Source organism: Rana temporaria, chromosome 5, assembly GCF_905171775.1.
Source record: "Rana temporaria chromosome 5, aRanTem1.1, whole genome shotgun sequence".
NCBI classification, from domain to species: Eukaryota; Metazoa; Chordata; class Amphibia; order Anura; family Ranidae; genus Rana; species Rana temporaria.
This window is the reverse complement of record NC_053493.1, coordinates 60,780,935-60,853,023: the sequence shown is the minus strand read 5'-3', so window position 1 is coordinate 60,853,023 and position 72,089 is coordinate 60,780,935.

Below are 72,089 nucleotides of genomic sequence, written 5' to 3'. Positions count from 1 at the left end.
TAACCGATGGATACCTAACCGATAGAAAAAAAAACGATTGTTTGTAGGCACGTCCGGTTAAAAATCCACGCATGCTCAGAATCAAGTCGACGCATGCTTGGAAGCATTGAACTTCCTTTTTTTTCAGCACGTCGTTGTGTTTTATGTCACCGCGTTCTGACATGATCGTTTTTTTAACTGATGGTGTGTAGGCGCCACTGACCATCAGTCAGCTTCATCGGTTAACTGATGGGCAAAAAGGGAGAGTATCGCCTCAATTATGGCTAGTAAATAGTGTACAGTGTGCCATCATCCAGAATATAAACTTGAAAAAATGAGACCAAATGAGTATAGGAGAAAAGGCTGTTCGGGGCCCAATATCCAAAAATAGTCATTGGTCAGGGGTGTTGGCTAGGATTTTCAAGGCACTGATAACAAAACCAAAAAATTGTGTAAAAGAGTATTTATTAACATAAAACAGTATACGGATTTAATAACAGGCCCCACATATCAGAAATGCAAATGTAATGAAACAAAAACTGTCAGTGGTCTAATGAGTGGAGCCAGCCAGCAACCTCGACCGGTTTCGCGGTAAATACCGCTTCCTCAGGTGGGTCTATAAAGAATATATAAATTGTACAATCGAAACAAGCATATTAGATACAGTAAACAATAAATGATAACAACACAGCAGTAATACATTGCCAAAGGGAGTCAGATATGCTCACCTATGCTGATTCATGGATCCGGCATGGGCTCAAAAAGCCCCCCGTGGCGCACGAGGGGGAATAATGTGACAGGCTCTAGGTAAAAAACATTGAATGTTTTTTTTTTTTTTAATCTCAATAGAATAAGGTAGGTAGCATGGGAGGGGACCACCAGGTGGGGAAATGAAGAGTTAAGAAATTAATGGTGAAGTGAAGGAAGTGGGTAGTGAGTTGGGCATGAGGAAGAGAGAGGAAGAGAGGGAGTGGAAAAAAGGGGGGGAAGGGGGAGGGGAAAGGGGGAGGGGAAAGAAGGGGAAAAAAGGAGGGGCCCTCCTCTTTTCCCCTTCTTTTCCCTCCCCCCTTTCCACTTCCCCATTTCCCTTCCCTTCCCCCCCCCTTTTCCCACTCCCTCTCTTCCTCTCTTCTTCATGCCCAACTCACTACCCACTTCCTTCACTTCACCATTCATTTCTTAACTGTTCATTTCCTCACCTGGTGGTCCCCTCCCATGCTACCTACCTTATTCTATTGAGATTTTTTTTTTAAGACATTCAATGTTTTTCACCTAGAGCCTGTCACATTATTCCCCCTCGTGCACCACAGGGGGCTTTTTGAGCCCATGCCGGATCCATGAATCAGCATAGGTGAGCATATCTGACTCCCTTTGGCAATGTATTACTGCTGTGTTGTTATCATTTCTTGTTTACTGTATCTAATATGCTTGTTTCTATTGTACAATTTCTATATACTTTATAGACCCTCCTGAAGAAGCGGTATTTACCGCGAAACAGGTTCGAGGTTGCTGGCTGGCTCCACTCATTAGACCACTGACGGTTTTTGTTTCATTACATTTGCCTTTCTGATATGTGGGGCCTGTCCCTTATGTTTTTAAATCTGTATACTGTTTTATGTTAATAAATACTCTTTTACACTACTTTTTGGTTTTGTTATCAAAAATCCATCAGACCGTTCTCATCGGATTGACCGATCGTGTGTACAGGGCATTAGAGACAAATAGGTAGATTCAGAAAGAGTTAGGCTGGCTTATCAGTAGATAAGCCGACCTAACTCAGAATCTACGCCGACCTATGTTTAAGCGTATGCTCAAACAGAGATGCGCTTAAACATATCTAAGATACGACGGCTTGCGCCGTCCTATCTTAGATTGCAATATTTCGGATGGCCGCTAGGTGGCGCTTCCATTGCGGTCGGCGTAGAATATGTAAATGAGTTGATACGCCGATTCACGAACGTACGCCCGGCCGCCGTAGTAGTTTTACGCCGTTTCCGTAAGGCATTAGCAGGCCTAAAGTTATTCCATCTATTAGGTGGAATAACAATGTTAAAGTATGGCCGCCGTTCCCGCCGCGAGATTCAAATTTTTTACGTCGTTTGCGTAAGTCGTCCGCGAATCGGGATTTACGTTGTTTACGTCCACGTCTAAATCAATAGGCCCGTGCAGCGTACTTAGCCGCAATGCACACTGGGAAATGTAGGCGCCCGGCGCATGCGCATTAAAAAAAAACGTAAAAGAAATGTGAGGTCAAGCCTCATTACCATAAAACAGGCCCCCCTCCAACACATTTGAATTCGGCGCCCTTACGCCCGCCCGCTTTAGGCTACGCCACCGTATATTAGCAGGCAAGTACATTGAGAATCATGTACTTGCCTAGCTATCTTACGGCGGCGTAGCCTAAACAGGCTAAGCTACGCCGCCGCAAGTTTGCACCCATGTACCTGAATCTACCTAAAAAAACGAAAGCCCAACCCCAGATTAGACTTGTTAAGCAGTCAGTTTTTGCTTTCGGTGAAAATGTTTAAACCATTTGAAAAAAGTCACCCCTGTAATCTTCCCTGGACATGTTATATGCTTTGTCCCAACCCCTGTAACTGTCACTTTTGCTGGACAGCTTGGCTTGCATAATCATGGAGAAAAATATAAATATAATGAAATAAAAAAAGTAATCCATATATTAAACACTGTACATCATCACAGGTATTAACCACTGTACAGTTGGCACAATACACTTTTTCTATAGTGGTCTTTTATTCCTGAAAATAAAGTGCTGCGGCAGAATTATTGCTCGCTTACATATGATGATTATTAATGAAATCTGAGCTACAGTCTTTAGTCAAGGTGTCTAATTAATTACTGAGTGTAATATAAACAATGAAATGCTGATATAATTGATGTCGGCCTTCAGAAGATCATTATTAACATTACTTGTCTGTGGGGTATTCACAGTTTACAAAACATTCTGCGCTTAAAGAACTACCATGACAGAAAATAATCCTTCCACATTGCTGGCAGGATATAAGATTGTACTGCGCTCATGTTACTCTGGTGATCTCATTATGTGGGGGTCAAGTTTTGGCTCTGTAACTACTGTATGGGGGAAGTTTTGTTTAAATATGAGGATTTGGTGGCTAACGTCACACAGTTAATAAAATGGTCACATCCATAGTTAAAGCGATTGTAAACGATCACCTTGTAAAACAACACATTCCGTTTAAAATAGAAATGAAAGGTAAAAATGTTTTGTATAGATATAAAAATACATTATGTCACGCCATGCGCTATATGTTAAATTCTAGTTGCCTGACCTGTAATTTAGCTAAGAATAATTATGCTAAATTGTTGGTTCTGTCTCAGTTCAGCTGGGTTGCACGTGGGTGTCGCTGTTACCACAGGTCAAGGTTGGAAAGGCAGCAGGCTGGATGCATTGGGTATCTCTTTCCCAGAAGCAGCTCAGAGGGTGTGGTCAACCTGCTGTGCATTCTGGGGAGGGGTACTTAAGAGACAGACTTCGTTTTGGCGAGGTTCGTTTTGCCGATCCTGACCTGATGGCCCTCCTGGCCTCAGGGATGTGTGAGCTGTTTTGTAGCCTCGGGGCCGGCTGGATTGAGGGACGTACCCTGGAAAATGTACCTCACTGTGCTGCCGGCGTGGCTGAAAGATTCTTGGCACCGTGAGTCGTTTACTTTATTGAAACTATACAAAGTGTGCGAGTGGTAAAGCGATCTTGTGGCAGAAGATCGTGGAACGGCCTGACAACACTTATCAAGTCTGTGGCAAAGACTTTGACGAGCTTCGCACCAGCTGCTAGGCCAGTGAGAGTAGGCCTATTTGGTGGTTAATCCTCTGGATCTGAGTTGTACCTGTGATCAGCAAAGCAAAGGTACCTGAGTCTTTCCCCATCCCTCTACCCCTCTGTTGGAGAACTTTTTTCAATAAAAACCTTGAAAGAGACTTCATGTTTGGTGCAGACATTTCTATGGACAACTCTTCAAGGATAACCCCTGAAACGAGCGTATGGAACAGTAAGGTAACGGCAGGCCCAAACCGAAACCAGCAGCTCCTTCGGGGGTAGTGCTAAACTTATAAATATATTTTTCTCTTTTTTATAAGTGATCACATTCCCTCAGTTCTCAGCTGCATAAGAGCTGGGGGAGGAGAAGTAACAGCACACTGAGCTTCCCAGTGAAAGGCTGTGCAGGACGAGGTGTCAGGACAAGTCTGATAATTGGAGAAGAGCAAAAAAAAAAGCAAGAGAATCTGTTATTGTTTGAGAAAAAAAAACACACAAAAATATTACATGGTACAAGGGAAATACCACACCAAAGGGTTGATTGGGAGCAGTAACTAGGTTACAAGTTCCACATCAATTTCTCGAGTGTGCATGAGCCCTCATCCATGTAAACTGATACATTCTGCTGGAGAGCTTCAGCATGAGAAAGTAATCACGTGATAAAACTAGAAGAAAGACTAAATTAGGAAACGAATGCAATCATCACATCTAAGAATTGTACCTGTGGGAGATCCAGTACAAGCTCTGACACCCTCCATGATGTGGAAGACATTCGTGGTTAACATATCAAAGCTTGATGTGTTCATCTTTCTCGTGAGTGGGAACCCCTAAGTGGAGTGTGACGCACAGCTTGCAGATTCTGCTGTGAGGTGCACATATTTTATGCCACATTAGGACCACCATCTGTGTCTTCCTGGACTTTTATCACCATCTGTCATTCTTCAATTTTCTCATGTGCCCTTACCATATGAAAGCAGATCATAATAAGCAATGACAGGTTGGAGTACCTGTGGACATTTTACTATATTATAAGAATATGTCTATTATAACTACATTTTTATCAACCTAGCATTGTATAACAGCAGCCCTTGGTTCCAGGATAAGTGATACTGATTCTGTTGGATTGAGTTACATGCTGCATCTTGTGCTAGTCTAGAGCTCTTCCCGTTATAGTTTTCAACTTTGCTACTGTTGTCCTAGGTTTCTTGCATTCTCCATAAAATGAATACAAATTCCAAAGAAAAACCCTTTGCTATAGAAAGAGTGTGTACCTGGAAACTCAGGGACAGAGGATTCCCCTATCAGGGACCCTGAGGTATGTAAAAAAAATCAAAGGTCCATTGTATCAATGCGTTTATACCAAGAACTAGAATTTTCCAATCTGATCTGAGTGTGTAAATCTAATTTGAATTACACAGTTGGTGCCATGGTGGCAGGGTTTAGAAACAAGAAAATATGCTTGGTGAGGTTGTACCTCCACTATTATGGTGGATGCCTTGAGGCCATACAGCACTGAGCAATGGATGACAAAGTGGGCCTAGGCAAAAAAAAAAAGGAGCAGAATGCCTGTTGGCTGACTGTCAGCATCTCCTTCCCCTGCTCCCCCCACTCACCTTCTGTAACAGCGCGAGAGAAGGGAGAGAGAGCAGCTCTGTGGATTCTGGGTGCCGAAGCTCCAGTATCCCTCCCCTCCCATTGGCCAAGGGGAGGAACCAATTGCAGGAGATCAGCAGAGGACCATGGGACATGAAGTGGCAGGTGACATGGCAATCAACACCTGGTGGCAGATGACGTGGCAAGCGACAATCCACACCTGGTGGCAGGTGACATGGCAAGCGACATTCCACACCTGGTGGCAGGTGATGTGGCAAGCGACAAACCACACCTGGTGGAAGGCGACCTGGCAAGTGACAAACCGCATCTGGTGGAAGGCGACCTGGCAAGTGACAAACCGCATCTGGTGGCAGATTCTGCATTATGGTGAGTTTGAACTATTTCATTTTACATTACAATGCAATGACAAATAATGCACTTCAATCATCCCAACACCATATCAGCCATTGTTCTGTGATGATTGAAGCACTAACACCAGCCATTTCCTTGAAAAATTGCCAGCGAAAAGCTACATACCAACCCAACCCCTGTCCCCCCCCGTCCCCCCGGGCCTTGGCCCGATTCTATTCCACAACGCCGGTCCTCGGTGCCAAAAAGGTTGGGGACCACTGCTCTAGGGAACTAATATCTACGTATAATTCACCTCTGACAGTCGGGGGAACTGGCCAACAATACAGGATTTGATGGATAAAAATTTACTCTATCAGTTAGGCCCCGTACACACGGTCGGACAAAACCGATGAGAATGGTCCGATGGACCGTTTTCATCGGTTCACCTCTGAAGTGGCCGTACGGCCTGATATGTGTACACACCGTCAGTCCAAAATCCGATCGGGTCAGAATGCGGTGACGTCAAACACACAACGTGCTGAATAAAACGAAGTTCAATGCTTCCAAGCATGCGTCGACTTGATTCTGAGCATGCGCGGGTTTTGAACCGATGCTTTTCTGTACTAACCATCGGTTTGGTCCGATGGGGCAGCGGTCCATCTGTTCGGTTTTGAAGCATGTTTTAAAATTTTGGACCGAAGGAAAACAGACCGATAGCCTATACACACGGTCGGTTTGGTCTGATGAAAATGAACTTCGGTTCATTCTCATCGGACCAAACCGACCGTGTGTACGGGGCCTTAGAGTTCTGGCAAGCAGCACAATTAATACATTTTTTAAACACTCAAGTGATGCCATGGTACCGGGAACGGGAAATGACACCATTTGAGAAGCAGTGCATGGAAAAAGAACCAAGTACACATATAATATCTAAAATGTATGCAATATTGAGTAGCCCATCAGAAAATTTTCAGTTGCCCTTTATTCAGAAATGGGAAACAGATCTGGGGAGGACTTTTGAGGAAAAACAAAAAATTAAAATGATACAAGCTATATACAAGACAGCAACCTGCACCAAAATGCAGGAAAGTAATTTTAAAATATTTGCACAATGGTACAGGACTCCAGATAAGTTACATAGATATTTCCCAAACATAAAAAGTGAATGTTGGAGATGTAAGGCAGAGAAGGGCACGATGGTGCATATCTTCTGGACTTGTTCCGGAATCAAGGGGTTCTGGGGAGGTGTCCGGAAGATCCCTCAAAGGTTTAGCAAGACGGTTATACCAGAGGACCCAGCTTTCTTCCTCCTGTATCTGTCAGACATTGCCTGGGGAATAAATGGGAACCCACTATTGTATCATTTGTTGAATGCTGCTAAAGCATGTATACCTCTTAAATGGAAACAAACACAACCCCCTACTTTGAGTATGTGGATTAGGAAGGTGGACGAAGTGAACAGAATGGAAGACCTGATTTGGACAAGTAGGAAAAAAAGAGAAATATACTGTAAAATTTGGACACCATGGAATGATCTGATTCAGTCTGAGGAGGATGGAGGACTATTGGAGGGGGAATAGGGGATGGGGGGAGGGAGAGGGGGAGATATTGTTGTTGTTGTTTTTTTTTGTCTGTTGTGGGTTTGTTCTGATTTGATTTTGGATAATGGATAGGGCTGGGGAGGGAGAACCTGGGAAGGAACATGTGGATAAGGAACGATAAGGAAATATAAGTACTAAGGTGGGAGGGAGAACGGGGAGTGGGTCAAGATAATATGGAAGGACATGGGAGACCGTCCCCCCAGGAGAGAAGGAGAGTGATGGGGTGCTACCTCTTGAAGCTCATCAAGAGAATGCCAAGAGTGTGCAAAGCAGTAATCAAAGCAAAAGGTGGCTACTTTGAAGAACCTAGAATATGAAATATATTTTCAGTTGTTTCACACTTTTTTGTTATGTATAATTCCACATGTGTTCATTCATAGTTTTGATGCCTTCAGTGTGAATCTACAATTTTCATAGTCATGAAAATAAAGAAAACTCTTTGAATGAGAAGGTGTGTCCAAACTTTTGGTCTGTACTGTATGTAAATACCAACTATAGGGTTTTAAAACACAATGATAACATTATTATTTTTTTTTATTTTAACACAACCTGATTTCTTTACGTGTATATCTAAAAAAAAAAATCATTGGAAAGACTAAACATCCCCTGTAAGAACAGATATTGACATCTGGTTTAAGAGTAAAGAAAGCTCTGCTATTGACCAATGCTAGGAAAACAGACACAGCCCAGAGGCAACATTTTCCCATGGATGAAACCCAAGACTGGTCCTGGAAATTAGGCACAGATGGTAACTATGTTGTAATGTTGTTTGTTTCGCAATTTATGGAACTGCACAATTGTCATAATTGAATTACTGGTAAAGAAGTGCACCTTCCTAACAAAAGTGGATACACCCCTTTAAAAATGCTGTGCCCCCTGAAGAGCAGTTGCATCCCTGCTGTATTATGAGGTCAGCCCTGGGAGCCAAAGAACCTAATTGATTTGAAGCAGAGCCCAATTAGTCTATTAAAATGGCAGCACATACCAGGAAGTGATTCAGCCTACTGCAAAGTTTCTTGAACTATGTAGAAGGCTGCCCTAAAGCTTCTCGGGGAATAGCATGAACTAATTGCTCAAGGAGATTAAAAGGCTGAAAATACTGTGAATGCTTAAAGTGGCTGGGCAAATTAATTGATACGAAAGACAGAGCTCTATATTTATTGGTGTAATCAGCCATTAGAGTTACCATACTGTAAACAAGAATGTGTGAAATGCTGGTAAGTGGGACATAGCACAGTCTAGTGCTATGCTATATACGCGCCAACTCACATTCTAATTATCCAGGCATTGTGTAAGAAAAGTAATCTACAGAAAGAGGAAGGAGAAATATAATACAGATATATATGTGAATGTTACTAGTGTAATGTAAGCAATCCTATCAGTGACTGTTAACCACTTACCCCCCGGACCATATTGCTGCCCAAAGACCAGAGTACTTTTTGCGATTCGGGACTGCGTCGCTTTAACAGACAATTGCGCGGTCGTGCGACGTGGCTCCCAAACAAAATTGGCGTCCTTTTTTTCCCACAAATAGAGCTTTCTTTTGGTGGTATTTGATCACCTCTGCGTTTTTTATTTTTTGCGCTATAAACAAAAATAGAGCGACAATTTTGAAAAAAATGAATATTTTTTACTTTTTGCTGTAATAAATATCCCCCAAAAATATATAAAAAAACATTTTTTTTCCTCAGTTTAGGCCGATACGTATTCTTCTACATATTTTTCGTAAAAAAAATCGCAATAAGCGTTTATTGATTGGTTTGCGCAAAAGTTATAGCGTTTACAAAATAGGGGGTATTTTTATGGCATTTTTATTAATATTTTTTTTACTAGTAATGGCGGCGATCAGCGATTTTTTTTTCGGTATTGCGACATTATGGCGGACACTTCGGACATTTTTGACACATTTTTGGGACCATTGGCATTTTTATAGCGATCAGTGCTATAAAAATGCATTAGATTACTATAAAAATGCCACTGGCAGTGAAGGGGTTAACACTAGGGGGCGGGGAAGGGGTTAAGTATGCCTGGGTGTGTTATTACTGTGGGGGGGGGGGGTGGCCTCACTAGGGGAAACACTGATTTTCTGTTCATACATTGTATGAACAGAAAATCAGCATTTCCCCTGCTGACAGGAACGAGAGCTGTGTGTTTACACACACAGCTCCCGGTCCCCGCTCTGTACCGAGCGATCGCGTGTGCCCGGCGGCGATCGCGCCCGCCGGGCACACGCACGGGAGTCGGGGGCGAGCGGGGAGCGCGCGCGCGCGCCTCCGGCGGCGCGCACGCGCCCCCTAGTGGCGGCTATACGATAGGACGTATAGCTACGGGCTCTCGCCCAGGAGAGCCGACCTGCCGCCGTATAATGACGGTGCGCGGTCGGCTAGTGGTTAAAGTGGAACTCCAGGAATTATTATTTTTGCAAACTTCCATTGATCCAGCTTGGCTCGATGTAAGCATCCATATCTGATATCCAAAGGACCACTGGGGATGCTGAAAATCCCTGTAATAGTCTTCTCTACATACAGAGATAGTCTTGACCTTCCGGGAGGGTTTCCCCATCACATTGCACATTGTGGACACTTGCTCGGTACCACTGCCATTCATAGAATGCCTTCGATTTTTTTAATTGAATACAAGGCATTCTCTGATTGACCAAAGTGAAGAGGAAAGGAGGCGACATTACAATCTTTATTGCTCAAAGTCTGTGAATCTGTTCCATCAGAGTTTTTACAATAGCATAGATGCCAACTGTCCCTAGACCAGGGTCCGCTGTTACTAAGGGCCAGATTCACGTAGCCCGGGCGCAACGTAACTTAACCGATTTAAGTTACACCGCCGCAAATTTCCCAAGTTAGTGCCCGATCCACAAAGCACTTACCTGGAAATTTGCGGCGGTGTATCCTAAATCCGTCTGGCGCAAGGCGTGCCCAATCGAATGGGGCGAGTCCCATTTAAATTAGGCGCGCTCCCGCGCCGGACGTACTGCGCATGCTACGTCGGGTAAATTACCCGACGTGCATTGCGCTAACTGACGTCGCACCAACGTCATTTGCTTAGACGTTAACGTAAATGGCGTCCAGCGCCATTCACGGACGTCTTACGCAAACGACGTTGATTTTTAAATTTCGACGCGGGAACGACGGCCATACTTAACATGGCTTAAGACAACTAGGGCTCAGCCCTAGTTTTACGCGGCGTAACTCGACGGAAACGACGTTGAGTTAAATCGACGGGCCGTTCGGACGTTCGGGGATCGCCGTAAGTATTCATTTGCATATTCTACGCCGGCCGCAATGGCCTCGCCACCTAGCGGCCGGCCTAGAATTGCATCCTTAAGATCCGACAGTGTAATTCAATTACACCTGTCGGATCTTAGGGCTAGCTATGCGTAACTGATTCTATGAATCAGTCGCATAGTTAGAAACAGAGATACGACGGCGTATCAGTAGATACACCGTCGTATCTCGTTTGTGAATCTGGCCCTAAGTGCTTGGCGAGAGTTAGGACATTGGCGGTGATTCCATGCCTTGCACATGGTAAAGTGCTGCAGCATACCTCCCAACATTTTGAGATGGGAATGAGGGACACATGTCAGCAAAAGTATGCAGGCATAGGACACACCCCTTGCCACGCCCTTAAAAGAAGAATTGTACAAAAAACAAGATTGGTTAAACCCACAAGTGCTTTTACCACTACTACTCCTTTTTATTGGCTTTTGGAATTTACAATGCAGCAATTTAGAAATCAGATGAAAGGTTTAGAGCTGCAAAACGTTTTGATTGATAAAAAGTGCATTTTATATACAACTATAAAGATCAGACCAAAATGAAGGACAAATGTGTAGAATGAGGGTCTGAGGGACATTTCTCCAAATCAGGGACAGTCCCTCGAAATCAAGGACAGTTGGGAGCTATGCTGCAGGCCGAGATAGAAGAAGGAAGACAGTTTGTGTAACAGGTACAGTATTTCCTTGGATGCACAACATTTGAAAATATATGTGAAAGCCACACAGCCTCATCAAGTTGCTATTTTTGTTAAAATGACTGGAATTGGCTTGGGGACACATTGGATGCCTTTAGCTATCATTTTCTTCTGCTGGGCTTCTAGTGTGTCACTGTGCCTTTAAGGAGAAATGGGCTGCCTCTAGGCATACCTGCCCTAGATTATATATTGTGATATATATCTTCCAACATGGAAACTCCCATAGACTAGAGTTAGGACTGCATTTTACACAGGGGCCTTGACGAGGTAGTGCAGCTTCCACATATGGTATATTTACAAATGTTGTGCAACTAAAATCTTTGTTTTCTATGCAAATTGTTAGACAGTGTAATATGTGTTTATGTATTTTTATTTTTGCTGGGTAGCTTGTTGGGTAAGAAATACAAATTTGATTTGTTTGCTCTGTGCAAAGTCCTTCCATGTGCACCTTACTCTAAAGCCTCGTACACACTATCGGATTGTTGGCAGGGGATTGTCTGTTGACAGACTGTTGTCTTAAAATCAAAATCTTAGTATGCTCCTTTTGACAATTGTGCAACTTTCGGCCAACAAATGTTGGATGACATGCTAGTAAATTTTCAGCAGACAACAGTTTGTTGTCAGCTTTTCTGATGAACAGTACACAAATTCGTCACCAAAAAGTCGAAAAGGTACAAACACGCATTCTCGGAATCAATGCTCACCAAACACGAAATTAGCAGAAGGGGCCCAAAGGATGGCGCTCAAGAGCTGAAATTCCTCGTAATACGTCACTACATTCCTGTTTGTTGCCCAACAATTGTGTACCGTTAGTATGCAAGACAAGATCCTGGCACACGCCCTGAAGACAAAAATTAGACGCACGGTTGGCCAACAATCGCATGGTGTGTACGAGGCTTAAGCCCTTATTCACACTTGAGCATTTTTCTGCTTGTTACCTTACACCTGTAACACCTTACTATGCTGGTACATGAGCTTTTCTTGGAATATAGTCAGGGTTTTTGGTCCCATAGACTTCAAAGAGAATGCCTATAAATGCATGATATGTGTATTTGTGCACATTCTTCTTTCTATAGAATGTCTCTCCTTCCCTTGTCCAGCCCAGGAAACAGACTCTTGAAGCTCAATTCACATGCAAAAAACACATGTAAAACGCCTGTAATATGCCTAAAAAAATGTTTGAAAACACTTAAAAATCAATAGGAATACACTCAGGTGTGAATGCAGGCTAAAGCTAGCTATAAATTACGGGGCGGGGGGTGGCCATTTTTGTTTAGCTATAATGAGTAATGCTTTGCAATTATTGGATATCATAACAGGGAATGCCCTGTATTTGCTGCATAGCTTTTTGTTAAAGTGAAGGTTCACCCGGAAATAAAAAATTTTAACTTTAGATTCCTGCTCATTTGGTCTAGGGGAATCGGCTAGTTTTTTTTAAATCGAAGCTGTACTTACCGTTTTAGAGCGATCTTCTCCGCCGCTTCCGGGTATGGGCTGCGGGACTGGGCGTTCCTATTTTGATTGACAGTCTTCTGACAGGCTTCCGGTGGTCGCATCCATCGCGTCACGATTTTCCGAAAGTAGCCGAACGTCGGTGCGCAGGTGCAGTATAGAGCCGCACCGACGTTCGGCTTCTTTCGGCTACTCGTGACGCGATGGATGCGACCGCCGGAAGCCTGTCGGAAGACTGTCAATTAAAATAGGAACGCCCAGTCCCGAAGACCCATACCCGGAAGCGGCGGAGAAGATCGCTCTCTAAAACGGTAAGTACAGCTTCGATTTTAAAACAACTAGCCGATTCCCCTAGACAAAATGAGCATCAATCTAAGGGTAAAATTTTTTTTATGGGTGAACTCCCGCTTTAAAGAGGAGCTCCACTCCCCCTTTACATGTTTTTTCTTCCCTATTTACCTTGACTGTATGGTTGTCCTCTAAAACCATCCCCACACTCTCAATAAATCCAGCTTTTTCTGTTGTAATCTACACCTCCACCACCGCAGATCCTGCGATACCAACTCCTTTTCTGATGTCATCAGGGGGCCACCTGTCTATTCCAGGTACTTGAAGCCGGCCCCTGATAACAAATCATTGCATGTACAATGGGCTGTAGATTGCCTGGCACATGTTCAGTATTAGAGAAAAGCCTCGTGGGATGCATGATAATAGGTGGTACAGACTAAAAGTTGTAGCTAGCTCTACAAACACATAAATCATTTTACTAATGAGTAATACCTTCTTGTCGATGTTAACCTCTTGCCAACCACATAATGCATATATGCAGAAGCAGGAGCGGTGGGCTTCAATGCCCAGCCACTGCACATATTGTATAAGGTTGATTTGCTAAAATTGGAGAGTGCAATATCTGGTGCAGCTGTGCATAGAAACCAATTAGCTTCCATTTTTTTTGTCAGAGCTTTGTAGCTCCCTCTACCTTAGGTAGGTGCTAAGTGTAAGGGTTTTTGTGTAATCTGCCAGCGCAGGTAAATTTAATCAGGCTTATGCTGTGAGCTAGGCCTGTTTTTTTTTTTGATCTGGGGAGTGGTTTAGTGTAGCAGTAGGTGACTGACATGTACTTCAGCACTTGAGCGCCTCCTCTGTTTCCATTGAGAATGTTCTGGAAAAGGGACAGGGCAGAGGAAGAAATGTTCTGAGGTAAAAGACTATCAAGTTTACAGTCTGCCATCTTGTTCTACTAAGAAGTGTGACGCAGTTACTTTATTCTACAAAGTACTAATTTATTGTATGGGCATCCCATGTCCCTTTTCCCCAACCAAGTTCAATCCCCTAATAAAAACAACAAAAACAAGCAAAAGACTGTTCATTGACTAAAAAGTAGGACTAATGAAGGTCTGGGAGCAGGGTGAAATGTGTGGATGCTGTAACACATCGCTACAGCTTAATTGAAAGAACTTAAGTTAGAAGCTGATTGGCTACCATAGGTGTGCGCAGCCTATTGCGTTAGAGTGTGCACCCCAAAGTTCAAACATAAATGCCTTTCTCTGTAGCCTCAGCTGCAGACGGCAGTGAATTAATAGGAAGTGCTCTGTGCTGAGAGGCTTCCTGTTCATTCACAAGCTGAAGCATAGTAAATACAGTTTAGTGTTCATTTAGAAAAAGAAGGGGCTGGTAAATACACATATTCACTAGCCCCTCCCCCCACTCTCCATCCTGAAATATCTCCTGTAGCAGCTAAGACGTAGTGATTAGGGTGTGTCCAGGCACACCTGGCACACCCCATGCGCACATCTGAGTTGGCTACCATGCACAGCTGCACCAGAATTTGCACTTTCCAGTTTTAGTAAAGCAACCCTATGTGTCCACAGCAGCCTGCGTGCTGAGCACTCCCAGCACACTGAGTGAGCTGTCACCAATAGATCTCGGTAAAGACTTCTGATCGGAAGCCAGTGAGATGGGCTCCATATCATGTGACCACTGTGGGTGCCAATCACAGCAGTCACATGATACATAAGCTGTACCAAGCATCAAAGCCCACTTAAAGCTTTTTTAATCCGCATATACTCTAAAAAAAAAACAACCTGCAAGGCAATAGCATAATGTGCTAGTACATGAAATACTCACCTTGCAACTAAGCCCTCTTGTGCTGTAATGTCACCGCTGGGAGGGCTGTGATGTTCCCCTGGTCTTTCTTCTGGGTTTGTGCGTTCTGACAATGTGATTGGCTGGAGCTGGGATGACACCCTTGGTTCCGACATAAAGTTCTGAAGGTATGCCAGACTTTCTGAGCGCATGCGCCTGTGATGTCACCGGCTGCATGCAGGGTGAATATCTCTTAAATGGTGCACATTTAGGAGATATTCATTTTACCTACAGGTAAGCCTTATTATAGGCTTACCTGTAGGCAGGGCCGGATTCCAGACAAGGCCAACAAGGCCAGGCCTGTCATGTCAGGGATGGTGAGAGGAGAGGAAATTTTTCGACAGCAACAAATCAACCCCCCCCCCCCCCCGGTTCTCAATGTCATTTTGTCATTTTCGGCGGCAGCATCCCCCAATAATCAATGTCATTTTCGGCAGCAGCACCCCCCGCCTCTCAATGTCATATTCGGCAGAAGCACCCCCACTTCCCAGTGTCGGGTGGATAGTGTGTGGCGGGGGCGGCATTGAAGGACCCGGTCTTGGGGCGACAAAGGGAGTAAATCCGGGCCTAAAATTCACCAGGCGGTGTGTACAATCTCTTTAATGGGCCGCCAGGCAGTAGGGGGGGGGGGGCAGTATTAACAGGTAAAGGAAAATCATTTATGTAAGTTTTGTCATTTTTAATTATGCAATAGGTTAACAATATGATTCCTTTAGAACCACGCCCATTTTAAATGAATGCCCCACCCTTAATTAAAGTACATTCTCCATCTACAATGGCTTGCTGGACACGCGGCAAAAAAAAGGTGTGCCTCGAAATTTCTTTAGAATGATGGCAACTATGTCTTAGAGGACAAAAAACCTTAACATTTCAGCACCCAGCTGAACACTGAAATGCTGTACACTAAACCATGGCAAAGTATAATTATGACTCCCAGCTTCTAATGCACTTTGGCTTACAAAACAAAGGGAAAAAAAGCTATTTGCTTCTGCCAATTACTAAAACCCCATTATGTGGTCCTAATGTAGCAGGCCTAGCATGCTATGATAGGAATAACATTTTGTGGGGAAGCAATCTGCTCAGCGTTATTACTATGGTTTTTAGTCCATCAACATTCGGGTGTGCACGATGTATGTTGTTTTGTGCAATTATATTGTTTTAACTCTTTCCTCATCATCTTGTCTAATATCTTAATAGGTGCCAAAAAACCTAGTTACATCTTGTTCTTAAATAATAAACATTTGATCTTTACTGCATACATCCTATGCAACTATATATATGCAGTTTTACTGTGACTCTACACAGAACGTCTTGTGATTTACATGTTTTCCACACTATACAGTCACATCTCCACCTCCAGCATTCTCACTGGACAGTGATTTAGTATCAGAACTTATAAACAGGTATTATTTAAAAAAGGTTTTTAACCATTTAAAAAGAAAAAAAAAAAGTTCAGCAGCTATAAATACTGTAGCTGCTGCCTTTTAAAACGCAGGTACTTACCAGTCCATTCAACTCAATCAGAAATGAGTATTGATAACATTTGCAATATTTACTTAAAGGATGGCTAGCAACTATACCTGAAGTTTTGAATAAAAACTCTCCGTGTGTGTCGCTAGCGCCAGGCACCTGGGGCAAATGCACTTCTTCTTTAGAGGGGTGTCCCGGGTCTCAGGGCCACAACTACCCTATTATCTTGCTTTGCACAACACAGCAGTGCCTAGCATTAGCACTGCAACCCCACTGCTGCCCGTCTGTCAACAGCAGTTCAAAGCCAAGGGTGGCTTTCCCTAGCTCCTCCTGAGGTCTGGTCTGATGATACGGGAGATTTGTACAGGGAAGGGGGAGTCTTGCTGGGGTAGGAGGCCTGTACTGGAGTTGTGGGCTGTACTGTGGGATGTCTTTCACGGGGCGGATTTAAGGTTCTTAAGGGAATCTGTACTGTGGAGGAATTGGGCTTGGGAAAGGGAATTGTACTGAGGGAACGGCCTGTACGTTATATACCCCTGATGCCTGCACTCTGTGTGTTACACATTCCTGACCCTGTGCACTGTGTATATCTAACTCCTGCATTCTGAGTACTGTATACACCTGACCCCTGCACGCTAAGCACTGTGTACTCCTGACTCATGCACTCTAAGTGCTGTGTTCTCCTAACCCCTGCATGCTGAGCACTGTGTACTCCTGACCCCTGCACTCTGAGCACTGTGTACTCCTGACTCTTGCACGTTGGCCATTACACACATCACCACTGTACTCTCTGCATTACCAATGCCCAACTCCTGCCATTACCTACACCTGATTCCTGTACTATGTGCAATAACTTCATCTGACTCCTCTACTCTGTACAGTACATACTTCTACACTCTGTGCGTTAAACAAACACTCTTGACACCTGCACTCAGTGAAATACCCACTCCTGACCCCTGCACTCTGTGTGATACCCACCGCTGACCCTTGCACTGTGTGTGTTATGCACTCCTGAACCCTGCACTACAGAAATTGTGTTGTACTCTTCACACTCCTAACCACTACACCAGGTATATGCAATTAGCGGACCTCCAGCTGTTGTAAAACTACAAGTCCCATCATGCCTCTGCCTCTGGATGTCCTGCTTGTGGCTGTCAGAATCTTGCAATGTCTCATGGGACTTGTAGTTCTGCAACAGCTGGAGGTCCGCTAATTGCATATCCCTGCACTACACTTTACACACTGGGCTTTATATGACATTCTCCTAACCACTTGACTGATTACATTATACTTTTCTAAAGTCCCTCTTTAAGATAGGCTGGGTGAAGAAAATCTAAAAAATTAGTGTGCTGAATTTTGTATGTGTGAGCTACACTCTTGCTTGTGGCAGATAGGGATGAGCCCCATGTTTGAGTCGAACGTATGTTCGATTCAAACATCGGGTGTTCGCCAAATTTAGAACATTATGGGGTGTTTGTGGGAAATTTAAGTGCCTGTGGAGCGCCCCATAATGAACAGCGAGACCGTCAATGCACTGTGAGATCGCAGTGCATTGGCGGCTGCTGAATGGCCAAAGCATGCACCTGACCTGCATGCTTTGGCCAATCACTGCCCGGTCTGCTGTGAGAGCCGTGTTTGGCCAAAGGCAAGGTGCCTTTGGCCAATCATGGCTCAGGGTGCCACGCCCCACACCATGTTAGGCTGCTTACATAGTGCCCGTGCATAGTTTTATAAATGAGAGCAGAAAAATTACATTTGTAAAGGAAAACATTTAATTTAAAACTGCTTGCGGCAGTAATGTATTGCTGGATCCCGGCAATATAGGTAAAAATCATTGGAAAAAATGGCATGGGTCCCCCCCAGTCCTTTGCCCGGCCCTTTGGGTTTGGTATGAATATTAAGGGGAACCCTGCCACAAGATTAAAAAAAATGGCTTGGGGTCCCCCCAAAATCCATACCAGGCTCTTCAGGTCTGGTATGGATTTTGAAAAAATGGCGTGGGGGGCCCCCAAAATCCATACCAGATCCCTATCTGAGCATACAGCCTGGCAGGCCACAGGAAAAAGGGGAGAACGAGAGAGCATCCCCCTCCTGATCCGTACCAAGCCACATGCCCTCAACATGGGAAGGATGTTTTGGGGACCCCAAAACACCTTGTCCCCATGTTGATGGGGACAAGGGCCTCGTCCCTACAACCCTTGCCTGGTTGTTGTGGGGGTCTGCAGGCAGGGGCCCCCCAGGTCTCAGCCCCCACCATATGTGAATGGGTATTGGGTACATTGTACCTATGCATTTACCAAAAAAAAGTCAAAAGTAAAAATTACAGGAGACAGTTTGGAAGTCCTTTATTTAAAAAAAAAATATTAAATGTCCTGCGATGTCCATTGATCTTCGATCACAGCGGAAAAACTCTGCCACGATGGGAGGCATATCCGCCGACTATAGCCTTTATGCTTTGACAGCGGTTAGGGCGGTGGTGGGGCGTTGTTGCTGTAATCGAAGATGAATGGACATTGCGGGACATTTCTAATAAAAGAATTGTCTCAAACTGTCTACTGTCCTTTTTACTTTTTTGACACCTTTTTTGGTGAATGTGTAGGGGTACAATGTACCCGATACCAATTCACATAGAGGGGGTGGGATCTGGGTGTCCCCTTTTTTAAAGGGGGCTTCCAGATTCTGATAAGCAGACCACAGACCCCCACAACCACCGGGCAAGGGTTGTGGGGAAGAGGCCCTTGTCCCCATCAACAAACACCAAAACACCCTCCCCATGTTGAGGGCATGAGGCCTGGTATGGTTCAGGAGGGGGGGCGCTCTCTCGTCCCCCCTATTTTCCTGCCAGGTTGCGTGCTCGGAAAGGGGTCTGGTATGGATTTTGGGGGAGGACCCCCACAGCATTTTTTTTCTTTTATTTTGGCTCAGGGTTCCCCTTAAAATCCATACTAGACCTGAAGGGCCTGATATGGACTTTGGGGGGACCCCCACGCATTTTTTTTATTTTTATGCGGGGTTCCCCTAAATATTCATACCAGACCCATTTTCACTTTAAGCATTATTAAAATCACTGCTCCTGAAAAAACTGACGTTTTAAAAAAAAAAAATTGCATTGATACATGTCCCCTGGAGCAGGACCAGAGTCCCCATACACTTTTTATGGCAATACCATGCATATAAGCCTTTAAAATTAGATTTTTTTCATGTTCGTGTCCCATAGACTTTAACGGCGTTTGCATATGCACACAAATTTTTTGCCTGGTCGTAAGTTCTGGTGTGAACCGAATGGGGGGTGTTCGGCTCATTCCTAGTGGCAGAGTAAATAAAGCCCATTTTGTGGGTAAAGGACTGGTTTAGATTTGGGTTTTGCACGTTACCTCTAAGTTCGTTGTCCAGGGAAGAAAGTCTATAGAAATTGTCCACACAAGATGTAAAACCTTCAACTGTTAGGTTTTATTTTTGCTGCATAAAACTGCAAGAAAAGGAAGTAGAGAGTATAGAGAAGAGGGGAAGATTCAGGTACGTGGTACAGAATGCACAAAAAGTATCTAAAGTTCCAGTATTCACCACTCCCTCTTGAGTGGGTATTGCTCACCGGAATAGACACCTCTCACATGGCCCAGCACCCGGAATGATGCACGGACAGTATGAGAACAGTTTCTGCCACAGACCGTCTGAGAATGAAAGATGGATAGCCAGGGATCCTCTGCCACAGGATTTAAGTCCCGAACTTCCTGCCTTACAGCAAAAGAGCCTTTAAGCCGATCCGGCGGACTGCAAGACAAATTGAGTAGTGGATGCCTTTTATAACAAAGTCACCAGGCCTATGCCAAGACATCAGCTTGCCTTGCTTGGTCTCCTCCAGGGCAGGTCCTCCCCCGGTTTCCTTCATTAAGCAGCTTCCCCCACTTGGATGGACAGCTTGGGATCCCCTTTAGGATCATAGACCCCAGCCAGCATAGCTGGGCCTATTTGGTAGAGATGCAGCCTCGGACCAACGTGGTCCCGGGGCTGGAATCACACACACATACATCGCGCCAGGAGGGCCACGAGGCGAGGCGAAGGCCCCCGAAAAACAGCGTCTGCCCCTTAAGTACCCCTTCCTAGCATGCACAGCGGGGCATCTTTCCCACTGGGCTGCTGCCGAGAAGGGTCACTTAACACACCATGGTTCGCTTGAGTTTCAACATGGTCCTGAGGCGGTAACGCCACCTACAGGCAACAGGGGAAAACTTCTATCAAGCACAACCATAGCCAGAATAAAGGCTAATTTCAATGGAATTAGTAAAGCCTGAACCCAACTATTAGCTCAGACTCCCCCTAAATTTATAATAGCGCCCCGGTCATTTGGAGCAGGGCACTACACATGTATACAGTGAGTAGGCTCAGGTTTTATTTCTCCATACCCATTAAATACCCTCTCATTTTTAAAACAATTTGGCCACACTCTTACTTCTCCTCTGGGTGCCCACAGGTGCCTCAGGTCTTTCATAATCCTAGCAATGCCCCTGCAACTTGTTTTATTTCCAGGGCACATGAAACAATCCACACTGATACAGATCCTGGTGAGTATAACTTGCAAGAGACTCTTGAAGCAACAGATGTATCCCACCCGCCCCTTCGCTAAATCTACAAGGCCTGCCATGAGTTCTAATGAGCAATGGCTCTGCTCAGGGAGCACATAAACACTTTAGCTGTCAAAGTTACTTGTAATACATGACACAGAGATACTTAGTGAACACATATTAGTCCATTTATCATGGCAAATACCAACTTTAAGACCTTGGGGCTACTTGTTAATGCACGTAAGCTGTTTAGTGAATAATCACTATGCAATTTAGTGGCAGCTTAGGTTGCTACTTGCTTTTCAGTGCCCATTTTAGCTTATCTCTATCAATATGTATTCGTCAAGCAGTTCCCTAAAAAACCCTCCAGCATACACATAATGAAGACAAATTAACATTATGTTCATGATTTGTCTGAGTAAAGGAAAACCTTCCATTGCAGTAATTCATTAAGGTAGACCGTATAAGGCGAGATATTGACGTAAACTTGTCCTGGAAGAAATACGTGGGCTGCCATTGCTGATCTCCTTCTGAAATACGGAGTTGAGTGGTTGTTATGCTGATCCTCTGGCTTTGATGTTTTGGGAGTGATTTACTGGTGAAAAAAAGAAGAGAAAGGATGGATCGCTATGCAATGCTTGCCTTGTGTGTCAGATCGGCCCCCGCTCAGAAAAGAGCTGTGAATGACTAAGATTCTGTTTATTTTGTTGGCCCACTCGGGGCTCCAGCCCCCCTCAGGCCCCCCGACGCCACTGTGTGTATGACAGCTTTCTAACAGTGACAGGAAATTAGGGAAAATCTCTCCTGTGGGGCCACAGACTCAAAAAAAAAAAATAGAAGTGGAAACTCTTCCCATACTCTGCCCAAAACTGGAGTTCATCTAAAAAAAAAAAAAAAAAAGTATAGAGGATATTGTTAAAATAAACATGTTGGCCCGGATTCACAGACATTGGCGCACATTTATGCCGCCGTAGCGTATCTCCTTTACGCTACGCCGACGCAGCGCAGAGAGGCAAGCACTGAATTCACAAAGCTAGTGCTTCCAAAACTGCCCTGGGTTTCTGAGGCGTAAGCCGGCGTAGGTGGAAGTGGGCGTGAGCCATGCAAATGAGGCGTGACCCCATGCAAATGATGGACTGAGTGTCAGACAGATACGAATAACGAACGGCGCATGCGCCGTCCCGTGGACGCATCCCAGTGCGCATGCTCAGAATCACGTCGGAACTACTCCTTAAGATACGCCGGATCACTGCCTACACAGTGAACGTGACCTACGCCTAGTCATATTCACGTCCTACATAAAACTACGTAAAATACGTCGGCTTGTGTTCCCTGTTGCAGCCCTTTGCATGGATGCTGCTGAGTTACACCTCCTTTATGGGGCCTAACTTTACGCCGAACGTATGACTTTACGTGCACTGCGTCCGGCGCGCGTACGTCCGTGAATCGCCGTATCTCCCTCATTTCCATATGTGAATAGAAAATCAATGGGAGCGCCAAATGCGTCCATCGTAAATATGCGCCCACTCTACGCCGGCGTAGGCAAGTTACGTTGGTCGGATGAAGCCTGTTTTTAGGCGTATCTTAGTTTGTGGGCCCGGCGCATAGATACGAAGGCGCATATTTGCACTTACGCTGCGTATCTGGAGATACGTCGGCGCAAGTGCTTTGTGAATCCGAGCCCTTAGATCTAGATTCACAGCCTAGAGCAAGTTGATTTTTCAAGAAAAAAAAAGAGAAAGGTAGTTCTGAAAATAGTGATTCTTGACAAATAAATCACGGAAGAAAATTCAATAACTTGCATCAAGCTGATGGATGAAGTAGGTGTTTCAAAAGTGACAGGTCTCCTTTAAGTGCTGAAGCCTATTGAAAAGATTCAAGCTCATTTTTGCAACATACTGTGTCATTTTTTGTGTTTATATAAAAAGCATTCTGAGATTAAATTGATTGTATTATTTGGACCTGTTTACATTTGTATTTGTCTAATCTATTGCATGCAGTTTACTATTAGAAAAAAAATGCAATACAGCCTCACTTCAATATTTCGTGGAATTTCATTAGACTATAGAGGGTGATTGGTGAAAACAGAATTAATGCCAAAGAGAGAAAGCCAGAGCATAAAAATCACTGAGGCGGAGTGGAACGTATGTTTTGTATCCTCCTAATACATATATATACATTAAGTGGCTTACCGCAAATTGTCTGGTAAGCATATTGTCTCTGGTTTATGTATCTGGCTTACGTATCTTATAATGTGGGATCACAATAATTTATCTAATGTTGACAATACATACATATTTTTTTTTGCAATCAGCTGTTTGACCTGATCATTAAAGCTGAACTCCAGACCGGAGAAAAAGCTACTGTCGCAATTGGGCCCCCTTCGCACTGCAAGGGTTAAATGCTCATTTTGTCCATGCTAGGGGGTGATGAATAAGGTGAAATACTTTTTTTTTATGCTCTCAGCAGCCTTCTTTCCTTCTCTCTGACTTTTCCAGGATGTATACCACTACCACTAAAAGGGTATAACGTAAGGCTTACATCAGGGGCAGCACAGCCTTGTAAGCAGACTCGCCCGCCATAGCAGTGTGGAGTCTGTGTACATTTCATCAGCCTGTAGGCTGTTTATTTGGCGATAACTTTGTCAGCACTTAAGATAACAAAGTAATACATACTTTCTTTTGTTATATATTTTTTTACAACAAACTGAGACTGCAAACATGATACATGAGATGGTCAGAGACTGCAGACCAACTACAGGAGATTGTCAGAGACTGCAGACCAACTACAGGAGATGGTCAGAGACTGCAAACATATTACAGGAGATGGTCAGAGACTGCAAACATATTACAGGAGATGGTCAGAGACTGCAAACATATTACAGGAGATGGTCAGAGACTGCAAACATATTACAGGAGATGGTCAAAGACTGCCTTTATGGCTGAACTCAGTGTAAAAGTGATTAGTATTGCAGGGCTGTGCCACTCTATTTAAACCAGCTCTGCAAGATCAAGTCAGGGGGCCGGATTCAGAAAAGAGATACGACGGCGTATCTCTTGATACGCCGTCGTATCTCTGAGTGCGGGAGGTCGTATCTATGCGCCTGATTCAGAGAATCAGTTACGCATAGATTTCCCTAAGATCCGACCGGTGTCAGTGTCTTACACCGTCGTATCTTAGGCTGCATTTTCAGGCTGGCCGCTAGGTGGCGCTTCCGTATGTTTACGTGAGGAATATGCTAATTAGGTAAATACGGCGATTCAGAAAGGTACATTCCGCCGGCGCAACTTTTTACGTCATTTACGTTAGGCTTTTTTCGCCGTATAGTTACCCCTGCTATATGAGGCGTAGCTAATGTTAAGTATGGCCGTCGTTCCCGTGCCGAATTTTGAATTTTTACGTCGTTTGCGTAAGTCGTTCGCGAATAGGGCTGGACGTAATTTACGTTCACGTCGAAAGCATGACGATTTGCCGACGTCATTTGGAGCATGCGCACTGGCATACGTCCACGGACGGCGCATGCGCCGTTCGTTAAAAACGTGGGGTCACTACTAACTTACCGCCGTTAGTTTCAGTGCAAGTTCTATGTGAATACACAACTTGCTGCTCAAACTTACGGCGGCGTAGTGTATCTGAGATACGCTACGCCCGCCTAAAGATAGGCGAAGCTCTCTGAATCTGGCCCAGGATTCCTAGTTTTAAAGGTACAACCAAGTGACAATTTCCAAAATAAAAATTGTCTTACAAACAGTGAACTAGTCAGGATTAGTGGAGGACAGTAAACAGTTATTGGGTCTGTGAAGTTTCACTCTGTGCAGCACACACAGAGCTCTGGCTAAATAGCTGCGCTGAAATGGTTAACAACCAACCATGTGTGACACTGTCATTGGACACAGATTGCTGGCTGGCTGCATCTTCCAGAGATCTTATCAGTGTGATTAGGCAGTGTTCAGCCTTTTATTAAAATAGAAAGAGTACAGAGCAAGGGGGAGGCTGCACACTGCCTGAAAGTGGTTGTGAACCCATACAGATCACTTTTCACTACAGGTAAGCCTATAATAACGCCTATAATAAGGCTCCCCTGTAGCTACCGTGGATATAAACCTGCACGGTTTAGGAGATATCCCCTGCATCAGCACCTGCAGATGTCATCGGCACATGCGCAATGAAGCAACGGCTCATTCACGTTGTTGCTTCAGCTGATGTGCTGTTACTGGCGACTCCCGCACGCATGCGCGGGAGTGACGTCATTGCGGTTCCGGCCAATTACAGCGTCAGGTAATAACTCCGGGAGACATGTCGCCAGGCAGAGCAGTGTGCCGGGACGGCTTTGATCTAAGGTGAGTATTTCATAATGAGCCATTATGCTATGCTGTCGTTTTGCTGTGGTCATACCTTCTGCTATGTCCTCGGCTTCAAGTACTGTGTATCTCCCTCCCGGAGCCCCCATTCAGCACCTGTGTACAGTAAAATGTGGTGCGCTAGAAAGGGGAATAGTTACACTGTCTGATGCCGATGGCCACTTGCTCCTCCTGGCAGCTTCCGCTACTAGATATTCCCTCTGCCAGCCCCGCCTCCTGATCACAGCAAAGCTGTCGCTGCTTCTCTTTCATCTGCTCTTTTTAAAAAGGAAAAAGTTCCAAAGCTTCTAGCTGATAGCAGTTGGCCAGTCCAACCATGGCTGGGTGACAGGCTCAGCCGGTAGATCGCCCGGTGCTCGCGGGTGTCCAGCAGGGCCGGACTGGCCTACCGGGATACCGGGAAATTCCCGGTAGGCTGCTTGCCCTGGGCCCCATTTGAGCCGTGGCTGGATCGTTCCCCCTCTCTCCCTCCCTTACACAGCGGGAGACCGCCGTGTCTCGTGGCTGATGTGCGGCCGCGCTGTGACAAAAGTCCCGCCCTCCTCCTAGACCAGCTTGTGTGATAGGCGCAGTGTTCTGTCTATCCCACGAGCTGGTCTAGGAGAAGGGCGGGACTTTTATCACAGAGCCCCCGTACAACAGAGTCAGCTCCAAGACACAGCGGGAGATTGACAATGAGGCTGCAATGACGACGCTGTGAAGGGTACATTGAGGCTGTACATTGCATACTTCAGGCTACTCCAATATGTGCTGCGCACTGTATGGTATGGAGGTTTTGTTCCCCAGACTGCTCCATTTTGTACACTGTGCTGGGTGTTGCATTTGCCAGACTGCTCTACTCTGTATACTGTGCTTCGCCATTGCATTCTTTATACTTCTACCTTCTGTTAGCTGTGCTGGATATTGCTTACTTCAGGCTACTCCACTCTGTATTATGTGCTTAGTATTCTGTGATCTCCAGGCTGCTCCAGTATGTACACTGTGCTGGACATGGCATTCTCCATACTGCTCCACTCTGTATGCTGTGCTCTCCATTGCATTCTTTATACTTATACGTTCTATTAGCTGTGCTGGATCTTGCATATCTCAGGCTACTCCACTCTGCATGATGTGCTGCACACTGTATGGTATGCTGGATGTTGTGTTCCCCTTCTGCTCTATTCTGTACACTGTGCTGGATCTTGCATTCTTCAGACTGCTCCACTATGCTGTGCTCTCCATCACATTCTTTATACTTTTACCTTCTGTTGGCTGTGCTGGATGACAGGCACACTGAGGCTGCAATGACGGGCACATTGAGACTGCATTGACGGGCACAGTGAGGCTGCATTGACGGGCACAGTGAGGCTGCATTGACGGGCACAGTGAGGCTGCAATGACGGGCACAGTGAGGCTGCAATGATGGGCACATTGAGACTGCAATGATGGGCACACCAAAGCTACATTGATGGGTACACTGAGACTGCATTGATGGGTACACTGAGGCTGCATTGATGGGTAAACTGAGGCTGCATTGATGGGCACAGTGAGGCTGCATTGATGGGCACAGTGAGGCTGCATTTGATTGGCACTGGTGAGACTGCATTGATCTTTTGTATCATGTCTACATTATCTTACCATCTTTAGTATCATGTAGGGCCGAAACAACTAATCGATTATGAAATTAATCGATTACAATTTTCATAATCGATTAATCGGCCAGTAAAATAATAGGGTTAAAAAAACTAAAATTAGCCCTTTATAGTACAAAAAAGCACATCGCTACTGTAAATATCACTTTCACTGTCCCACAGTAAAAACATTCACATTCACATCCATGATTTTTTTTCAGCTGCTGCGTATTTGGAAAGGGCAAGGACTTTTTAACGCAAAACGGTGCCATTTTGTTTTTGTCAATGGAGAAGCTGCAGAAAAGCATGTAATGTGTTTTTGTGGCAATTTGTGTTTTGTAATCTGCCCAACAACAAATTGGCCACAAAAAAAAAAAAATGCAACTTTTTTTTATAAAGACTATTATCCGATTAATCGATTAATTGGAAGAATAATCGGCCGATTATGAAAATAATCGTTAGTTGCAGCCCTAGTATCATGTCCTTAGTCTCTAACCATCTCCTGTACCGTGCCCGCAGCCTCTGACATCTCCTGTACCGTGCCCGCATTTTCTGACTATCTCCTGTACTATGCCTGCAGCCTCTAACCATCTCTTGCATCATGTCCGCAACCTCTGACCATCTTTTGTCTTATATCATGTCTGCAGGCTCTGAGAGGGAGTCTGGAGAGGAGTCAAGAGTGGGGGTGCCGCCGAGATGGGGGTCTTGGGAGGAGTCAGACATGTGTGGACTGTGGAGAGGAGACTATAGAATAAAACCAGAGCCACCAAGCTGGAGCCGTCTGACTGATCCCTGCACAGTGCACCTGAGAGAAGGTCAGTGACAGTACCGCCAGGCCAGTCTGAGGGGGGGGGGGAGTGAATACAATAATGTAAGGGGGCACTGATATAAAGGTTTCCCACTTATATCAGTAACCCCCCTTACCTTAGTGTATTCACTCTGCGGAAGGTCGTCTCTGGTCACCCCTACATTCCCAGAGTCCCAGGTGTCCCCCTTGATGATTGCTCCAGTTTTAACTGGAATTTGCTGTCTATCTATATAATATATATATATATATATATATATATATATATATATATATATATATATATATATATATATATATAATACGCAGCTTTAAAATGTATGGTTTTCCCTTTCATGAACAAGAAAATAATGACGTTTGCTGTTGGGCTGGTATAATAATGCTATGGGGCTGGTATGAAATTATTTCCAGGACTGTTTTTTTTTTTTTCCCAGTCTGGCCCTGGTGTCCGGGAGCCCGCAGTCAAATGTGGGAGACTCCCGCAACTCGCGGGAGACTTGGGATGTCTGCCAGTGTGAAAAGGGTCTAAATCGAACTAATCCTAGCACCTGTCCAGGAGGGTGCTATATGTTAATTTAAAAGAATCAAGCAATGTTGTTCCTGACCCAGAGCTCATGTACACACATGCTCAGACACACCATCCCTTGTAGCATCTTCCAGAGTAGCCAGAAGGACAAAATGTCTTACCTCTGAAATCAGCAATGATAGCTAGACAAAGACAGGTCATCATTCTCAGTTCTTTTGTTTATCCCTGCCCATTTCTCTAGGTAATGAAATAATATTTTCCTCTACCCAGTAATTCATTTCTGAATACCGTAAAGGGTGATTTAGAAGCTCTGGAACAAGCATTCGAGAACAGAACGGAGTTTGTGGTATTTCTTTGTGTAATTGTAATAGTAATGGAAGGAAGAGATGGCTTTTTCATGGCCTGAAATGACTCGGTGCTACAAATAGCGAAGATAAGATTCTCACACAATGCCGCCATCCTGCTGACAGCATCACACTTCCAGAGTGGATAAAAGATCTTTTTTTATAAAATATTAAAATGTTGTTGCTGCGGTATGTGTGCTCTAAAGAAGAACTCCTGGCTAAAGTTCAGTTCTAAAAATGCCAAATGAAAACCTTCATATCTATCTGTGCATTCCTTTTGGGGTTTTTTGTTGTTGCCGAGTACACCCCTTTACCGTGTCAAGATTTTCTACCATTTCCTGTTGCATTTTAGGGCAGGAAGTAAATGGAAATCTCCCAAGCTGGGTACAGACAGCAAAAAATAAACTGACAGAGATTTTAACCCTTCTGTACTGTATAAAAAAAAATACATCTAGCTTGGCATAAATTTTAAACAAAATGATCAGTTCCGTTTTGTGTGACTCTGCTAATCCCCCCCCCCCCCCCCATCTGGGGCCGCCAATATGTGCCGAAGGGTTAAAAGTTTGGTAAGAGACAATTTGCACTTTTTACACTGTTACAGCAAGACGAATGTGCTATCTCCATTACAAACGCTACTTTTACCGAAGGTTCGCCCCGTCTCATACTTTATTCTGAGGCCTCGTACACACGACCGAGGAACTCGACGGGCGAAACACATCGTTTTGTTAGTCGAGTTCCTTGTTAGGCTGTCAAGTTTCTCCATTCCCGTAGAGGAAAAAGAAGACATTCTCTCTTTTTGGCTCAACGGGATCCTCGACAGTTTCCTCGTCGAAAAATTTACACACGACCGGTTTCCTCGGCAAAAAAAAAATCCCGGCAAGTTTCTTGCTGTTTTTTGCCGAGAAACTCGGTCGTTTGTACCAGGCCTGAGCATGCGTGGGTTTATTAGCATACACACAAACGTGTTTCTCGTCGAAAACCAGCCCGACGAGGAACACGACGAGGAAATTGAGACTGCCGTAGAGGAAAAAGAGAACTTGTTCTCTTTTTTTCTCGTCGAGGTCCTCGACAGTTTTCTTGATGAAAAACATACACACGACCGTTTTCCTTGGCAAAAGAGCTCTGCCACCAAGTTTCTTGATGGATTCTGTCGAGGAAAACGGTCGTGTGTACGAGGCCTGAGAAATCCTCACTTCCTGTTCTTCTGTCTGTAACTTCACACAGTAATGAGAGGCTTTCTCCCTGGTGTGGAGTGTCGCGCTCGCCCCCTCCCTTGGACTACAGGAGAGTCAGGACGCTCTCTACGTTGCAGATATAGAAAGGAGCTGTGTGTTAGTGGTTGTTATTAGTTGGATATGTATTAAGTTATGTGACTGTATATCTCAATGTTTACACATTATTGATGTAATGACTTGGTTCTGCCCTTTTCCCGGTTTTAATAATAAATATATTTGAAGAAAAAAAAGAAGTGTAACTCTGTTTTCCTGTCAAAAGTGGCAAAACATCTTCAAGATATAAAAGGTGCCGTGCGTTTTAGGATTTCCTCCAAAACATTCAGATTGTGCAAACATCTATGTGCAGTTACAGCAGGTTTTATGTGTATTTAATTAGACATGAGCGATACAAGCACAAACCAGTTATTTTCACCCTGCATGTTTGGAGATACAGCAGAAGTTCACCTATAAATCTAAATTAACTTGCTACTATTTGCCCTTGTCAGTTCACAGAACAGCCGGCTCTTATGTTTGAAATTACAGAAAATGCGTTGTTCGGGCGAAAACACCAGGGATCATAAGAATAGAAATAAAGTACAAATTCCGCCAAACACAATGAGCAGTGGAAATGTATGAACTTTGTACAGGATGTTTCTGCTTGACTATATTCATATCATTAATATTTAGCTCTCTAGAAAATACAATTCTCACTGTGTGTGTTATCGTTCTGTTATGAACAAGCCATCATCTAGAATAGGGGTCTCCAAACTATGGCTCGTGGACTAGATGCGACCACTACAAGATTTTGGATGTGCCATTCTGTGTATTATAATAGAGAATGGAGCATCTGCATCTACTGCCCGGCACTCCTGGATGTAAGGGGGACTCTGCTGGGCACTCCTGGATAGAAGGAGGAATTCTACTGGGTGCTCCAGAATGTAAAGGGGGGACACTGCTGGGCACTCATGAATGTAGGGAGATACACTGATGGGCACTCCTGGATGTAAGGGAGACTCTGCTGGGCACTCCTGGGTGTAAAGGGATACTCTGGTGGGCACTCCTGGATGTTAAGGGATACTCTTTTGGGCACTCCTGGAAGTTAAGGGATACTCTGATGGGCACACCTGAATGTAGGGAGATACACTGATGGGCACTTCTGGATGTTGGGATATACTCTGATGGGCACTCCTGAATGTAAGGGGATACTCTGATGGGCACTCCTGAATGTAAGGGGATACTCTGGTGGGCACTACTGGATGTTAAGGGACATTATGATGGGCACTACTGAATGTAAAAGTATACTCTGATGGGTACTCCTGAATGTAAGGGCATACTCTGATGGGCACTCTTGAATGTAAGGGGATGCTCTGATGGGCACTCTTGAATGTAAGGGCATACTCTGATGGGCACTCCAGAATGTAAGGGGATACTCTGATGGGCACTCTTCAATGTTTGTAGGTACTCTGATGGACACTCCTGAATGTTGGGAGATACCAAGAGTGGCCCGTTCATTAGGGGTGCACAGGCGCTACACCCCTATCCATGCATCCGTCCCCCAATCAGGACACCGGATGCATGGATTTCAATGGGGGGGATTTTGAAGCAGGTCAGAGGCTCTAATAGGCTTCAAAATAGGTTGGGCACGGTGCGCAGAGCACTGTGCACCGAACCCACCCAAGTGTGTTACAATAGTGAATGAATATTCGCTATTGAAACTCTGATCCTCCTCCCGGGCCAATCAGGAAACGGGTCCTTAGACCCATCACAAGATTGGCTGAAAGGAAAAAACGATCGGATTGGATGCCTAGGAGAAGGGAGGAAGCGCACGGAAACTCCAATGATGCAGTGGAGGAGCAGACCCAATTTAAGTTTCCGCCCGTCGCCAGTCCGCAACCTAGATGGGGTAAGTGTGGGGCTGGATGACCGGCCGACCGACGACGCCACCACCCGTGGGGGGGGGGGGATGGGTAGTGTGGGTGACCCGAACGAGGTGGAGTGCCACGGACGGTCGACTGATTGATCGATCCAGGCAGGCAGATTTGAGTCTGTTTAAGTCCAAGACCGTCTTAGCCCAAGTAAAGGGTTTGAGCACGTTTCAATTTTTTTGGACCTGAATGTGACACATTGGAGGTTAAAGCAAGTCTGTTTACATTCACCTACCCATGGATCTATTATGGGTCCCATTTCAGGCTGGAGGTAAAACCTAAACAATCACAATGTCACAAAAGTGACATCCATTCTGTTCTGCTGCGGATCTAGTGCTGACCGGAACAGACACCACTCATCTGAAAGGACCCTAAAGAGAATGGGGCCGATTTGCTAAAAGTGGAGAGTGCAAAATCTGGTGCAGCTGGGCATGGTAGCCAATCAGCTGGTTTCTATGAAGAGATTTTGCACTCTCCAGTTTTAGTAAATCAGTCCCAATGTATCACTGTTTAGTATTTTCATTGTTTGTTTATTATGGTCAGTGCAAAAAATAAAGAAATAAATACAAAAACATGCAAGGTCCAGAAAATGCACGGCAGCTCTAGTCTCTGCTGTGGGTGATTTTACCATCTCAATACAATATGTATAAAGAAAAAAAAATTCTAAAAAGGCCTGCTCCCTTTTACATTTTTGCATCAGACCGTCACCACATCACAAATCAACAAGTAGCTGTGAACGATTTCACTTTCATAAGAGAGGAACAGGGAAGGAAATAAATGACAGGGAGAGAAAAATCTTCACTATACATTGTAAAAAGTGCCAGTTTTATTGGCTATTACACTAGAACATGCTACATTATACTACACTTCTTAAAGTACAAGTGACAATAACGATGCCCCGGAGATAAATTCTTGTCTAGGAGGATTATTTAATAACACAATGAGGAGATCCATGCACAGAAGTAACCAGACTTTTGTTTTCCAGAGCATGACTTTAAGTACACGGATAGACTAATGCCAAACGATTTCCATGGGATCCTGATCCCTCTCTTTGTACTGTTTGTTAAATAAAGTTCACTGAGTCGCAGGGGTCATTTACTAAGCAAAGAAACATTTCAGCTTTAAGTCATCATTACGTTACTGTTTAGGTAAAGCTTTAAGGGTGTTTGAAGCTTTTATCAATGTACTGAGTAGGAATTAGAACTCCAGACAATTTAGAAAATGTACATTTGAGAGTATCATGAAAAAAAATGTTTTTATCTTTGTTTCTTCCCCCTTCTGAACAGCCGGTGTCTTTTGCCCTAGTTGTCTATCCAATTTGTCCAATTTTTCACAGATATAGGGGCAGATCCACAAAGATCTGCCCCGGCGCATCGTATCTGAGATACGCTACGCCGCCGTACCTTACCTGGCTTTGGTTCGAATCCATAAAGATTTCGCGCCGTAAGTTACGGTGGCGTAGTGTATCTCAAATGGCGTAACGGCGCGGAATTCAAGTTGGGCGGGTAGGGGGCGTGTTTCATTTAAATGAAGCGCGTCCCCGCGCCGAACGAACTGCACATGCGCCGTCCCTAAATTTCCCGCCGTGCATTGTGCGAAATGACGTCGCAAGGACGTCATTGTTTAGACTTGGACGTAAATTACGTCCATCCCGCGATTCACGGACGACTTACGCAAACGAAAAAAAAAATTCAAATTAAACGCGGGAACGACGGCCATACTTAACATAGCAGGTCTAACTATACGAGTCGATTAAATTCGCATGTGCTGCGCTATATAAGTTTTCATTCATTCATACGCCGGAAAAAGCCGACTAGAGACAACGTAAAAGAATACGACGGCCGCTCGTACGTTCGTGGATCGTCGGAAATAGCTAATTTGCATACTCAACGCAGAAAACGACAGGAACGCCACCCAGCAGACGCCGAAGATTTGCATCTTAGATCCGAAGGCGTACGAAGACCCAAATGCCTTCGTATCTTGTTTTGAGGATTCAAAACAACGATACGACGCGGGAAATTTGAAAGTACGCCGGCGTATCAGTAGATACGCCGGCGTACTCTCTCTGTGGATCTGCCCCATAATATATATTAGCTGACCAGTCCCTAGATGTGTTGTGTTTTCTTTTTATTTAAGGCTTTCTTTATTTTTCACCAAGTGATTCTGCCAGAAACACTCTTTCTTTCCTAAAGTGGTAATGTACACTGATTGTACTATATCTATGAAAGAGCAGTGTTGGCACCCTTAGGCCTCGTACACCCGTTGTTTTCCCTGACGAGATTCTTGGCAAGAAACTCTTGCCGCCCGAGTGTACTGACTTTCATTTCAAAAGAACCGCTGTTCTCTTGAAAGGAAAGAACGCGGTGACGCCATCGCGTACGAAGAGCATGCACTTGTCACATTCGATGAAGTCGCCACCATCTTGCTTCACCCTACCTATGCCGTGGAAGCTACGTCAAAGTCATTTCAAGCATGCGCGGGTTTCCACGGCCACAGGTAAGTATACACACTCTCGGGTTTCTCGTCTGGAAACAGGCAAACGAGAATCTCGACGAGAAAAAAGAGAGCAGGTTCTCTTTTTTTCTCGTTGAGATTCTGGCCAGATTTCCAGACGAGAAACCTGAATGCCTCGTACACACGAATGGGAATCTCGGCAAGAAGCGGTTTTCTTGCTGTTTTTTGCAGAGAAACCCGGTAGTGTGTACGAGGCCTAAGAGAGGACTTCAGAACACCAGGGCCCAGATTCTTAAAGACTTACGACGGCGTATCTCCAGATACGCCGTCGTAAGTCTGAATGGCCACCGTCGTATCTATGCGCCTGTTTCATAGAATCAGTTATGCATAGATTTGGCCAAGATACGAGCGGCGTAAGTCTCCTACGCCGTCGTATCTTGGGGTGCATGTTTACGCTGGCCGCTAGGTGGCGCTTCCGTTGATTTCCGCGTTGAATATGCAAATGAGCTAGATACGCCGATTCACGAACGTACGTGCGCCCGTCGCATTTAGTTACGCCGTTTACGTAAGACATATGCCGGCGTAAAGAAGGTCTAGGTGGCCCAGCCCATGCAAAGTATGGACGTCGGAACAAGCGTATCTTTTTACGTAGTTTGCGTAAGTCGTACGCGAATAGGGCTGTGTGTAAGTTACATTTATGTCGTAGGCAGTGTTCGACGTATCTTAGGCATTCTATCCGACGCATGCGCACTGGGATACGTCCACGGACGGCGCATGCGCCGTTCGTTCAAAACTCATTTACGTGGGGTCATGCTTTATTTGCATAAAACACGCCCACCTCTTCACAATTTGAATTAGGCGCGCTTACGACGGCACATTTACGCTACGCCACCGTAACTTAGGACGCAAGTGCTTTGTGAATACAGCACTTGCTTCTCTAAGTTGCGGCGGCGTAGCGTAAATACGATACGCTACGCCCGTCAACACTTACGCCGCCCTACGTGAATCTAGGCCTAGATCTTTTTTCTCTTCTTCGTAATAGAGCACCCTCTTGTGTGCTAGAATAGGTTTTGTAGGTAAATTGTTCAGGCTTGGCTGGCAGCCAAGCCTGTGTGTTTTTCTGGGTCAGAGTTTGAAGGATTTAGGGGAAGCTGGGTGACTCACAGGCAGCATCTTTGAGATCTCCCCCTACGTCTAGAAACTGGTAGAAGATTCTAGGAGAATGGGAGTAGAGAGGAGGAAGAGCTGCCTGGAGTATTCTGAAGGCCCTGACCAATACCAATGCCACTTATATACACTGATTAGAAATATTATTATACACAGAAGGGATTTTGTAACGCAGGAGTACTCACATCAGTATACATACATACCCTGTGCTTAATTCTCTTCCTTCATAGCTCCAGGCATGCCTGGAAGTTATCAGCTCACTGGATTTTTGTAGGATCAGCAGGCATTTTGTTGCACTTATGATACAAATAAATACAGACTAACTATAACTATTCTTAAAACTATTGCCTCCTCCCGTCCTCCTACCTATCCCACATACTCTGTAGAATACCCCATATTAAAAAAAAATCTGAATACTTACCTTTTTTTTAATCCAGTTTGATCTTGTGAGCTAGCAGCTCTTGCACCTTTGTGTCAGAAAACAGCTGCTGCAGGGGAAAGGAGGAAGGACTGACAATGGCTGGGACATGGGAGCCTATGAATGATGTCACAGCTCCAGGAATCCACAGCTGTTGTGGAGCACCTCCTTACCCTAGGGAGCCATAGCTCTGGATTAAAAAAGGTAAGTATACAGATCTTTTTTGTAGAGGGTATGTAGGATAGGTAGGTGGAGAGGCAAGAGAACATTTTTAAAAATACTGTAGTTCTAGTTAGCCTTTACTAAAACTTTAACAAAATGCGTCCAATGATATATTTGCAGACCAAAAGGAAGCAAATAACATAAAGTCATTTTTAAGGTTTGCATACACTTCAAATATAGACTATAGCAAGGCATCAAAAAGTCCAGACTTGCTCAAGGCAACTCAAGGACTTCCCGTAAGCCCATCCAAATCAACCAGTCTTTACATTTTATGACCAACAGTAGAAGCACAAAAGGAGGAATTGCTGAGCAATGCAGTCATTTTATTTATGAGACGTTCCGAGACATTTTACAAGAATTTCACATGTTTATCTGGTCTATAAAGCATGTTTTTAAAGGAGAACTTAATTTTTGCAAAAGTAAAACAAAATTCAAAACAGATATATGTACAACATTAATTAATCATTTTGTCATTTATTATTCAAAATGTATTTTCCATTTTATTTCCTACAACCAGCTGTTATATTCTAATACTGCCTAAAAATGCAAATGTCGCACCCATGCGGCCATGGCAACGCCTCCAGAAATCTCATTTCTTACATGGATTGCCCAGTAGTCTGCACAGTGGTTGAGGAAAAGTTTTAGACATCCCCAGCTGTGTCCTTTGGTACCTTTAGTAAATCCACCCCATTGAGGTTTTCTGTAAATCTACATGGATGCAAAGATGAAGTTTTTCTCTTTTAGGCAGCTACAACTGATCATATGGTTATGACAGACAGGACTTCCCACGTAGTAATCTTTTTAAGGCCTGATTCACACTTACAGTTGTGAGGGGTGGGGGGGGGAATAAAAGCACGCTGAACTTCCCCACACTTCCTGTTCTGGTTACAAGACTGTGACCAGGACATGACATGAGGGTCAATCTCCAATGGAGCCAGCTAGCTATATAAAGCTCATTGAGGATTCTAGCTACCTACAAATAGTGACTTTATTGCTGTCTATGTCCTTAGTTTAGATACTTCGTCACTTCCTGCTCTGTAAAAACATTGTCAGCAAAACAGGAAGTGACGGGATATCCCGCACCCTCACCCCCAGTAATCTGGTGTTAAAAGAAAGCCAATTACCAATCCATGTAAATGTAATAGATAGATATTACTCAGCCTTTCTCAACCTTTTGAGCATAGAGGAACCCTTGAAATAACTTTTAGGTCTCATTGAACCCCTGCCAGTATCTTCAGCTCACAGTACATTAGCCTGGAGGGCAATAAGCTGAATGCCCCTTACATTGGTGGTCAGTGCAAATAATGCTCTTTACATTGGTGGTCAGTGCAAAGAATGCTCTTTACATTGGTGGTCAGTGGGAAGAATGCTCCTTATGATTGAGATCAGTGGGAAGAATGCTCCTTACACTGATGGTCAGTGGGAAGAATGCTTCTTATACTGATGGTCAGTGGGAAGAATGCTCCTTACAATGGTGGTAAGTGCAAAGAATATTCCTTACATTGGTAGTCAGTGCAAAGAATGCACCTTAAATTAGTCAGTGGGAAGAATTCTTCTTACGGTATATTGAGGGTCAGTGGGAAGAACAGCCTACTACATTGGTGGTTAGTGGGAAGAATGCTCCTTGCATTGGTGGCCAGTGCAAAGAATGCTCCGTACATTGGTGATAATTGGGAAGAATGCTCCTTACATTGGTGGTTAGTGGAAAGAATGCTCCCTATATTGATGGTCAGTGAGAAGAATGCTTCTTACTTTGGTGGCCAGTGTGAAGACTGCCCCATTACATTGGAAGTCAGTGGAAATAATCCTTCTTACATTGGTGAGCAGTGGAAAGAATGACCCCTCACATTGGTGGATCATAGAAAGAAATAAAAACAAATAGTTAAAAATATGATTGGTGTCAGTGATTACATATCTGAGAGGCAGAAACAGCTAATTTCTCAAGGAACTTCTTGCAACCTCTGAAGGAACCCTGAATAAGTAAGTTCACACTGGCATTAAAAGCAGGCGTTTGAGAGGCATTAAAAAACGTCCCTCAAACGCCTATGAACAAGATACAATGGACAGCACACATTGCTGTCCACACTATCAAAACATGAAGGGTTATCATTGTGTCGCTTCAAAATTGAAGCCTTGTGTCAAGTCAGGAGGCGTTTGAAGCCTTTCAACAACTCCCATTAAAGCCTTTGGTAATGGTCAGCACGTGTTCTGATAGGCAGTTGCGGTGCGGTTGTGGGCATTAAGATTAGTTAATTTACTGTAGTTCATTTACTGCAATGGAATAGGTATTTGTGGAGTGGTTTTAATGCGCCTTAACACTAATCAAAAGCTTCAAAACGGCCCATAGGGCATTTGGGGAGCATTTTTAACGCTTGTAAAATGCTAGTCTATTGCCCATACTAATCCTTTAAATGCGTTTGTTAAACGTTCGAAATTTAGTCAATTGTGAACAAGCCCTTAGGCTGGTATATCTAAAGCCTCGTAGACACGGTCGGACATCAAACAAACTTTCCCTTGGATTTTTGTCCGAAGGGAGTTGTCTGGTCATACCCATAGCATACACACGCTCTGACTTTTCTGCGAACTTTTCTAAAACTTTCCCAACATCACGTGTTTTTTCTGCTCTTTTCTGCTCTTTACCGCCACCCTTTGGTTAACTTCTGCTATTGTTGGTTGATATTAACATTGGTTCTGAGCATGCGTATTTGCACTTTGTACAAAAGTCTGATGGCTTACTGTACACACGGTCGGACAAGGCACCATCGGACCTTTGTTGACGCAAAGTTTGTCCGTTTGCAGACCGAACTTTTTGTCCGATGAAACCCAAAAAAGTTGGTCTGATGGAGCGTACACACGATCGGACAAATTTGAAAACTTGCAGATTTTGAAGTCTGTTGGCAAAAAGTCCGACCGTGTGTACGGGCCTTAATGCTGTCTAATGCTGTCCTTTATAGACTATTTGCTGTTACAGGCAGTTACATAAGGCTGTATTCTCATCCCGCAGTGGAGCATCACAAGCTGGGAACCTCTGTGTAGTCTGGAAGTTGAATGTATTATCCTGGGATCTTTGTAGTTCACTTTTGTTAAATAATGGAACTGCTGTATTTGCTTTTACTCACTCAATGAATCCTTTCACCCTTTCATTCATCGTCTGTGTATTCCTGACAGCAAACAATGAACATTAATGTGTAACACTCAGAGTTTAAGAACGTTATTTCACCAACTGGTTACATCCACTTGGAAGAATACATGATGCCCTTGCCTGGTTTTATCATGTTTTTTATGTTAATTAATGCTACAATTGTTCTTAGGGATTTATTTGAAATGTGGCTAATGCAAATATTAGCACAACGGCTCTTTAAAGAAGCTTTGAATCAAAGGCTTGCTGGAAAGAACTACAGGGAAATTGTGTTACTTATTGCTGATAACAGTCACAGTCCAAAATGATACATTTTGTTGCTAAATATCGTTTGAACCTTCTATCAGAGTATGTTTTTGCCACCCAATACAAAATAGTACAAATGACTACACATGCCCACGTAGTTTTGGGTGCTCGTAAAGTATTTTTTTTTTCTAAAGCAAGGAAGCACTCTCTGTTATGCCGCATACACACGATCATTTTTCGGGTTGTAAAAAACTTTTTTCAGGCTCTAGGAAAAAGTTTTTTTCAACTTGATCATTAAAACGGTCTTGCCTACACCCGATCGTGAAAAGAAAATGCTCTAGCAAAGCGCGGTGACGTACAACACGTACAACAGCACTATAAAGGGGAAGTTCCATTCGGATGACGCCACCCTTTGGGCTGCTTTAGCTGATTCCGTGTTAGTAAAAGACGATTCGCGCTTTTCTGTCTGTTACAGCGTGATGAATGTGCTTACTTCATTACGAACGGTAGTTTTACCAGAACGAGCGCTCCTGTCTTATAACTTGCTTCTGAGCATGCGCAGATTTTTCATGTTGTTAAAGCCCACATACGATTATTTTTTACAACCCGAAAAACGACAACGTTAAAAAGGTTGTGAAAAAATAGAGCATGTTCTAAAAAAAAAATTGCCCGTTTTTCAGAACCCGAAAAATGCTCTGAAGCCCACACACAATCGTTTCACACTAGGGCATATGCGGCGTCGGCGTCGGCATGCACACCCACTGTGGTCCCTAGCACAGACACATCACATCGAATTGGATTAGACCCAAGTACCCCCAATGGTATTAGGGAGCAGCAACATCATGCCACGGCTCCAATTATGTCACTGTGCATTCATACACCATTCACATGGACCTGGAATCACTTCTCCCTGGTCCTGGGGATCCCTACTCCACCAAAACTGAGGGTGACACCCTTTTTCACCAGGAATGTCACCCCCACATTCATACATCATTCACACACATAAACCAAATCATAATCACAGTATAATAAAAACAAAAATAAAAATAAAAAAACAAAAGTACAAACAAAATTAATGGCGGCGGCGTGAGCTACGCCTGGGCCGGCTACGGGCACGGGCACGGCCAACCAGGGGAGACTCATGGGGGGGGAGCAGGGGAAGGAGGAGCCTCATGGGGGGGAGCAGGGGAAGGAGGAGCCTCCCCTGGTGACTGTCCTCCTGCTGGCCTGCCCTCCAAGGCCACGGCAATCCTGGTCAGACCCACAGTGAGGGCAGCCGTATTGGCCTGGACAGCCTGGGTATTTGCGTGGACAGCCTGGGTCAGGGCAGACACCTCCAGGGCCACGCCTGCTGTGGCGGTCTGCAGGTCACAAATGCATGTTATGACCGCCAAGGAGTTGGTGCCCACTTCACTGACCGAGTCCTTAATTAAGCCCAGGCTGTCCTCTATCTGGGCCAAAGACTGGGTGAGCTGACCCAGATGTTGGGTCTGCCGGGCCTGGTCCCTCTGCAGACTGTCCGGCAGAACCTTGGCCACCCCCCTGGTCTTCTGGGTAGCCTTCCTGCCTACAGATGAGGCTTGTGGCCTGGGAGGAGGGGAGAGAGAGACCCTTGTGAGGGGAGCCCTGTTGGGGGAGGAGCGGGAGGGGCTACCCCTGATGGGGGCCTGACTGCTGCCAGCCACAGGGGTAGCCTCAGTGGTAGCCTCATGGGGAACCACATCCGAAGTCAAAAGTATTTCCCTTGCAAGGTCCATCGGATCATCCCCATCCTCCCCCCCTCATCCTCCCCCCCCTCAACCTCCTCATGAGGGGAGGTGTGGCCACTCCCCTCCCCTGAGGACTCCTGCCCTTCTTGGGGCTCTTCAGCAGCCTGTTGTCCTGGGGGTGGTGCAGCCTGGCCTGATGGCCCAGCAATCTCCTGGCCATCTGTGGAAGACACAAAACATTCACAGGCTGGAGGATCCACACACTTGGCACATATTCCCTCCCCCCCCACACATGCTACTCACCAGGTAGAAATAAAAAAAAATGACCTGTCCTCACGCCCTCCTCGGAGTCAAAGCCAGGCAGGCCCACCACTTGTTGTCGGTGGAAGCACCGGGCCACTGCCCACTCCTCCTCAGTCAGCCTGATGTAGCAAGGTGGTCCTCCGCCAGTGCCCGTGGCATGGGCATTTATCTTGGCCATCTTGTCACAGACCAGGCTCCTCAGGTCATTTATCTTCTTAGAGATCCCACTGGGGGTCCTCGTCTCCCCCCCCCCTCCGCATTGATCTGATCAGTTATCTCCTGGATGATGGACCTCTTCCTGGCCGGGGGGGTGTCCCGGCTCTCAGGGCCATGCAAATATCGCCCAAATCGGGTGATAGCCCTGGCAAGTATTTGCTTTTCTCTCACCGAAAAGTTTAACTTGCGTCTCTTTGGTGCCATCTCACCCAACACTCAGCACCAAACACACACACAAAAATCTAACACAACAAACAAACACAAATACACACAGACCAAACACACACAAAAAGACACAGAACAAACACACACAAAAAGACACAGACCAAACACACACAAAAATCCAACCGCAAACACAAGACAGCAATATCAAACAACACAAGCAGACAGCTAATACAAATTGAAAAACAAACACAGAAAAAAAAACAGAAAAAACGCTCAGAAAAAAAACACAACTACTACAACCTCCTACTACAATAAATCTTTTAGCTAACAATACACTCACCAACAAACACCAACAGACAACAGAGCAAAAGCAACTTGCTTTAGGAAAGGGGAACACAGGGATGTACTTTTGCAATGGAAGTGCGTTTGTCTGGGGCTATTTAAGCACAGGGCGATTCTCAAACTAAGTATGCTTGGCCTTTTTCTGAGCATGCCCAGTGAGGTGCAGATTCGTGCGCGCATGCGCAGTACGGCCGGCCCTTCATTTGCATGGGGTCACGGCTCATTTCAATGGAGCACGCCCACTTCCTTCCCACTTGCAATAACCCCGCCTTATGCCTCGGTATTTACGTCGCGCTGGCGCAAATTTTGGGCGCAAATGCTCTGTGGATACGGCACTTACGTCACAAAATTCAGCCGCCTTAACTTAACTGACATACGTTAGGACAAACTAAATTTGCGCCGCTCTACGTGAATCTGGCCCAATATCTCTACTTTTTAGGAACCATCTGTAGTACTTGTTGCTTTAAATAATATTGGGATTTTGCTACAGTTCAAAATAATTATCACTGGGGAAGCAAACATTTCTAGCATCCTGGAAGCTTAACCAAACCAATAAAAATTTTCAGTGCTTCATAATGCCAAAATAAATATCTTTTCTATTATACCTGGAAGTTCAAATTGTTGTAATTTTACAGAAAAAATGAAATATAAAATGTACAAGTATGTTTACTTTAATCCTCTACCCATCTTTGACCATCTGACCCCCCTTCCAATTTTAATTAGTTGCCACCCTTTCTGTATGCTGATCTAGGGCCAAGCAATAAAGCTCTCGCCTGCAGTGTATTACCCAGCTATTTGTCTCTGTGTCCTGAAAAGTCACCGGTGATAAATGATGTCATCACGTCTGTATATGAAATCTGATCTCACAAGGGAGGTGGGTTGCCTTTTCCTTTAGGGACACACTCAATATACTCTGCTTTTTCTTGATAGATGGCTTTCTAAATGATTATATTTTTTTCCAGTTCAAGGTAAAATTGTCGGATCGTGCAGATAATTTTATTAAAAGAAAAAGAAATCAATTCGCTCCGTTGTGTGTTCCCGGTAAGTGTTACCCCGAGGGAGGAAAAAAATTTGGCTTGCGCTGAAGAGCAATAATTTCGTTCCGGCTTCTGACACCCAAACTTCTATCGTTTTAATAGCTCCAGTTTTCTAGATCAAACCTGTTTAAATACCAGAAAAAGTTATCGTCCTACACTGTGTTATTAAGAGAAAATAAGTCTGAAAAAGTTCATGATACTGTTTGTTCCTGTTTGTCCTTTAATTACATGTCAAAATTCTATTTTTCCTTTTCAGTAGAAAATCAACGTTCTCCTTGTGTACCAGCTTCAATCAGTCCAGATTTTTAGCAATCAGCGGTTTTCAATTGTGGAGTGCGAAAGGTTCAAGCATGGGCTGCATATTTCCCAAACTTCGTAAAAGTCAGACTGAATTTTTTCATCGGATATTCCGACCGTGTGTATGCCCCATCGGACTTTTTCCATCGCAAATTGTACATCACCGCGTTTTGGACGGTCAGAATTTGGTGTGTCCGTGTATATGCAAGACAGCTTGGAGCGGAATTCCGTTGGAAAAACCGTCTGAGTTTATTCCAACGGGAAAAAAAGATCCTGTGTACGGGGCATAAAATGGGAAAGAGGGACAGCTTTTGGTACAGAATATTCAAACTGTGGACACCCCTCCACTTAATCTACCACAATCACCAAGCTGAATTAAAGCACACAAATGATCACTAAAGACTGTGGTACTTTTTTTCACTTTTCTTTTCTTTTAGCATTAAAACAATGCAATAAGGATTAATATGTATATAAAGAGGTAGGTGGCGCTGCCCTTCATCAAAACCGACCCTGAAAGTAAATCAAACTGCTCGTTAGTGTGCTGAGTGTAAGTGACAAAGTGAAAAAAGGGTGTATATCAAGGCAAAGGCCTTCAAAAAACCGCAACATAAAACAAAAAACTCTGTAGATACAGTGTGCAATAAACAAAAAAATAAATAATACAGTGCAAAAATCCCAATAACTAGTATGTACCACACCTATTGGTGCACTGCAATTGCAAGATTGTTCAAGGGTGAACCCATATAATAATAAAACCATTTAAAAAAATGTACCCGTTTATATAGTGAAAACATTAAAATCTTTGGATGATTTAAAAAGTGCTAAATGCTAAGGTGTCCTTGCATGCAATATTCTGAAACTTGTGCAAATATCCAAAGTGACTTGTGCATGCACTTTATCAAAACTCCTCTGAAAAATCCTCTATATTGGGAGGGGATAATAGGGAAAATATCCCCTCAATATAGAGGATTTTTGGTAGACTTACCACCTAATATAATGTAATTTCATCATCAATGCAATTGAATTATTTGTTATTCCTCCTCTACTCAAAGTTATGAATTAGTTATATTTATTCTATTTTAATATTGAGTTATTAAGATTTATTGGATTCATGAGATGTTTGTCAGTGTTTTACCAGATAATATCTGCAATGCAATACGGTGAGCGGATGTGCAGGGAAACCTTTTACCTTATTTGACCACTGGGGGTGTGGGTGTCCATAGTGGATTATTCTCCCCACACTGATTTAACCCACTTCCCCCACATGATTCAAGTTGCCCAGCAAAAATGATCAATATATGAATATGTGTTATTCACAGCATTAAGATGTTTCTACATGTAATATATGGCAGTGGTTATATCAAACACTCCGCCCCATGAACGTAGTTGATCATGGAGCACTTCCGACGACATCCTATGACGAAACGTGTAAGGCGGAGCTTGTTATGCACTCACACAATTTGGGGTTTGAGAAAATCTTGTCAGTGGAACGCATGCTGTCCAGACCTACGGACTTTGTCCCACACTATTTTTCAATTGGGCATATGGAACGCCCTGTTTTTAGCATTTGTTTTAAAATTGGTAAATAATTTCACAAATTCAGATTTACACTATGAGTGCCCATTTATATTGTCCGTATACATGTGGATACCCCACGTTCTGACATGAGAGTTGAGGATAAAATGAAGAAAGGGTGGGTTAAAGGATGTGCACCTGGAATGCAAAAAGTGTGTGCCATAGGGGGCCCCGGGAGCGGAAGCCCAAGTGGTGACATGGGTGTGAGGCCACATATGACCTCCATGGGGGGTCCATGGTAATGGACCAAGGAGGGAGGGGGACCGTATTGGGTCCCAAGGTGGCGACAGGGTGGTGAAGCCTACCAGTGGCACCTAAATGGAAAAAACATAAAATAAATTAAGGGTAGTGGGTAGTGGGTAGGCATGGGGAAACGGGAAGTGAAAAGGGGGGAGGGAACAGGGACGGGCCGAAGTATCTAGTGAAAATAGGAACCATTGTATGCTAACTTACTGTGGGCTGGGTGAGGCCACAGGGGTCCCGGGGTCCAGCATCCATAGCGCTAGGAGCAGGTGTTGCTTGCTTTTGTACCCCCTGCCCGGCGTAGCCGAAACACGTCAAGGGACGTAGTTGTGCAGCGTCGCCGGGTCTGGGCGTCTGCGTGACATCAGGGCGCTGCTATTGCGCATGCGCCATGCATCGAGGTCCCGCGATGTAAGGGCGGAAGCCCATACTGGACTGCCTCTGGGCAGGACACACCCCCAGATAGGGGGGCTGATATCCCCATGGAGACAGTCGCTCGGGCACCATCAGGAAGGGGTCCAAGGACGCCCAAGCCTGTCCGCCCAGCGTGGGAGTGGTGGGCAGCTGAGTCCAGATAAATATATGGGTTATATATAAGACAATATAGAAAAATTTAATATAATGGTTAAGCATGGAATACACATAATATAATTATAATAAAACTACAATAAACATTATACTGAGGTGCCCAATAGGTAATGAGCACCGGGGTAAACTAAAGCAACATATTGTTATCGCTGGGGGCATGTGTATGGTACAGGCAAAAAGCCTTCGGTGGCATGATTGTGTGTCCCACTGCGGCAACAGTTAGCCCAGGGGGATCACAGCACCCAGATGGGGCTGGTAGCATACACTTAAGATAGTCAGTGGTACTCAATGTGTCCTCGCAATGGTGATTGCGTAGGGCAGAATTATATATCTCAATTTTGGATGATGGTACGCCCCTTTTTTAAGTTTCTATTGACTTTTACCCTCAGAGGTTTCACTTCACCTTTGGAGAAAAGTTAGAAAACATACTTACCTGGTTTCCTCCCATGGTGCCTAGGCAAGTGACATTACAATCTTTCTGCCAAGATCTTAGCAGGGCTAAGGATCCAAGAACCAATAGGTTGTTAAATTGTGCTTGAGTGCCTTCTCATGATATTTGGCATAATCAGCATTCCTACCAGAAGGACTGTTTTGCCGCATACACATGATTGGAATTTCCGATGGAAAAAGTCAGACCGATCGTGTGTAGCCCCATCTTTTTCAGCGGAAATTCCGATGAATTCCATCGGAGTTTAGATATAGAACATGTTCTATTTTTCTGTGATGGAATTCCGTCGGAATTCCGATGTGATTTGGCCGGGCAAAAGCCTGATCGTGTGTACAAGGCATAAAGCTGACAATGCAATACAGTAAAACCTTGGTTTGAGAGTAACTTGGTTTGAGAGCGTTTTGCAAGTCAACCAAAATATTTTAATACATTTTGCCTTGATATACAAGCAATGTCTTGATATAAGAGTAGTGTCATATCACAACTGAGAATAAAACAGAAGAGAGGAGCCTCTAAGTGTAGCAATCTGGTTACATTTAATGAAGGTACAACATTTAGCAACTTATCGCTACACTTAGAGGTTCCTCTAATCTATTTTATACCCTGTAAAAAAATGCTTTGATATACAAGTGCTTTGGATTACAAGCATGTTTCTGGAACTAATTATGCTCGCAAACCAAAGTTTAACTGTAGTATGGTGAGTGGGTGTTGTCACCCTAGGATAGGAATAAAGAAAAAAAGCCTGAAAAATAAAACAAATGCAGCTACGGAATTTAAGGATTGGGAACGGCAATGTATTACCTTTCTTGTTTTTCGATTTAGTTAAATTTTAACCACATCCCCTTTTCTAAAAACATTTCATTCTAGACCCAATTTAATGTCATTTGCACCAGTTTTTACTGTTGTGATATAATGCATTAATAATAATGAAGGATCATGAAGTAAACTGAAAATTCCCAGCTCTTTTTCTCTCATCGTGATGAATTGCATGGTTGATTTATGGCTTTGAGCAAGTAAACCAAGGAAAGACATTGGTCCCATCTGGCAGCTCAAACGATGGTAAGGATGGCATCCCCCGATTCCTAGTGTCCTATGAATGTACAATTTCCATGCAATTTTGGGAATAACATTATAACAGTGTAAATCTTATTTAGTTGTCCCCACATCCACAGGCAATAATATGTATTTATTTATTTTATATACTGTGATGTTGTAGGGGTTTCACTCAGTGGTCGTGATTTGCAGTGAGTTCAGTCCACCCCAGAAATGCTTTTTAAGGGTTTTCTGGCTCCCTTTTATTAATATAATGGAAAAGTTCAGACAGAAAATCTGCACAAACATAAATAAGGTTCAGCCGTGTGGCTTTCTCTAGCAGTGCCAATGCTCAGCTCTTTTGCCTTGGTCCTCCAGACCATCTAACACAGCACCTCAGTGCTCTTGTACAAACTCTGCACCTCAGCATTTTTCCAGCCTCAACCCCAAACAATTTTCAGGTCATAGGCCTCGTACACACGACCGTTTTCCTCAACAGAATCCATCAAGAAACTTGGTGGCAGAGCTTTTTTGCCGAGGAAAGCGGTCGTGTGTATGTTTTTCATCGAGAAATCTGTAGAGGAACTCAACGAGAAAAAAGAGAACAAGTTCTCTTTTTCCTTGACGGGAGTCTCAATTTCCTCGTCGTGTTCCTTGTCGGGCTGGTTTTCGACGAGAAACACGTTTGTGTGTATGCTAAGAAACCCGCGCATGCTCAGAATAAAGTATGAGACGCAAGCGCACCTTCTATAAAAGTAGCGTTTGTAATGGAGATAGCACATTTGTCACGCTGTAACAGTCTGAAAAATGCAAATTGTCTCTTACCAAACTTTTACGTAACACGCAGTAACATGAGATTATCAAAAGCAGCCCCAAGGATTGTGCCAGTGGAATCGAACTTCCCCTGCCGTTGTATGTGTTGTACGTCACTTGTCGAGGAAAACGGTGTTTCATTTACGACGAGTTCCTCGGTCGTGTGTACGAGGCCATAGATTATAAAGGTTGTAAACACCTGCACACTCAGCCTTCTGGTTTCTGACAAGACCCGGACACAGGATTGGGGACTCCTTCCCTCACAATGTACACAGGGTCCAGAATCTCGTCAGAAAAAAACCCACGTTTTTCCTGACGAGATTCTTGGCAAGAATCTCTTGCCGCCCGAGTGTACAGACTCTCCTTTCAAAAGAACCATGGTTCTCTTGAAAGGCAAGAACGCGGTAACGTCATCGCTCGTCACATTCGATGCCATCGTCGCCATCTTGCTGCACCCTACCTATGCCTAGGAAGCTACCGCGCATGCGTCAAAGTCATTTCGAGCATGCGTGGGTTTCCAAGGTGACAGGTAAGTACACACTCTCGGTTTTCTCGGCAGGAAAACTGCCGAGAATCTCACGACGAGAAAATAGAGAACATGTTCTCAATTTTTCTCATCTACATTCTGGGCAGTTTTCTTGTTGAGAAACTTGAAAGCCTCGTACACACGCTCAGTATACTTGGTAAGAAAGCTCTGCCAGCAGTTTTCTTGCTGGTTCTTGCCGAGTAAACCGAGCGTGTGTACGAGGCTAAAGACTCAAAACAAAATTTTTCCACTCAAAAATTACATTCTGGTGCCCCACAAATTGTGTTCCTGAGAACCCTGTTTTCTCTTACATTTCACAGTGGCAGGACCTCACACTGCCCACAATACATATACTTTATATGGAAGTGGCAGATCTACACTAAAGTTAACTATAGACATTGAAGTATTACTCTAGCCTAAACATTTTTTATTATCTTTGGACTGGAGTGAGGGAAAATTAAAATTGTCTCCATGTTTGCAATGTTTCCCCTCCTTTTTCTGGTGACTGGTGCCACAGGGACCAGAAGTGAGAAAAATGCCAGTGTTAGAACACCACTGGAGATTTCTGTTCACTTCCTGATCCAGTGAATGGTACCATCTAGGACACAGGTGTGAAACACAAGTCCCGCAGGCCAAATCCGGCCCTGCAGGCCTTTTCATGTTGCCCTCGCACCTCTCCTGCAGCTGCAGGAGAGCTCCAGCCCTCCTCTGGTCCTCCTCCAGACCCCTATTTTCTGTTTTCAATCAATGCATCCAGCTTCTTCTCAGCAGCAGCATGAGAAAAGGGGGTTGCACTGTGATGTAAGGGAGAGTGGGGGACTCAACTTCTGATGGTAGGGTGGCCCTTGACATCTAATGTAAGGGGAGGGGATGCGCTGGACATCTAATCTTATGCACTGTACACACGACCGGGTTTTTCCATCAAGAAAACTGCGAGGAGAGCTTTTGGCCGGGAATCCTGGGCCATGTGAATGCTCCTTCGCAGTTTTTCCTATGGGAAAACTGTCAAACCTGCCGGACAAAAAAAAGAGAACCAGCTCTCTTTTTTCCCGCTGGGATTCCCGACTGACTTTTTCCCATCAGAAAATCCAGCCATGTGTGGCAGAAATCGACCATTTTTGGCAGTTTTCCTGTGGGGAAAAATTAAGATGGAGCATTAATACGGTCAGGATTCTCGAGGAAAAGGTCTCATCTGAGTTTTCCCAACGGAAAAAACAATCGTCTGTACGGGGGAAAAGTAGAGAGCAGGTTCTCGGTTTTCCCCTCGGGATTTCCGACAGAGCAGGCATGACAGATACAACCGGCCCTTTTGAGGACAATTATAATGCTAATGCGGCCCACAATGAAATTGAGTTTGACACCCCTGATCTAAGAGAGGAAATGAACAGACATCTCCATGATATCTGATAAAGGTTATAATACTTTCCCAGTTTATCCCTTGTCTTTCTCAAACGTTTTACCCCCAGAGAACCCCTTGAAATAGTTTTCAGGTTTAAAGAGCCCCAAAACTGATTGCTTTATAAATCCCACCTACTGTTTACAACAAAACTGTTTTCAGTAATAATCAGTAAAAAACAGAAACAAAACAGAAACGCGTAAGTAAAAGGAACACATAAGGAAAATTGTGGCGTTCCCTCGTATTATTGGTAAATGCAGAACTGTCCCCTTACATTGATGGTCAGGAAATGTCACCCTTGTAAGTAAGTGTAAGTAATAGGTCAATCTACTACTGCTCAGTACTTAAGGAACCCTTTGCAACCTCAGAAGGATCCTGGTTGAGAAAAGTTGAGAAAAGTTGGCCTATCCAAAAGAACAACATTTTTTGTCTTGTCTCCTAATTTAAATTGCAAAACAGTTATGGTCAGACTACAGGACAATATTTGTTTTAATTATTGTTACATGAATAAGGTGGTCAGTAGTTCCTAGTAGGTAAGGCCATCACTGCAGGCAACATTTGGAACTTTTAGCCACACCTGCTGCTAGGATAACCGGCTCTTCTACATAAAATATTTGTCTGCTCAATCGGTTCTGTACTTCAGGCAAACAGTTAAAGACACAGAGGAATGGAGGCCTTGACTGGAGGTGAATGTTCCTGATGACAGCTCCACTTTGTTTCTGTCAGCCAACTTTGGGCAAGCTATGGAAGCTGGTCAATTGCTTGAGTGCCCCCTAGATGCTGGTTATAATTCTCAGTGGCTGTCCATATTGTGTATTGTGTCTTGCCCTTCTCTTGCTCAGTATGCTGGGTGCAATTCACAGTATATACCGTATTTATCAGCGTATAACACGCGCCGGCATATAACACGCACCCCAAGTTTAGGAGGAAAGTTAAAGGAAAAAATGTTTAGGAGGGAAGTTTAAGGAAACAAAAACTTACATTTTAAAAGCCCCTTATCAGTGTCCATCTGCAGCCTTGCACAGCATCCATCTGCAGCCTTGCACAGCATCCATCCGCAGCCTTGCACAGCATCCATCTGCAGCCTTATAAGTGTCCATTTGCAGCCTTGCATAGTGTCCATCTGCACCTTGCCCAAAATTGTAGCACAATGTCTTTTTAAATTTAGCGCCGCCGAGATACACAGAGCCGGATGTCCTGTGTATTCGGCTCATCTCGCAGTCCTGCCCAGTCCCGCCTCTTGGCCCGGCTCCTATGTCAGTCCTCTATGCCTAATGCAGCAGAGAGAGCTCCACGATTAAAGGAGAACCTGTCATGTAATTATGACAGGTAACATGACCATGTTCTCCTTCTGGCTATAGAATCCCCGAGCCAGGAAACATAAGGCACATCACTATGAATGAGTAAATGATGTAAGTTTTTTTTTTTTTTAAGTCAAGCCAAGTACGACCATAAAGCTACTTTTTAAATGTCTTACAGTGCATTCTTTGTCTATGTAAGGTAAACCGGATCTCCATCACTAAAAGGCCTGTGCGGATACATGCTCATGCTCGTGCACATTGCACTTGTGCTAATATTCATAAGCAAAGGACCAACGTAATTTATGCAATGCCAGTTCATCGTGCTTGGATATGTGCGCGTGCCCACATCTGTGCGGAATCGTGAGTGCACATGAGAATATGTGCGCAAACGTGTGCACGCACACGTGCACATGCCAATTAGCACTTGGTACCCAGTGGCCTATTTAAACTGCTCTGTCATTGTAAACAGTTGCTGGGTGATCTTCAGCTTATTCCTGACTTCCCAAGACCTGATCTGCTGCTCCTGTTTGTTTGTGCATGACCTGGCTCACCTTTGTTCCCTAACCCTATTACCTGGTATCCTAACCTTGGCTTGTTTACTGGACTTGATTTGCCTGCTGCCTTGACTGCATTGCCCGACTGTTCCCGACCCTGGCCTGCTTTCTGGACTTGCTTTGCCTGCTGACTCGGTAACCCTGCTGCCTGGTTGCCGCTGACTGCTGCTCTTTTCATGGTTCTGCTCCTGTCCCATGCTCTGGTGCCAAGCTGCTTGTACTTCCTGCTCCAAGGACTGTGACTACCAGCTCTACCCACCTACAGAGTGGACATTTTACCAGCCAGCTACTCGGCACTCATGCCACTCCTTGCCTTTACACTTTCTGTCCCCACCTTCAGGAGTGTAGGCGGAAGGAGCAGGGGAGGCCTCCATCACATTCCAGTCTCCACCAGGTACGTGATATTCTTACAGTATGGTGCTCATACCTTGTTTCTGAAGCAGTTGTATGATATAGAAGCTATATCCATACATTGTTCAGGTTGGGTACCATGGGGTCATTGTGATAACATGAACAGATGCCAATGTGTTGTTAGCATGGCAACAAATGGTATTTTCTTGGCTTTCCAAAGACATTAGCATGGCTGTGAATTGAACCATCAACCTTCTATTTCAATTTTCTTTATTCAGATTTCAATGGAGCCACAAAAGAGAATTGTAATAGCAAAAGGCTAGTTATAAATATTTTCTTTTGATATTGATTTCATGATATTACAGTGTAAGTAGTGGGGAGCTTCCTGTGGATATGTTTAAGCTTGCCCATTCAATTATTTTGTCAGTGTGGATAAATGAATATAGGGGGAAAAGTGGAGTTTTTTTTTACATTTTGATAATTAATAAGAAGTGTTTACTGGTGTAAGTTTTTAAAAGCAATCATGCAACTACAATTTGCACTTTAAAAAGGATAATAACAATAATAATAATGGTTTTGTTTTTCCCCTGTTTATACTGCCTACACATCATTCAGTAAAATGAATACATTTCATTTGAGCTGAAAAACCTTGAACTCCACATACCCAATACACTCGTACTTCTATGGCTTGGTGTTCTGCTTTATTATTTTCCAATATCGCTAAGCATTCAACTAATAAGCGTCTTTTTCATTTCCACTGGAGCTTGTTTTGGCAGAGCTGATGTTATTCTGTCCTGTGTCATATTATAAGACTTCAGGGACTTCATTGCCATTTCTCTCTGTGCACAGAACCTTTTCATATTATTTTTGGATCTTCTTTTGACTCATATGGACCCCTTTGATGTTCAAGAAATTGTTTTAAATGAAAATAATGATTTTTTGTTTAACTTCTATTTTCATTAAAAAAAAAAAGTGAAATAATTAAATGACTAGTATAATAAAAACATAATAAATTCTCTGTGCATGGAGAAAGTAGGGTAATGAGTGTTTTTATTATTTCTATAAATTATACAAATTTTATATAAATTAAATAGTTCTCTTCATAATCCCTGCTGGTTTCCAAACCTGAAGCTGTACAGTACCTGGATATTGTCCATTAACACCATATAAAATGTAATAATACATTATTATTATTACAAGATACAAGAGATCTGTACCAGTCACATGAACCTTAACTCATTTTGTGTATTTTCCTACATTTTCTACATGTATTAAATAGGCTTCCAAAAAAAAAAAAATATGTAAGTGACTCTTTCTTAAAAAAGAAATAAAAATGGCATGCACACTTTTAGGTGATTACAGGCATATTAGAAAAGTTGCATTTATAGTCTGAAAAGAAAAAAAAACATCAAAAGCGCTTTGTGGGGGAGGCGCTTTTGAGTAAAAAAAAATGCTTGATACACCTAAAAATTTGAGCGTTAACGCATTACAAATTAAAATTCTGGACAGCAGAGTCTATTAATGTTGAAACGCATGGCGTGCCTAAACACATGTGCAATATGCAGCTTTTCCCCTGCCAGGAGTTCTAGTGTTCACACTGTTCAGAGGGGAAAAGCCAACATCTAGGCCCAGATTCATGTAGGGAGCGCGTATTTGTGAGCGGGCGTAACGTATCCTATTTACGCTATGCCTCCGCAACTTTAACAGGCAAGTGCAGTATTCACAAAGCAAAGTTGCGGCGGCGTAGCGTAAATAGGCCGGCGTAAGCCCGCCTAATTCAAATATGGAACATGTGGGCGTGTTTTATGCTAATCTACTGTGACCCCACGTAAATGTCGCTTTTTACGAACGGCACATGCGCCGTCCGTGAAAGTATCCCAGTGCGCATGCTTCAAATTAACCCGCAAAAAGCCAATGCTTTCGGCGTGAACGCACAGCCTTATTCGCGAACGACTTACGCAAACGACGTAATCGACGAAATTTTACGCTGGCCCAACGTCCATACTTAACATTGGCTGCGCCTCATAGAGCAGGGGTAACTTTGCGCCGGAAAAAGCCTAACGTAAACGGCGTATCTGTACTGCGTCGGCCGGGGTGTACGTTTGTGAATAGGCGTATCTAGCTGATTTACATATTCTAGGCGTAAATCAGCGTACACGCCCCTAGCGGCCAGCGTAAATATGCAGTTAAGATACGACGGCATAGGAGACTTATGCTGGTCGTATCTTAGAGAAATTCTGGTGTATATGATTCTTTGAATCAGGCGCCAAGATACGACGTCTCAGACTCAGAGATACGACGGCGTATCTGGAGATATGCCGTCGTATCTCCTACGTGAATCTGGGCCCTAGTGTGCATGAGGCCTTAAAGGCTATGTAAGCCCTTGTGGTGCTGCAAGTGCAGAAAATACTTGTTGATCCTGCCAGAAATGCGGTGTCCGTGTTACTTCCTGTGCACTGAACATAAATCTCAAACAATTTTTCAGCATTTCCAGCTGTCTGTGAAGTACACTACCCCTTTACTCTATACAGTATAATGGAGACAAGAGGTGGGGGTGTTTGTAGTGCATTTCAGGATAGGAAGTGTTATAAGCAGGTGAACACATAGGTATAATAAGAGGAAACGAATGCAGCCATCTTATCTAAGGACTCAAAGTTGCAAAATATGACGTTTAGATTTTTGGGTTCAGGTGTGCTTAAATGCCTACAGCTCCAGTTTTTTTTCTAGAATGTTTTTTAAAGCGACAGTTTTGCCATAAAGTATACCTTTCACATGTGCATGAAAAGTAAAGTAGGCCTGTAGTTGCATAAACCCACCTGGTGCTATATCTTATATTGGATTACCTGGCCAGCTTCCCAATCCTGCTTCAGCTGCCTATAAAACCCTGGATGTACATTACATGTTCCCTTGCTTTCTGCAATGAGGACCTGAAGGACCTATCACCAAGCCCAAGTACTGTCACAGAGAACAATGGCGTGGCCCCTAAAGGTTGCACATCTAGGTGTCCTGGAGTGGTGTGTAGAGTGGTAATCTCAGCCTGGACTCAAACCAGGACATGCCCCCAACATATTTCACTCTGCCCCCCCCCAGAGCTTAGTCATGATCCCCACGACTAAGCTCCAGGGGGCGGAGTGAAATGCACCTAGATGTGTGACCTTTAAGGGCCACGCCATTGTTCTCCCTCACGGGAGCCAGGACGGGTTCCATACCCCTTACCACCAAACCTGAGCGGCACACAAACATTTCCCAGGCCCAAGTACTATCACATCGGGGCCCTTATGCGTGTTCACAGTTTGTAGATCCACCAGTGGTTGTGATCACTTTAGAGTTGTGATCACTTTAGAGGTTAAAGTTGGGGGAGGTAAAGTGTTAAGGAACAGCTAGGAATTAGATAAGTAGTGCTTGGAAACGGTTAAGTGTTTACGACTTGTTTTTACAGGTTTGATTAGGAATTATATTTTTACGTAGAGGAGGATTAGTGTTATAGGGTTGCTGGAGACTCCCAGAGATGAAAACAATACACTGTATATTGAGTTTTGTTTCTTTATTCAACATGCAGAGGAAGGCTACCCTTGTTTAAAGCTGTTGGCTGGACATCACACACAGGGGTTACCCAGTCCTTGAAATCTTTCCACTGTAGGCCCTTATAGCCAAAAAGATAATGCATTGTTGGGATTTGTTGCAAATCATTTCACTAATTTAAAGTAACCCTTTCTGTTGACAATGTTTGCAGCAACTCTGCCAACATTGAACTATTGAGCTAGTAAACCCAGTTATTGCCTCTCTGGACACCACCATCTTGGTGTCAATCATAGCCTTCATATCAATGACACCTCTAAACTTCCTTTAACAGTCATGTGCTCCCCGCATAATGCCATCAATCAGAACAGTGGTCTCCAAACTGTGGCCCGTGGGCCGAATTCGGCACTTTGCATACCTCTATCCGGCCCTTGGGACACTATTCTTCCCACTGACACCAACAATGGGGCTATAATTCCTGCACTGACACCAACAGTGGGGCACTATTCCTCTTACTAGCACTAATGATGGGGCACTATTCCTCCCACTTGTACCAATGATGGGACACTATCCTCCCACTGATACCAATGATGGTGCACTATTCTTCCCACTGACACCAACGATGAGGCACTAATATTTGCCCTAATACCAAAGATGGGAAATTGTTTACTCTCACTGATGCCAGGACATTTTCTACGCCCATGGTCCTGCCCCCCTAAAGTCTGAAGCACAGTAAACTGACCTTTGTTCAGAAAGTTTGAAGACCCCCTCAGCCAGAAGAATGATTGGAGAGGCAGCACAGTGGTGTAGTGAGTAGCACTTTCGCCTAGCAGCAAAAGTTCGAATTCCGACCACGACACCATCTGCCTGGAGTTTGCATGTTCTCCCTGTGCCTGCATGGGTTTCCTCCGGGTAGTCCGGTTTCCTCCCACAATCCAAAGACATGCTGGTAAGTAAATTGGATCTTTTCCAAATTGGCCCAGTATATATATATTTATATCTGTGTGTATGACTGTGTGTCCCAAGCGTGTCACGATCCTATGGGGTAAAATGACCGCACCAGCCAAGCAGACACTGGCTGGAAAAAGCGCCCAGAGGCGATTCAGTTCGCAGGAGTAGCGCTATACTAATCATTCATTCATTCATTACATGTGGAGATCAGGGTTTACCTGTAGACTTTTGACAGTAAGTCAAAATTTGCATACCAGTAACTGTGCTATTTAGTCTCCTAAGACTGTACATTTTGGGAAAAGATTATTGTAGTTAAAATATGTAATGGGGTGAATTATGATGATACCAACATGTTTAGGGAAAATATAAGGTTTACTTTAAAGCCTTCCGTTTTTTTAAGAAGCACTAATCCTTAGTTAGGGAGTAAAGTCAAGTTCACAAAATGGTGACGTGCAGAAGAGCAGCTGCATAGCAGAGGGGATACTAACAGAATGACAGTCTTTGCTGTGCTGGACTGAAGAGCCGTGACAATTACATCTGTTTTCTTTTTAGTCACTGAACCTTTTTTCACATCAGTCACCCATGTGGACACCATGTGCTAATGAATTAAAGGAAAGAGGAACCTCTACTGCATGACTGAATGTGACAGGAAAATACAGATCCACTGGCTGGTGGGAAAAACACTTTTATATATAAGGCCTTAAAGAAAACCTGTAGGTTTTTTTTTTTATCCACTTGCCGACCAGCCGCCGCTGATATACGGCGCCAGGTCGGCTATATTGCGCGAATCACCATACCAGTACGTCAGTTCCTGTAGTAGATACAGCGGGTGCGCACATGCCGTGACCCTGAAGCAGATGCTCGTGGCTGGGAGCAACGATGACGGACGGCCACCCGCGATCGCTCCACAGAGAGCCAGAATGGGGATCTGTCAATGTAAACAAACAGATCACAATTCTGTCAGGGGAGTAGAGAGAGATCATCTGTTCCTAGTGATCAGGAACAGCGATCTCTCTCCTCCTCTAGTCAGTACAGTGCCCCCCACAGTTGGAAAAACCTCCCTAAGGAATGCTTAAAGTGGAGTTCCACCCATTTTTTTATGTTTGTCTGTGCTGCATGCCCTAATCTCATAGGGCCATATTCTCAAATAATTTACGCCGGCGTATCAGCAGATACGCCGACGTAAGTCCGATCCTATGTTTAAGTGTATTCTCAAACTGAGATGCACTTAAACATGCCTAAGATACGACAGCCTGCACCGTTGTATCTTAGGCTGCAATATTTACGCTGACCGCTAGGTGGCGGTCAGCGTAGAATATGCAAATGACTAGTCACGCCGATTCTCTAACGTACGCTTGCCCGCCGTAGTGTTTTAACGTCGTTTCCGTAAGCGATACGCGGCGTAAAGATAAACATGCCCCCTAGGTGGCGTACTCAATGTTAAGTATGGCCGTCGATCCCGCGTCGAAATTTGAAAATTTAACGTCGTTTGCGTAAGTCGTCCGTGAATGGCGCTGGATGCCATTTACGTTACAGTCAAAACAAATGACGTCAGTGAGACGTCATTTAGCGCAATGCACGTCGGGTAATTTACCCGACGGAGCATGCGCATTACGATCGGCGCGGGAGCGCGCCTAATTTAAATGATCCACGCCCCCTACCAGGATCATTTGAATTAGGAGGGCTTGCGCAGGTGGACTTTACGCGACGCCGCCGCAAGTTTACAGGTAAGTGGTTTGGGAATCAGGCACTTGCCACTTAAACTTACGGCGGCGTAACGTAAAGGACATACGTTCCACCGCCTCAGATCTTTAAGAATATGCCCCATAGTGTTCAGAATGGACAATTTTTATTTATTTTGTTGCTTGTAAATACCTTTATTTTGTAGTCCTTCATTACTTCCTCCTCCTTATTAGCCTAGGCTATTAAGTCACAAGGCTATTCGCAAGGGTTTCTGGGATAGGCATCATGTATCCCAGTAGTCCTTGCAAATAGCCTATTTGCATAGAGAAGGGGCGGCAACTTCCTCTGACACTCCCGTTGCTATGGAAACCTGACTGAAACCTATTACATCGCTTGTGCAGCACTGAGCATGTGCGAGATCTGCAAGGCTGAAATCCAGGAAGTCATACAGTCTGGCTTCATGATGCCCACACTTAAGATGGCCACGGTCTATTTCTAGATTATAAACTAACTAAATGCTCTAACAACCTAACAAAACAGACCTTAGTTTACAGACTAACTTTACTAGACTACATTAAGCTTGTGTATTACAGGGGTATTTATATTTAAAAAGTGAAATTGTGGGTGGAACCCCCCTTTAACCCCTTGATCTCCCCCTAGTGTTAACCCCTTCCCTGCCAGTAACATTTACATAGTAATTTGTGCATTTTTATAGCACTAATAGCTATATAAATGTCACTTATCCCAAAAAAGTGTCAAAAGTGTTCGATTTGTCTGCCGCAATGTCGCACTCCCACTAAAAAACACCACCATGACAGTCCGGCAGTATGTAATATATTATTTTCTGCTGGCCAGCTCATTGGGGTCCATCTCTTATGCTAGAGCACTCAGGTTACTCTTCCTTTAAGAACCAATACAGGCACTGACTATGGCTGCTTTAACTACTTGAGGACCAGGTCGCTTTAAGATCACCAGGGGGCACAAGTCGCGATGACGGAGATGATGCCCATGCCCGGAAGCCGTGATGTCCGCCGGGCACCCGCGATTGCTCCTGAGAGTGACAGAACTGAGATCTGTCAGTGTAAATAGACTAATGGGTAGATTCAGGTAGGGGCGCGCTAATTTGCGGCGCCGTAGCCTAGCGTGTTTACACTACGCCGCCTTAAGTAAGAGAGGCAAGTACATGATTCTCAAGGCACTTACCTCCTTACTTAGGGCGGCATAGTGTAAACGCGGCGGGCGTAAGGGCGCCTAATTCAAATGGGTTGGAGGGGGGCGTGTTTAATGGCAATGAGGCTTGACCTCACATTTTTGACTTTTTTTGGCTACTGCGCATGCGGCGCGCGCCTACATTTCCCAGTGCGCATTGCGGCTAAGTACACCGTACGGGCCTATTGATTTCGACGTGGATGTAAGCGACTTAAATCCCGATTCGCGGACGACTAACGCAAACAACATAAAAATTTCGCGGCGGGAACGGCGGCCATACTTGACATTACTATTCCACTAGAGCCTAGCTCTAACTTTACGCGGTTTATCTCTTACGTAAACGGCGTAAAAGTACTGCGTCGGCCTGGCGTACGTTCGTGAATCGGCGTATCCCCTCATTTATATATTCTACGCCGACCGCAATGGAAGCGCCACCTAGCGGCCATCCAAAATATTGCAATCTAAGATAGGACGGCGCAAGCCGTCCTATCTTAGATATGTTTAAGCGTATCTCTGTTTGAGCATATGCTTAAACTTAGGTCGGTGTAGATTCTGAGTTAGGTCGGCTTATCTACTGATAAGCTGGCCTAACTCTTTGTGAATCTACCTATAAATCTCTGTTCTGTCAGGAGAGAGGAGACAGATCTGTTGTTCATACAAAGTAAGTCTCCTCCTCCAGGCAGTCCCATCCCCCCACATTTAGACTCACTCCCTAGGACACACATTTAACCCCTTGATTACCCCCCCCCCCCCCCCCCACCCCCCCCCCCCCCCGTGTTAACCCCTTCCCTGCCAATGACATTCATACAGCTATTTTTAGCTCTGATCGCTGTATACAGTAAATGTCTAGGTTCCCAAAAAAGTGTCAAAAGTGTCAAATCTGTCCACCGCATTGTCACAGTCCTGCTAAGAATCGCAGATTACCATCATTACTAGTAAAGAAATTATTAATAATAAAAATACCATAAATATATCCCCTATTTTGTAGACGGTATAACTTTTGCACGAACCAATCAATATATATGTTTATTGAGATGTTTTTACCAAAAATGGGCCAAATTCTCAAAAGAGATACGCAGACTTAACTCCATTTTTCTAATTTTACACGGCGCGTATATTTGCGCGCGATCGTCAAAACGACTTAAGCAAAGATTTCCGTATTTTCAGCCGTACTTAAATTAGTTACGCCTGCGCATTCCCGGGCGCAAATTACGCTAGGCTCGCCGCTGTTTTTGATAGGCAAAGATGCAAATGAGGGAGTTAGGGCGATTCTCAGAATTAAGTGTGTGTGCCGTATTTTCCGCCCTGTGCGCACCTGTTAGTTTTTCTGACTAAATTTCCACATTATAAAACCAGCCCTAATTTTACACATGCTGTGGAAGGGTTTGCAGAAGGGAGTTACAGCTCTAGTTGTGAAGTTTGTTGCTGAAAAATGCCAGGACCAGCAATGATTTTGACGGCACTTGCTGCCTTACAGGCACAAAGGAGGAGGAGGGCACAGAGGAGGAGGATGAGGGCACAGGCGCGTGTTTATCGGCCACGCCGTGATATTTGGCAAATGCCAGTTTATGAGGTCATTGGCAACTACCGATTTGATAGGGAGGCCATCCTGGAGATTACACAACTCCTTCATGAGGATCTAATCGCCCCAACCCTACGTTCCCATGCCCTGACACCTCTGGAAAAAGTTATGGCAACACTGCATTTTCTAGCGAGTGGCTCCTTCCAGCGAGCATCTGGAGGTGTGGCTGGGATGGTGCAGTCCACCATGAGTAAATGCCTACATCAGGTGGTCCCTGCCATACTGCGGCGCATGAGCCATCAGTTTGTCATGCCCACCCAGGAGGACCAGCGTGTGCAAGCCATGACAGACTTCTACAATATTGCTGGCTTTCCTAAGATCATCGGTGCGATTGACTGCACCCATGTTGCACTCCAGCCCCCCCATGAAACTGAACACCTGTTCAGAAACAGAAAAGGGTGGCATTCCATCAACGTCCAGATGATTGTAGATGCCCATGGCCTCATCTGGCACGTTTGTGCCAAGTTTCCAGGGTCGTGCCACGACAGTTTTATTCTACGGCAGACCAAGATCTACCAAGACTTGGAGATGAACGTTTATGGAGACAGCTGGCTGATTGGTGAGTGACATTGGTGTCAGGTATGCCCCCCCCATGATGGAGACATCACAAGGGGCACATGCATGACTAATATCCTCCTGTCTTTTCCCTTACAGGTGACTCAGGATATGCATTGGGACCCCACCTGATGACCCCCTTTAGAAACCCCCAAACACCCGGACAAAGAAAATACAATGAGGTGCACGTCCAGACCCGGGCTATAGTTGAGCGGACTTTTGGCATGCTAAAGTCACGATTCCGATGCCTGGACAAGACTGGGGGTACACTATTATATTCCCCAGACTTTGTATGCAAAATTATTGGTGCATGTTGCATACTGCACAATTTTGCATTAAGAAAGGGCATGCATGTGGACATATCTCCTGACCTGACCCCCCACCCAGGCAACCCCCCCCCCCCAAACCCCTCTACCCGGTCTGCTGAGGCCCAGGCAATCAGGAGACAACTGTCTGAAGGCATCTTTGCCCAGTAAATGCATCCTATTACAATTTTTGTTTTTGATTTGCCAAGACCAAATCACAGAGATTATGTGACCTTTAAATCTTTATTTTGTTAAATAAATGCACATTACTTATATGCCAAACAGAATGTTTATTTTGAGTAACAAAACGCACATTAATTATCTCACAATGAGAATGCATGAATGCACGTCACTGTGGTCCCTAGCACAGACACATCACATGCACATAGAATTGGATTAGATCCAAGTACCCCCCCCCCCCTTTGGTACTTGGGAGCAGTAACGCCCCGCCACGGCTCCAATTATGTCACTGTGCATTCATACACCATTCAGGAACCTAGGATGACTTCTCCCTGGTCCTGGGGATCCCTACTCCACCAAAACTGAGGGTGACACCCTTATGTTTTCAGGAATGCCATCCCCCCACATTCACACATCATTCACACACATAGACCAAATCATAAGTACAGTGTAAAAAAAAAAAAAAAAAGTACCCCTGCAAATTAGGGATGTTGCCGAGTGCTCCTTCTGGGCTGCCCACGGGCACGGGGACGGGCACGGGGACGGCCACGGGGACGGCCACGGCCAACTGGGGGATCTTCACGGGGGGGGGGTCTGTGCAGGGGAGGGAGTATTTTCAGGGGGGGGGGAATGTGCAGGGGAGGGAGTATTCTCAGGGGGGGGGGGACTGTGCAGGGGAGGGAGTATTTTGAGGGCGGGGGGACTGTACAGGGGAGGAAGCAGCCTCCCCTGGTGTCTGTCCTCCTGCTGGCCTTCCCTCCAAGGCAACGGCTATCCTTGTCAGACAGGAAGTTATGGCAGCCGTATTGGCCTGCACAGCCCGGGTATTGGCCTGCACAGCCTGGGTGAGGGCAGTCACCTCCTGGGCCACACCTGTTGTGGCGTTCCTCATGTCCCACAAACAGGTGATGACCCCCACGGAGTTGGTGGCCACGTCACCCAGTGACTCCCTCATTGCACCCAGGCTGCGCTCCACCTTGGTCATTGTTTTTTGGATCGCAGACAGACTGCGGGTCTGCCGGACATTGTCCCTCAACAGACTGACCGGCAGACGCACCAACCCCCCCCTGTTTTCAGGGGTCGGCATCCTACTTGCCCCTGAGGCTTGTGGCCTTGGAGGAGGAGTTGGAGTGAGCCATGGGTGCTGCTGCATGTTGGAGGAGGGTTGGAAGGGGCGACCCATGATGGTGGCCTGACTTCTGGGCGCCTGTGGGGTTCCCTCAGGGGATGATTCAAAGGTCATATCTTGGCCCATCATTATTTCCTGCCCAATCAGAATATTGTCATCTTCCTCCCCCTCATCCTCCTCCCACTCAACATCCAAATTAGGGGAGTTGTGGGCACTCCCCTCCCATGGCGAATCCTGCCCTTCTTGTGACTCTGCATGAGCCTGTCTTGGGGGTGGTGCAGCAGCCTGCCCTGATGGGCCAGCAAACTCCTGACCTGATGGGCCAGCAACCTCGTGACCTGATGGGGCTGCCACCTCCTGGGCTGATGGGGCTGCCACCTCCTGGGCTGATGGGGCTGCCACCTCCTGGGCTGATGGGGCTGCCACCTCCTGGGCTGATGGGGCTGCCACCTCCTGGGCTGATGGGGCTGCCACCTCCTGGGCTGATGGGGCTGCCACCTCCTGGCCATCTGGGGAGGACACAAAACAATCACAGGTTGTTGTATCCACAAACTTGGCACATCTTCCCTTCCCCCACCCACACATGCTAATCACCAGATAGAAATTCAAAAAAATTACCTGTCCTCATAAGAGGATCATTGTCAAAGCCAGGCAGGCCCACCACCTGCTGTGGGTGGAAACACTGGGCCACTGCCCATTCCTCCTCACTCATCCTGACTGGGCAGGGTCCCCCTCCTCCAGTGCCCCTGGTATGGGCATGCAGCGTTGCCAGCTTGTTCCGGGACACGCTCCTCAAGTCATTTATTTTTTTTTGAACTCCAGCGATGGTCCTGGTCTCCCCCCCCCCCCGCCGCATTGATCCGATCGGTGATCTTTTGAAGGATCTCCTTCCTCCTGGCCGGGGTGGTGGTGTGGCTCTCAGGGCCATGGAGAAATCGCCCAAATTTAAGGACGCCCTGAGCAAGTATATGCTTCTCTGCCGGTGAAAAATTTAGCTTCCTGCGCTTGGGAGCCATGACAGACAACACCCAGCAACAGGGAACTCAGCCAACAAACAAACAACAATACACACACACACCAAAGAAAATACAAACAAGCCAAAATAAAAAATAGACAGACAGCTACTATTAATTCAAAAACAAACAGGCAAAAAAGAAAAACAAAAAATATAAACAAAACCCAAAAAAAACTATTAGTAAAAACAAACAGGCAAACAATCAAAACAAAAAACAAATTAGCAAAAACAAACACCAACTATACCCTCCAACTCCACAAACACTTTTCTCACAAAACAATCTTACCAACAAACACTGACAAACGTTCAAAGCAGAAGCAACTTGCTTTAGGAAGGGAACACAGGGAAATACTTTTGCAATTGAAGTGTGTTTGACTGGGGCTATTTAGCCACAGGGCGATCTTCAAACTAAGTACGCTTGGCCTTTTACCTATCTCACTGATTGCGCTGACCAAAGTTCTGCACATGCGCATTGAGGTCCAGATTCGTGCGCGCATGCGCAGTACGGCCGGCACTTCATTTGCATGGGGTCACGGCTCATTACAATGAAGCACGCCCACTTCAAACCCACTTGCCATAACCACGCCTTAGGCATTGAAACTTAAGTTAAGGATGGCGCAGTTTTGAGCGCAAATGCACTGAGAATACGGTAGTTACGACACCAACTTAGGGCGCCCTAACTTAAATGACATAAGTTAGATAATCCTAAATTTACACATGGTTTTGAGAATTTGGCCCCATGTGTAGAAGAATACATATCCGCCTAAATTGAGGAAGAAACGTTGTTATTTTATATTTTTTGGGGGATATTTATTATAGCAAAAAGTAAAAAATATTGCTTTTTCTTCAAAATTGACGATCTTTTTTTGTTTATAGCGCATAAAACTAAAACCGCAGAAGTGATCAAATACCACCAAAATTTGTGGGGAAAAGAGGATGTAAATTTTGTTTGGGTACAACGTCACACGACCGCGCAATTATCAGTTAAAGCGGCCGCAGTGCCGTATCGCAAAAAATTACCTGGTCATTAAGGGGGCAAATCCTTCCGGGGCTTAAGTAGTTAAAGGGTCACTAAAGGAAAAAAAAAGTTTTGCTGAAATGACTGTTTACAGGGTATAGAGACATAATAGTTAACTGATTCCTTTTAAAAATGATTAAACATAGATAAAAAACAATCATATAATGTACCTACAGTTTAGTTTCGTTTTTGCTGTTGTTTCCTGGTTCTCTGATGTACAGAGCCAGAGAGCCAATAGAGGGCAGTAAAGGTTTTGCAAAACAAAACTGGATTGGTGCTGAGGGGTTTTAGACTCACCACAGTGAGAAATCTCCCAGTACTGTGGTGATCAGGAAACAGACAACCAGGAAGTGTCCAGAACAGAGAGGAATTACAGCAACATCAAAGCAAAAACTAACAACGAGGACATGAAACCAGGACTGCAGTAAGGTAAAGGAAGCTATTTAGCTAAAATAAAAATTCCTTTAGTGACCCTTTAAGCACTGGTAAAGTCATTGGCTCTGTGACAATCTCAGGAAACACTGTCGCTCTTTTGTCAAAGTGTGGATTAGGTCAGCGGCCTCTCACCAACTTCTTGTCTTAGCATGTGGTCTCCCTCTCTACACTTGGTGAAACACAGCCAGTCTGTGTCCGCATTGTCCTTCCTCCTTGATCAGGCAGCAGACTCCACCAACATCAATGGCACTCTCCGATGTCCCGAAATGTCCGTTGCTGTGCCTCTCTCCCTCTCAGGTTCAGTGGTGAGCAGTCTGCCAGCAGCCAAATGTGCACACATCCCTCCCAGGAACATCATCCAAACTTCTTCTCCTCAGCCTGGGAAATACTGCAGGAACAACAACCTTCTCCTTTGCCCCAGATTCTCCTGGGATTTCCATTCTCCTCTTTTTAGCATAAGGCTCTTATGCCCGCATATCTTAGGCTGCATTCTTGCGATGGCCGCTAGGTGGCGTTCCCGTTGTGCTCAGCATATAGTATGCAAATTGCATACTAACGCCGATTCACAACGTTGCGCGAGCCCTGCGTACGCAATTTACATCATTTCCGTACGGCGGTTTTCGCGTAAGGCTGCCCCTGCTATTAGCAGGGGCAACCAATGTTACGTATACCCGTCGTTCCCGCGTCGCGAAATTTGAAATGTACGTAGTTTGCGTAAGTGATTCGTGAATGGCGCTGGACGCCATTCACGTTCACTTTGAAGCAAATGACGTCCTTGGGACGTCATTTGCCGCAATGCACGTCGGGAAAGTTTCCTGACGGAGCATGCGCTCTACGATTGGCGAGGGAACGCGCCTAATTCAAATGATTCCCGCCCCCTACGGGATCATTTAAATTGCGCGCGCTTACGCCGGGCATTTTGCCGGTGCGCCCACGCAATTTACGGAGCTACTGCTCCGTGAATCAAGGGCAGCGCAGTAAATTTGCGGGGGCGCAGGGCAAAAACGTTGCCCTGCGCCTCCGTAAAAAAAGCGCAATTCTACTTGAATCCAGCCCACTGTCTTTAAAATTGCCCCTGTCCCCTATTAAATCCAATCTGGGGACAAAACCAGGGACACACTTGGTCCGGGGACAGTGTCCTCAATCAGGGGACTGTCCCCTGAAACTGGGGATGTCTGGTCACCCTATCATAAATGGTCAGTTGATCTACAGAACACTGCATGATTCACTTTAAATTGATTCCTGGCAGAATTGCACTCACAATGTCTGAGTTGGAGAAGTAGTAAGATCATGTGGAGTCATTATCTCAGTGTGGGAAAGAACACAATGGGTCGAGAACTTTGTTTTTTTCCTAATCCCCAAATTATTCAACCATAACTTCTTGGAGACGACTAGTGACATCTCGGGGATGTTTTTTTGCTGAATACGTCTTCTTCATTTTTCCTCTACAGTATTTCTTGTAAGCAAACAACTGATAGAATGTGTACAGATTAAATTTGAAGGACAGGCTGAATACACAGGATATGACTCAGGAACTTGAAGTTTAACAGAGCAGCCAACTTGTCACATGGAAAGGACGGTATGAATACGTACATTAGATCCTTACATGGCTATATCAACACAGTGCTTGAAGAGAACAAAAAGTGCACATCTTGACTTACAGTTGCAATATTTCTATTTAAAGCAGAACTAAATCCATAGATTTTTTTCTTTTTCCCAAAATAGTTACTTTGAAGGCATGATGTGAATGATAACTGTCACATTTGCTTGTACTGCCAGCCAAACTGTCAAAACATCAAATGGTTGGTGTCATAGCTGATCACATGTACAGCACCATGACAACTGCAGATAAAAAAAAGGCAAACATATATCACAAACATTATGCCTACTATGTGATATGAACAGAGTTTTAGTGAAAGTAAAAAAAGTCAAACAGTAAAGTTACACCTAAGAACTTATAGGGGTTGTAAATGTACATTTTTTTGCCCCTAAATAGCTTCTTTTACCTTTAGTGCAGTCCTCCTTCACTTACCCCATCCTTCGATTTTGCTTTTAAATGTCCTTATTTCTTCTGAGAAATCCTCACTTCCTGTTCTTCTGTCTATAACTCCACACAGTAATGAAAGGCTTTCTCCCTGGTGTGGAGTGTCGTGTCTGCCCCCTCCCTTGGACTACAGGAGAGTCAGGACGCCCACTAACACACAGCTCCTTTCTCTATCTGCAACGTAGAGAGCGTCCTGACTCTCCCGTAGTCCAAGGGAGGGGACGAGCACGACACTCCACACCAAGCCTTGCATTACTGTGTGGAGTTACAGACAGAAGAACAGGAAGTGAGGATTTCTCAGAAGAAATAAGGACATTTAAAAGCAAAATGGAAGGATGAGGTAAGTGAAGGAGGACTGCACTAAGGTAAAGGAAGCTATTTAGGGGAAAACAAATCGTACCTTTACAACCCCTTTAAACAACCCCAAAAAATATTGAGCTTGCCCTGCCCTCATATGCACTGACACACATAAACGTATTTGTCGAGGGTGCCTACAAATGAAAATGTTGCTAGCGATACACATGTTACATATCGCCATGAATGCTGGAGTAAAAGCAATAATTCTAGGGCCATTACTCTGATGATATGTAGGGGCTTTTAAAGCATTGCTTATGAAAAATATAGGGTATCAAAGATTGCCACCATTTTGCGAGCGTTTGCAAGCATAAAGCTGGACATGTTGGGTATCTATTTACTTAGTACAACCTGCTCTTCTATATCTTACCAAAAATGGTGGAATATATTGTTTTAATATGGAAGTGGAAGTTTTGAAGTGGAAGTTTAGGCAAAAACTAACTAACTCTAATCCTACGCTATGCCACATTCTTATGCCCCGTACACACAATCAGAATTTCTGATGGCCTAAAATCCAATGGAATTTTTCGACAGAATTCCGTTCAAGATGTCTTGCATACACACTGTCAGACCAAATTCCAACTGTCCAAAACGTGGTGACGTAAAACACTACGACAAGCCGAGAAAAATGAAGTTCAATGCTTCCGAGCATGCGTCGACTTAATTCTGAGCATGTGTGGGTTTTTTCTCCATCGGAGTTGCACACAGACGATAGGAATTTCCTATCGTTTTTTTTTCCATCATGTTCTATTTCTAAACACAGGTGGAAAAAATTCAGATGGGGCCCACACACGATCGGAATTACTGATGAAAAAAGTCCATCTGACTTTTTTCATCGGAAAGTCCGATCGTGTGTACGCAGCATAAGACTAATCTATCTAGCCCTGTAAAGCAAAAATCGCTGTACTTACCTGTTCTGCAGCTGATCCGGTCCAGTCTCCAGCAGCTCAAGCTCTGTGCCGACAATGGCTGGGAAATGCCTGGGAAGTGTCGTCACCCATAGAGTTGCTATGGGGCTTCCATTGTGGGCTACCTCTCCTGCACACGCCTACACACAGAAGCCGCCACTGACAACTCAGCATGGGATTGGACCAGAGCGGCTGCAGAAAAGGTAAGTACAGCAAGTTTTGTTTTACAGGGCTAAACAGATTAGTCTTAGAATGTGGCATAGAGTAGGATTAGAGATAGTTAGTTTTTGCCTAAACTTCCACTTTAAATGTACAGTATTTTTTACTAAAAAGTTACCATTTTTAAATTGATTGTAAAACAACCTATTCAGCTTAAAATTGAAATGGAAGATAAACATTTGTGTATAGATATAAAAAAAAAATTATAAATACCCTTTTCCCTTTTTTTAATAACTGATCACATTCCCTCTGTTCTCAGCTGCATAAGATCTGGGGGGAGGAGAAGCAACAGCACACTGATCGTTCCAGTGAATGGCTGTGCTGGAGGGCGTGTCAGGACAAGTCTTATCATTGGAGGAGAGCTGCCTGAGTTTCCAGCAATGCTAGGGAACTGACCACGATAAGCTCTCCTGCTTAGTGTGGTCCGTTTTTAACAGGAAAGCAGATGGACTGGCAGGAACACCAGGGGTTTCAAATAAAGGAAGCAATAGAAAGAGAACAGGATATTTTCTCATACAAGTACATGGCACAGAAGGTCCATATCAGGAATTTGAGATGCTGGGGTAACACTTTAAAGCCCTGTGCAAATATCATGTGACTTTAAAATTTGGAACTAACAATAATTTATTCTATATGGTGTCTGCTTTCAGAAAATATATACTGTTTGGGAGTTTTATCAAATTTTTAGGCCTACACTGATTTTTTTAACCACTTGCGAACCAGTAGTTTAACGTTTACTGCTGGGCAGCTCTGTTGTTCCCCTGCAACATGCCCATAAGTCGCACGGGAACTTTGAGGTTTACTGTGTTGTGGTTTGACACAATACGAGTTTGTCAGTAGGCTCACAGCCAATGATTTTGTCTGTGAACCTGCTGATGACTGTGGGCAACCACAGAACAGAGACCACTGTGTTAGTAAACACACAACCCAAATCTGTCTGGTTCTGTTCCCTGATCTCACTTACCATTTAGAGCTGAAATCAGGAAGAAAAGCCAGCCAGTCTGTGAGCAAAATCAGTACACATACACCTGTTAGGCACATAGTTAACCCCTTGATTGCTCTCCTAAGCACCCCTTTCACCCAGCCAGCATCATTAGTACAGTGAAAGTGTACAGTATTATCACTGATCACTGTATTAGTGTCACTGGCAACATCATAGTCTGTTGGTGTCCCTCCCAGCCAGTGTCAGTTAGCCCCAGCTCAGACTGCCCACCACACTCTCACAGTCACACAGTCACTTTTCACCACTGCCATTACTAGTATAGTGTCTGTCAATGTCATTATCCTGGTCCTGGTGAGAACCAATGGCAGCCGGTCCACAAGGGGCAAAGGGGCACCTCCCCAGCCCTTACCATCTGTATGGCCATGCACTGTGTGGGGCGCCGGACCAACAGGTCTCTACCAGGTCTGTCACCCCCTCACAGCCCGAAGTCCGAATTGTTTTATGTTGTCCGCTGTGCCCTGAACCCTCCCATCCTGTAATACCAGCGAAGTGGCATTGGCTTCCTCTTCCCACCCCGACCAATCAGGTTAGGAGGCCAAAGACCAGATCAACACAGAAGCCACAGTGCAAGGCACCAGGGGAGCTGTGACCACTGGAGGGCTCCACCTGCAGACCAGCTACTACCGGTCAGAACCATACTAGTGTCTCCAATAGTATAGTGTCCCCAAAAAATGCAGTGTTAGCAGGTTTAGCCCCAATCACTGCCAGCACTTGCATTTAGCCCCCCCCCCCCAACAGGTGCAGTGTTAGTATAAGTTTTCTGAGCACTGCCACCTCTGATACATTGTCCACAAAACCACAATGTTAGCAAGATCAGGCCTGATCTCTGCTAGCACTGGAAGTTAATATTATTTCTAGAGAACAAGCAGATGCTGTCTGCTAGCCAGGAGCTCTTTTCCCATAGTCACCACTAGGACAGCAGTAAAGCTAGTGCTCAAAATATGCAAACAAAGGTACACTAATGATGAGGTGTACAGGATTCCGAGCATAACAGATGAGAACAAAGGAGAGGCCTCACGGTCAGAATCAGGCTCAGAATATGAACCTGTAGAAAGCAGCAGCAACATGACAGCTAGCTTGGGCGATGGTAAAGAGGTTCCTGTTAAAATAATGTGTACCCAACCCCACATTGCTGAAGTGCTGGAACCCCATGATTATGCTCAAATGCAGCAAGACGCAAGTACTAGCGCTGCATTACTTTTTGGTGATCTGGAAAGCACCAGCAGGATATATCTTGGCATTTTAGACACCAGCACTGCAGTATTTTATGAAGAAGTGGTGAGCATCAACAGTGCAGTATAAGCTGCTAAGGTAGCTAGCACTAAAAGCGTAATGCAACCGGAGCAACCAAGAATTCAATCACAGATCTGTACAGCCCATAGTAGCCTTCGAGAGGTGTGTGCAAACCCTAATTGGCTGCCCCCAGATTCAGGAACACTCGCTATATCCCCCCATTCACAGCCCAACCTGAGATTCAAGTGGAAACTTAACAATGTCCCTTGACTTTTTGTAGCTGATTTTCACCAAAGACCTCTAGAATTTGATTGTGGGCCAAACTGATGTTTATGTCCTACAGTGCATTGCAACCAATCCAAAATCATGCCTTGCCAGGCCATTCAAATGGAAACCTATCATGGTTTCCAAATTCAAAACTTTTTAGGGCCTAACACTTTTTAGGGCCATATTGGTCCTCAAACTCATCATATGCCCAAGTTCTCTG